Source organism: Lepidochelys kempii, chromosome 6 (assembly GCF_965140285.1).
Source record: "Lepidochelys kempii isolate rLepKem1 chromosome 6, rLepKem1.hap1, whole genome shotgun sequence".
NCBI classification, from domain to species: domain Eukaryota; kingdom Metazoa; phylum Chordata; order Testudines; family Cheloniidae; genus Lepidochelys; species Lepidochelys kempii.
This window is the reverse complement of record NC_136385.1, coordinates 4970972-5022657: the sequence shown is the minus strand read 5'-3', so window position 1 is coordinate 5022657 and position 51686 is coordinate 4970972. Positions and strand designations below refer to the sequence as shown.

The 51686-nt window shown below is 52.2% G+C and overlaps 4 protein-coding genes across 8 annotated transcripts in view; all 4 read left to right on the top strand.

Annotated features, from left to right (window-relative positions):
- Positions 1-4857, top strand: part of LOC140912351 (apoptosis-associated speck-like protein containing a CARD) — a 5501-nt gene extending 644 nt beyond the window's left edge. The window contains exons 2-3 of one of the 2 annotated variants that reach the window (XM_073346603.2): positions 1307-1363; positions 2414-4857. In XM_073346603.2, coding sequence (XP_073202704.1) covers positions 1307-1363; positions 2414-2679 — 323 coding nt within the window. In that variant the 3' untranslated portion in view covers positions 2680-4857. The remainder of the gene's footprint in view (positions 1-1306; positions 1364-2413) is intronic. The other variant, XM_073346605.2, reaches the window with a different exon arrangement.
- An 8282-nt stretch (positions 4858-13139) lies between these two features.
- LOC140912352 (apoptosis-associated speck-like protein containing a CARD) lies at positions 13140-16359 on the top strand. Its single transcript, XM_073346606.2, has 2 exons — positions 13140-13533; positions 16072-16359. Exon 1 carries the CDS (start codon positions 13267-13269, stop codon positions 13528-13530), a length of 264 nt encoding a protein of 87 aa, XP_073202707.1. The 5' UTR covers positions 13140-13266; the 3' UTR covers positions 13531-13533; positions 16072-16359.
- Positions 16360-23315: 6956 nt separating this feature from the next.
- Positions 23316-40208, top strand: LOC140912353 (uncharacterized). The gene is made up of 4 exons (XM_073346607.2): positions 23316-24088; positions 25939-26052; positions 29873-30855; positions 37354-40208. The coding sequence occupies exons 1-4, from the start codon at positions 24001-24003 to the stop codon at positions 38155-38157; spliced, it is 1989 nt and encodes a 662-aa protein (XP_073202708.2). The 5' UTR covers positions 23316-24000; the 3' UTR covers positions 38158-40208.
- A 1261-nt stretch (positions 40209-41469) lies between these two features.
- KAT8 (lysine acetyltransferase 8) lies at positions 41470-50783 on the top strand. 4 transcript variants are annotated; one of them, XR_013635891.1, is made up of 12 exons: positions 41470-41696; positions 43625-43699; positions 44144-44319; positions 44504-44557; positions 44668-44832; positions 45076-45165; positions 45561-45701; positions 46109-46202; positions 46497-46647; positions 46979-47133; positions 47817-48248; positions 49304-49390. XR_013635891.1 is itself a non-coding variant. In XM_078853105.1 (11 exons), exons 1-11 carry the CDS (start codon positions 41486-41488, stop codon positions 49566-49568), a joined length of 1614 nt encoding a protein of 537 aa, XP_078709231.1. In that variant the 5' UTR covers positions 41470-41485; the 3' UTR covers positions 49569-50783. The 4 variants fall into 4 exon arrangements, 2 of the variants coding, with proteins under 2 accessions (XP_078709231.1, XP_073202694.1); XR_013635890.1 differs by having other exon boundaries at positions 46942-47133; XM_078853105.1 differs by lacking the exon at positions 47817-48248 and having other exon boundaries at positions 46942-47133; positions 49304-50783.
- Positions 50784-51686: the final 903 nt, after the last annotated feature.

Sequence of the window (51686 nt, the reverse complement as noted above, 5' to 3'; positions counted from 1 at the left end):
GCACTTGTGCACAGAACAACACAAATACAGTCCCATCCAACCCTTTCCACAGGAGAGACAAATAGGCATGCTCACCAGAGACCAGATTTCTGTTTTGAAAGTCTGTTGTCCAACCCTAGCTGGCCATCTCCGTTCTCTCTACAACTTATCACACAGAGTTAAGGCGGGGGGGGGGGGGGGGGGCGGCATCTTCTTTGTTTTTTTTAGAAATCTTCCATTTTCTTTCTCCTTGTTTAAAATGTTTCTTCTGAGCCCTTGAAATTTGCTTTCACTTTCAAGTGTAGTCACTTCCACGTCCTTGCCTGAACTTGCTGGAAGGGTTTGCAGTTTGCTAGCTTTGCATCTGATTTCTCCTTATTGCTACACGCCCTGCGGAAGGAGGGCAAACTTCACTGGAGCGGCACCAATTTACCCCAGCGGAGAAACTGGCCCATGAGGCCTCTCGTTTCAAAATCTAGGGCCAGATTCTCAGCTGGGGTCATTCAGCATCGCTCCATGGAGCTACACCACTTTATACCGACTGAGGATCTGGCCCCGCTTTGCTTATTAATTGGTCTGTGCACAATGTTGCATGGTGGAATACAAAGGATTCAGTCCAAATGCCCCCCGACTCAGACTGAAAAAGAGAACACGCCTTTATATGACTGCCATTAAAAGCAGATGGGTAGGGGGGGAAATGGCAGGAGGCAGAGAGGAGTGCTGTGAAATATTGAAGCAACAGGAAATGAGGAATTTAAAGTTTAAATCTGATCCCAGATCCCAACGAAAGAGCTGAACGTGTGAATCTGTCTTATCCTCAGTTTCCCTGGATCCTTCTGGGGGGGCTTTTTGGGCTCTGTGTGTCTGTCGCTCACTCTCCCCTCCATATCTCGCTGGGTGTCTGTGGGAACAGCTGCACTGCAATCAGGGGAAGTGTAACTGCAGCATGTGTAGACGTCCCCGAGGTAGTTTTAATCGAGCTCGCTCAAGGAGCAATAGCAGGGAAGCCCCAGTAGCACAGACTCCAACACAGCCGTTAGACTCGAGCTCTCTCCTACTTACGAACAGGAAGCTAGCTAGAAAGAGGAGCTTCACCCGGTCTAAGCAGAAGTGTCTCCATGTCTAACTGGATCCCTCTCTGCTTCTCGGTCACTCTCATTCGGTGTGGGCCTCTGTGTGTCCGTCCTAGTCTGTGTGTCTGTCTCTTGGGGAAGGAGGGCTCAGTGGGGGGCACTCTCCCCTACCAGGCAGTGCCGACCCCAGTGAGGTGCTAGGGAACAACGTGGGTGACTCAGACACTCAATGACTATCCCTCTCAATCCTGCAGGTTTCAGTGGCGAGGGGCAGCAGCCAGTGCCATCCGTTGGGGCCACAGGAAAGGAAGGTGAGCCCGTAAACACTCACGGGCTCTTTTTCACTCCCCAGGCAGTCTGAGGGGTGTGGTCTCATTGCAGAGTGACCTGACCCTCCTGCAATCGGCCTCCCCAACCAGAGCTACCTCCCAGCTCCTGGGACAAACCTTCTACCCTGCCTGCCAACTGCCAAGCCATCCAGAGCCCAGCTCTGCCCCCGCCAGCCCCCCTAGTGTGGCACTAGGGGGTGCTCTGCTGGAGGGAGTGGGTCAGGGGGCTCAGAAGGGGATGCTCTCTCCTCTGCTAGAGCTGTGCTAGGGTGCTTTGCTACAGAGAGGCGGTGGAGGGCTCAGTACGGGGCGCTCTCCCTTCGGAGTTAATGGTGACTCCAACATCCCAGCACGGCACTAGGGGGCGCTGTGCTGCAGGGAGCAATGTGGGTGATTCAGCGGGGACAACTGTCCCCCTTGTGTCCATGCTAGGAGGCACCAAACCAAAGCTTTGCTTACCTGTGGTCTTTAACCCCACCCCGCCTCCCAGGCTCTTTCTATAAATTGGGGTGTAAATTTGGGGGTCCTGGCAAAATCCTAACCCAGGTGACGACAGTCTACTTTTCCTAAGTGCCCCCTGCCATTTAAACAGCGGATGGACCCCAGCCCAGAAGCTGCTGCAGTTCAGCACGGGGCGAGTGATTCTTGTGCATCACGACTGTGTAGCTCTCAGGCAGTCGATGTGCCTCACCCCAGATGCAGCTGCAACTGTAATCCACTTAGTGTGGTGCTCTCTTCCCCTCTAATGGTGTCTGGGCCACAGATGGAGGCTAATGAGCCTGATATAACCTTGACTAAGAGGTGGGTTTTTCAGCTCAGGTAGCCAATGCTTTAAGATCAAGAAGTCCCAGATTCAGTCCCCCTGCTACTGCCAACTCACCCAGGGGCATGGCATTACAAGAGCAGTACTGCTGTGTTGCGTAGCTGTTAATGATCTGCCACGCCGGCCCTCACCGTCTGCTGTATTTCGGTACTGGTTGGAATGATGGAACAGTATGTTTGCAAATATCTATTCATACCTTGTGTGTGTAGTCTCTCCAGAGGGGCATTTTGTCGATCGATACCGAGTGCAGCTGATTGAACGTACCGCCCATGTGGAGCCCATTCTGGACATGCTTCATGGGAATGTTCTGGACGACGAGCAGTACCAGACCATTAGAGCCGGGATCACCAGCCAGGAGAAAATGCGCAAGCTGTATCAGCTAATGCCAAGCTGGAATAAAGCGTGCAAGGACCGGTTCTATGACGCACTGAAAGCCAAGAATAGGTTCCTCATTGAAGACCTTGAGGGAAATTAAGACAACCAAGAAGTTACGTTCCTTGTAAACATGCGTCCATTCCAGGTGCACAGGACCCTAGCTCTAGATTCCACATGGCTTTCTGGGTAGGGTGGTGCTTTCACCCCTTTGCTAGCATTGTTTCAGGGTAAAAAAAACTCTTTCCAGTGCTCCCTTTGGTGGAATGGGGGAGACTGTGATGTGATGCAGCCGTGAGGTGGTCGCTAAGGACTGTCCATACTGCAACGGCTGACCCGTATCAGCTGACTCAGGCTCACGAGGCTCAGGCTAAGGAGCTGTTTAATTGCAGCGTAGATGTGCGGACTTGGGCTGGAGCCTGGGTTCTGGGACCCTCCCTCCTCCTGGGGTCCCAGAACTCAGGCTCCAACCTAAGCCCAAACATCTATAAACACAATTAAAGAGCCTGAACCTCGTGAGCCTGAGTCAGCTGACAGGGGCCAACCACAAGTTTTTAATTGCAGTGTAGACATCCGTTATTGGCTTTAGGGTAAGTACATGATGGATGGGATACCAGTAAGAGAATGGAGCAGAGCTCTAAGGTGCTTAAAGGCTGCACAGGGATTGCTTGCCAAGCTCTGAAATGGGGGTACTACTCAGCAGCTCTGCACAGGGATCACTCACCCAGTGCTGAAATGCAGCCACCTCTGGGGTGCAGCATGGCAGCGGATTAACAGATGCACGGCAATGCCGCACAGGGATCAATCATCTATACCTGAAATGCAGCTGCCTCTGGGGTGGGTTATATGTGCTGGATTTTATGAAAACTGGACACCACAGTGACACCACCGTCTTACAGCAAATGGTGTGTGGCTACATGGACAATGGGGGAGTTGTACTCTAGCACAGTGATGCACAAACTGGGGGAAATTCCCCCCTAGGGGGGCACGGAGGAACATGCAGGGAGGTGAGTGTCGACGCCAGGTGGCTCATGTCCACCCCCTGACTCATCTCAGCAGGCCGCCCAGCCTGTGGGTCAGCGTGCTGTGCCAATTTCCAGCCCCAGCAGCCTCTGCACCCAGCACTGGATCTTCCCCCAGAGCCTGTCGCAGGCACCTTCCCCAACCCTGAAATCTTGAGCGGAGAGGGGCAGGTATTGGCCCTGCCCTGGCAGTGCAGCCTGGTTGCAAGGTAGAAGCAGCCCGCGACGGAGGAAGCCTTGGCCGTGCAGTAACGGGGGTGGTGGGGGGGTGGGAGAAGAGAAGACACGATTCCATTGATGGTAAGGGGTAGGGGATGCAACCGGAAAAAACTTCGCACCCCACTGCTCTAGTATATACCACTGCTGGAACTCCAGCCAGCGTCCCATCCATCATGCACCCCCACCCGTTCCTTTAGCGCCCACCCCTGTGTCTCACCACAGACACTTCGGCTGTGGCTACACTACAGAGCTTGCAGCTGTGCCACTGTAACCCGGCTAGTGTAGATGCTGTAAGTGGACAGGAGTTAGCGGCAGTAGCTTCTCCTGCCGACATAGCCCTGTCCACACCGGCACTTAGGGCCGTGCAACTTACATCGCTCGGGGAGGTGGTTTATTCACGCCCCTGAGAGACATAACTCATACCGACGTACGCTGCGGTGTGTATAGAACATCGGTCTTTTTCCACAAGAAGATCTCATTCAAGTATCTACCGAAAGGATCGCTGTGCTGGACCAAATTCAACTTCAGAATTCCTGCCAAGGCTCTGACTTCGTCTTACCACCTTCCTCACCAGCTGCCATGAACTCAGGGGCCTGTTTTCTTGGCAAGGTGGTTTTGTTTGGGGGGACTGGAAGGGACCTCGAGAGGTCATCTACTGCACTCATGGCAGGACTAAGTATTATCTAGACCTTCCCTGGCAGCTGTTTGTCTAACCTGCTCTTAAAAGTCCATTATGGAGATTCCACAACCTCTCTAGGCAATTTATTCCAGTGCTTAACTGCCCTAATAGTTCGGTATTTTTTCCTAATGTCCAACCTAAACCTCCCTTGCTGCAATTTAAGCCCATTGCTTCTTGTCATATCCTCAAAAGGTTAAGGAGAACAATTTTTCACCCTCCTCCTTGTAACATGGTTAAAGGGGATTTTGCCCAAACTATATTTTTAAATATATATATATGTTTATATTTTGTTCTACAATGGAAAACCAGAAACTATGTCCACAAATAAAGCTAGAAGTGCCTCCCAGTCTGAGAAGGATGATGTAACTGTCTGCTCTGTTTTTCATTCAAAATGTCTGTAGGCGAGAGGATAGTGGGGATGCATGAATAGGAGCATGGATTAAAAGGATGGTGGAGGAGGACAGATGGCATGAGCGGGTGGTGGGGTTGGTGGATGGTCTGGTTGGGCGGCCTGGATGAGTGGCCTGGTTCAGAGAGTGCATGGATGAACAGCACGTGCCATGGATGAATGAGTGACATGCTGGGGGAGGGAGATCAGGGGTTAAAGCAGTGGGTAGCCTGGAGCCCCTCAGCTCCCCTTTCTCTGCACAAAGCGCAAGGAGAGCTCCCCCTTCACGCTTGAAATGAAAACTCACCAGACAGGAAAATGAAATGGGAGCAGCAGGTGGAAGTGGTTTCTGGGAGGACTTGTTTCTGTGGCTCCTAACCTCTCCCCTCTGTAGGTGGAGCAGCAAGAGCCATACCTAATAGGGGAAGATGCCCTAGCCAGGATTCCCCAACCTGTGTCCCTTTCTCAGAGGGAGAGCCCGATAATAGTGTAAAAAGAAAAGGAGAACTTGTGGCACCTTAGAGACTAACCAATTTATTTGAGCATGAGCTTTCGTGAGCTACAGCTCACTTCATCGGATGCATACCGGGGAAACTGCAGCAGACTTTATATACACACAGAGATCATGAAACAATACCTCCTCCCACCCCACTGTCCTGCTGGTAATAGCTTATCTAAAGTGATCATCAGGTTGGGCCATTTCCAGCACAAATCCAGGTTTTCTCACCCTCCACCCCCCCACACAAATTCACTCTCCTGCTGGTGATAGCCCATCCAAAGTGACAACTCTTTACACAATGTGCATGATAATCAAGTTGGGCCATTTCCTGCATAAATCCAGGTTCTCTCACCCCCCTCCCAAAAACCACACACACAAACTCACTATCCTGCTGGTAATAGCTCATCCAAAGTGACCACTCTCCCTACAATGTGCATGATAATCAAGGTGGGCCATTTCCAGCACAAATCCAGGTTTTCTCACCCTGTCCTGTAGTAGGTAACTTCTGGGAACTCTTCTGGCCAGAAGAGTTACCTACTACAGGACAGGCCTAACAAAGAAAATAACAGAACGCCACTAGCCGTCACCTTCAGCCCCCAACTAAAACCCCTCCAACGCATTATTAAGGATCTACAACCTATCCTAAAGGATGACCCAACACTCTCACAAATCTTGGGAGACAGGCCAGTCCTTGCCTACAGACAGCCCCGCAACCTGAAGCAAATACTCACCAACAACCACATACCACACAACAGAACCACTAACCCAGGAACTTATCCTTGCAACAAAGCCCGTTGCCAATTGTGCCCACATATCTATTCGGGGGACACCATCACAGGGCCTAATCACATCAGCCACACTATCAGAGGCTCGTTCACCTGCACATCCACCAATGTGATATATGCCATCATGTGCCAGCAATGCCCCTCTGCCATTTACATTGGTCAAACTGGACAGTCTCTACGTAAAAGAATAAATGGACACAAATCAGATGTCAAGAATTATAACATTCATAAACCAGTCGGAGAACACTTCAATCTCTCTGGTCACGCAATCACAGACATGAAGGTCGCTATCTTAAAACAAAAAAACTTCAAATCCAGACTCCAGTGAGAAACTGCTGAATTGGAATTCATTTGCAAATTGGATACTATTAATTTAGGCTTAAATAGAGACTGGGAGTGGCTAAGTCATTATGCAAGGTAGCCTATTTCCCCTTGTTTTTTCCTAACCCACCCCCACCCCCCCAGATGTTCTGGTTTAACTTGGATTTAAACTTGGAGAGTGGTCAGTTTGGATGAGCTATTACCAGCAGGAGAGTGAGTTTGTGTGTGTATGGGGGTGTGGGGGGGGGGGTGAGAAAACCTGGATTTGTGCAGGAAATGGCCCAACTTGATTATCATGCATATTGTGTAAAGAGTTGTCACTTTGGATGGGCTATCACCAGCAGGAGAGTGAATTTGTGTGGGGGCGTGGAGGGTGAGAAAACCTGGATTTGTGCTGGAAATGGCCCACCTGATGATCACTTTAGATAAGCTATTACCAGCAGGACAGTGGGGTGGGAGGAGGTATTGTTTCATATTCTCTGTGTATATATAAAGTCTGCTGCAGTTTCCACGGTATACATCCGATGAAGTGAGCTGTAGCTCATGAAAGCTTATGCTCAAATAAATTGGTTAGTCTCTAAGGTGCCACAAGTCCTCCTTTTCTTTTTGCGAATACAGACTAACACGGCTGCTACTCTGAAACCGATAATAGTGTGTAGTACATATGTGCTGCATAAAATCCCTCTCCTGAAATATCTTAAAATCTTTGCCAGGGCAGGAAACTGTACTGAGTGGTTATTTCCCAGGGAAGAACCCCTGAGCCCCCGAGTCTCCATCCAGGTCTGAGCCACATTGTGTCATTTATAGCAACGGGGAGGGAATGATACACAGCTTCACACACGTGGCCTTTGGCGAGGCTCACTGTGGCCCAACGGCTTGCAGATAGGATGTCTTTCAGACAGTCATTTGCCTCGGCACTCAATGGCGACGTCGACCCCCCTGAGCTAGGGGGGGTGATTCCCAGCTGGTGCACACACTCTCGCACTAGTGCTCATCCAGCGAGCGGGAGTACAAATAGTAGTGTAGCCGGGGCAGCTTAGGCATCGCTCAGCTGTTCCGAGTAAAACCCGCCTGAACCCAACGGGTACCCGGGTGCTCAGCACGGCTAAGCCCTGCCTCTGCGGCTGCTGCCGTCCATGCTGCGCTGGGATCTCTTCTCACCCTAGCTTGAAGAGAGCTAGTGAGTGTCAGTGTGAGCTGGGAATCACACCCCCCGCTTGTAGTGGAGACTCCGGCCAGGTCTACACCACACACATACTTCGGTATATCTACATCGCTGAGGGTTGAGAAAAATCCACATACCTTAGCCTCCCCTTGTAGGCAGTCGCGGAGGTGGAGTAACTCCGCCGACAGGAAAGCTCTCTCCCGTAGGCTTAGAGCATCATCTTCAAAGCACCTCAGCAGAGTTTGCAGTGTAGACCTGCCCACAGTCTTCACCAACTCAGCCAGAGGTTAGGGGTCTATTACAGGAGCGAGTGGGTGAGGTTCTGTGGCCTGGAGCAGGCAGGAGGTCAGACTAGAAAGATGATCACAATGGTCCCTTCTGACTTTAGTAAGAGTATCTGAGTAAGAATAGACATTACAATTTTAAATCTAACCAGTGTCTCTTAAGTGGCTTGCCACAAGATGTCAGAACATGTTAGTATTAGAGCTGAGTGGGTCTCGTATTTATTTAAATCTTTCTTGATATAAGAATTAAATACAGTGCTCCTGTCAGATAATACCTGAGAAATTATCTGCAAAGAAAACACACAACCCTAGAGTTTTCAGTTGCCTAAGTAGCCCCTGGAATCATAGTTAAAGTTGCCTCCCCCCCCCAAAAGAAACAACAACATCTGAAAAGGTGCCCCAGTGGGCATGCATGGAATCTGGCCCTCATGAATTGCCAGCCAGTCAACCCCCCCCCCCGCCCCCCCCCACACACACAGAGAAGTCAAACTACACCTATAGCTGCAAGCCACAGCTCCTGTCTCTGCTCAGGCAGCAAAAGCTTCCAGATAAACCAAATGATGGAATAACATAGCGCAAAGGAGTCATGGTGGGCGGGTCTGGTTCCACTGCGTATAGGCTGGCTAAAGTGGGATTGGGAGGGGAAAGAGACCAGGGCACAGAGACATAGTGAGAGAAATAGAGAAAGAACGAGAGAGAGAGAGAGAGAGAGGGGGATCAGAACAAGAGAGCACAGAGAAAAAGAGGTAGAGAAAAGAAAACAGGGAGAGAGAAATTTAGAAACTGCCCCTCTACACTTCTAACTCGAGAACAAGTTCTAACCCACTGTTCTAAATTTATAAACCATCTTTCTACTATCGGACACTGCCACTTTAATAGCGGAACTTGATGTTCTACATTTAAGAATCCACATCTTTCGATGGGTAAAAATAGCCCAGGCTGTTTCTCACATCCCAAAAAATTATCGTGACCCAGTTCTTAATGCTACCCCCTCCAGAGTCTGATCCCACTACCTCTCTGTAATCTCTCCTTGAGCCTCCCTTTGCTGTATCTATTGTCTCATAGATTCCCGTGCCAGAAGGAACCATTGTGATCGTCTAGTCTGAACTCATGTATAACACAAGCCATACAACCTCTTTAAAAATAATTCCTGTTTGACCCAGAGCAGATCTTTTAGAGAAACGTCCCATTCTGATTTTAAAATTACCAGCAATGGAGAATCCACCATGACCCTTGGCAAATTGTTTCAATGGTTAATCACCCTCACAGTTAAAAATGGAGACTTTATTTCCTGTCTGAATTTGTCTAGCTTCAATTTTCAGCCATATTTTACCTTTGTCCACCAGAGTGAAGAGCCCATTTGTCCCCCATCTAGTAACTTACAGACTGTGATCAAGTCACCCTTTAACCCCCTCTTTGTTAAGATAACTAGATGGGGCTCCGTGGCAAGGTGCTCTACTCACCACAGGAGAATGCCTCTTCCTGGTCGCTCTGGGGATTAGCTCTGCAAGGCCTACGTTCCTTCCTGCAGTTGCATGCTATTGCTCTCTCTCAGTCTGCAGCCCCTCTCTTGCTGTAGGAGCTACTGCTGCCTCTTTATGACTCTGCCCTGAGGGTGCTCAGCGTTCCCCCCTTCCAGGGTAGTGTCCTTCAAAGTTTCTTCTGTTCCAGTGGCATCCCGAAGTCCTCTCACACTGTCATTCCCACAATGGCCCAGGCAGTCTTCCAATTCACTATCCTGCTGGTGCCACGCCCCGTGGCAGGGACGGTAACCCAGGCCCATCCTCTACTCTGGGTTCCAGCCCAGGGACCCTACAACACACAGCCAAGGTTCAGTCACCAACCTTGCTGCTTTCCCCCCAAAGCTGCTTCCCACAATGTGCTCTTCTCCACCCTACTGTCTTCAGGATTCCCTTCCCGCCAGGCCCCCAGGGACCTACTCTTTCCCTGGGTTCCCTCCTTCCCTCTCTACTACCCAGAAGGCAACCACAAACTTCCTCGCAACAGCCTTTACTGTGGCCAGCTTCCGGAGTTTATTCTAGCCCTGCATATCTCTGCTCAGGTGAGCTTCCTCCTAATTAGGACTTTCCTCTCACCCTTAATTCCCTCATCTTGCTACCTAATTGGCTGATAGGGCCTGCCTGGCCCACCTCAGCCCTCTCAGAACCAGTGTGGGGGAGTGTATCCTATCACAGGCTCCTTGAGTCTTCACCATAAGGCATGTTTTCTAGGCCTGTAATCATTCTTGTGGCATAGTGGATGGGTTAGTTAGCCCTGGTCTACACTGCAGGGGGGGGGGGGATCGACCTAAGATACGCAACTTCAGCTACAAGAATAGTGTAGCTGAAGTTGACGTATCTTAGGTCGACTTACCTCGTGTCCTCACGGCACGGGGTCGACTGCCGCCGCACCCTGTCGACTCCGCTTCCACCTCGCGCCGCGGTGGAGTACAGGAGTCGACGGCAGAGCGATCAGGGATCAATTTTTATCACGTCTACACTAGATGCGATAAATCGATCCCTGATAGATTGATCACTACCCGCCGATCCGGTGGGTAGCGTAGACATACCCTTATTAGTGTGTTCCCATATATTCCTTCCCCAGGGCTTTGCTGGCAAAAGTGCTTTGGACACCGGTATCTCTATGGAAAGTTAATCACTGCCAAGGGTCCTATACTTCCTCTCTCTGAAAACCCTCAAACTCGCAGTGTCAGTAAAAAAGCTGCTAAATGATCTGGGAGATGGGAGAAGAATGTAATTGAATTATCTACTGTAGAGCAGTAGTTGGTTTAGGGCCTGATTCTGAAGGGTGTAACTGAAATCACTGACTTCAGTAGTGTCACTCCAGTTTTGCCCTGGTATAACCTAGATCAGTTGACTTAAATGGAGTCACTCCAGATTCACACCAAAGTAATGGATAGCAGTTCAGATCAATATGTTGCCGGCACCCAGTGCCGAGAGGCTGAACAACAGCTTGAGTTGGTTCGTTACCCGGTGTGCTACACCCAATAATCACAACGGGGTGGAGAAGCAGAAAAGTTTATTTGCAGCTGCAAAAAGGTACAGGGAGAATAAAATCTCAAATCCTGCACAACAGAGCAGGAAGTTACACAGGCTTTTATACATCCTTTTTCCCAGCATACTTATCCAATAGCAAGCTGCTCCAAGTATCCATATAGCCAGCCAATCCAGTTCCCAGCTAGTTCCCTGATTCTCTGTATCATTTGTTAAACTATACATAAAGCTGCTTTATTCAGCATTGTTCTTCCATATCTCCCCTGTTTGGCCTTGCTTAGTTTCAGGCAGTCTGACTCTGCAACATACTGTTGCAGATTCTCAGCATAACTGCTGTGTGTGCCTCCAGGCGGGGGGGGCCAAGGACACTTGGGCCTAGCACGCAGAGCTGCTGCGAGTGCCTCCAGGCAGGAGGGGGGGGGCAAGGACACAGGGGCCTAGTGCGAGGGGGCTTCATCGACACTTGTGGTCTTCCATCCCCTCGAGTTACCTAGTGGCCATGCCCCAGTGTTCCCAACAAATACACACAGAGAAGTTCTAGTGAGGGCTCCTCTCCGATGCTAATTATGTATATTTCCTTTCTTCTTTCTCCTAAACCTTCCTTATGCTTTTCTGCTCTGCAACGATCAAAGCCAGTGTAGTGAGCCTAGTACCTAGGGAAAATTGGGGAAGATAAGGCTGTTCTGAAGGGCTGTGGAATTTACAAGTTACGCAGAGTTGAGAGTGGCCAGTACATGAATGGGACAGCAGCAGTTTTCAGCAACAGCTGTGACAGACCACAGCTAGCACAGGTCACTGGGCCATTCCTCATTCACCTTCCCGAGCCCCAGGATCCCCAAAGAATTCTCTCTCTCTGATTCGAATACAAAACCATTAAAATTTTCAAATTGTTTCCCCTTGTTGTTCTCTTTTTCCCGCAAGTTTTACCACCAGATTGGTGGACCCTGGAAACTGAGGCTATGTCTACACAGCACTTTTGTGGGTATAACTTTTGTCGGTCGGGTGTGAAAAAAAACACACATACAACCGACAAAAGTTTCACTGACAAAGTGCTGGTGCGGACAGCACTATGTTGGCGGGAGATGCTTTCCCGTTGATGTAGCTATCGTCGCCCTGGGGGTGGTTTAATTACGCTGGCGGGAGAGCTCTCTCCTGCCGGCACAGAGCAGCTACACGGGAGACCTTGCAGCGGGACAGCTGTGCCGCAGTAAGGTCCATAGTGTGGACATAGCCTGAGGCTTGGTCTACTCAAAGATTTTGAGGGGGGCTAGCTGTTTCAGTTAGGAGGGTGATTTTTTACCAAAATAGTTATCCTGGTACAACCTCTAGAGTGAATGCAGTTATACATTCCCCTTCCCATACAGGAATAAACAATACCACTGCAATCGCCTTTACACTGATAAAACATTCCCAACACTAGTATTAAACTAGAGGTTTAAGTATACCAGTATAGTTTAAAAGGTACAGCTCTTGTGTGTGAACAAGTCCCCCAGTGTGTCCCCACTAGTGTGACCAGATGTCCTGATTTTTTAGGGACAGTCCTGATATTTGGGGCTTTTTCTTATATATGCGCCTATTATCCCCCCACTTCTGTCCCGATTTTTCACACATGCTATCTGGTCACCCAGAGTGGGTGCAGTCCTGGCAGCAGAGGGGAGGACTCCACACCCTCCCCTGCCCATGTACTTCAACCTGCTCTGGATACCTGACACTCCTGTGTATCCTGCAGAATGGGTGCATGCAGACAGACACACACACACACGCTCTCTCTCTCTCTCTCAGTGTGCCCATCAGATGGATAGTCAATCTCTGTGGCCCACTCAGCCCGGGGAAGACGTTTTACCCAGGGAGCTGCTTTTCAAACGTTCAGCTTGTGCCTGTACATTTTGCTCCCCTGGGTAAAAAACAAACAAACAAAAAATTAGCATCAAACCCTAAATTATCACATTTCCCTAGGAAATCAGTCTGGGTAGCGGATAGCTTTAAAAGAGTTCAGATAGATCACAGAGTCTGCCAAGGCTAACTAGTCAGAAAGAGAGAGGGCAAAGGAGGAAGGCAGTTTCAAACCCCACCCCACCCCAGCTCCCTAAGGGGCTGATGAGTCTCTGATAAGGCACATGGTGCAATTTCCACAGGGATTTGGAGCGCATTACAGAAAGCCAACATGCCCTGGATTCCAGGAAATCATTTGCTTTTCAGAGCATTGGTTCTCAGTGCTGCCCTGCCTTGTGGCTAGGGGAGGAGACAGGGGAGGAGACACAGGAGGAGGAAAAAGGAGAGTTTCGAAGCTGTGTTGGCTGCCACTGCAATACGAATGAGCGCACGGGACCGGCTGGAGAATGTCCTGGAGGAGCTGGAAGAGATGGACTTCAAGAAGTTCAAGGTGAAGCTGAACCAGGCCCAGCCGCCCTCGGGCTGCAGCAACATCCCACGGGGTCGGCTGGAGCGGGCAGACTATCTAGATGTATGCAGCCTGATGATCAGCTACTACCTGGAGACGGGAGCCATACAGATGGCCAAGCAGGTGCTGGAGGACATCAACCAGAGGCACTTGGCTGCCAGGCTGGAGGGGGTATAAGAGGTGAGGGGATCTGACTCCGGATTGGGCCCACAACCAGCGTAATTTCTGCCCACCTCTGTCTGGCTCATCAAAGGCTTTGTTGCTTTCACTTTCGATTTCTGGGAGGGAGGAAGAAGGCCTCAAGAGGGCGATGCTGTCAAGCTGATCCCTGCTCCAGGGAACATCTCTGCTAAAAGCAGGGTAACTGGCTGGGTTCTCAAAAAGAAAAGGAGGACTTGTGGCACCTTAGAGACTAACAAATTTATCTGAGCATGAGCTTTCGTGAGCTACAGCTCACTTCATTGGATGCATCCGATGAAGTGAGCTGTAGCTCACGAAAGCTTATGCTCAAATAAATTGGTTAGTCTCTAAGGTGCCACAAGTCCTCCTTTTCTTTTTGCGAATACAGACTAACACGGCTGCTACTCTGAAACCTGGCTGGGTTCTGAGAAACTTTTCCCTATAGAGGGTGCCGGCTCCTATCCAATCTCAGATCAGGGGTATTGGCTGGCTTAGCAGGGAATGGGATATGGGGTCTTTGCCCTTAGGGGTTGCCAGTTCCTATCTAGCCCCTGATCGGGGGACTGGCTGGTTATGGGGGTTGGGGAATGAGATACGGGGCTTTTTCCCTTTAGGGGGTGTCAATTCCAATCCTGCCCCTGGGCAGGGGGAATATGTGGCTATGGGTGTTGGGGAATAGGATACCGGGTCATTTCCCCTCAAGGTGGTACCAGTTCCAAGCTGGCCCGTTGTTAGTTCTGAAAGTTATTCGCATGTGAAGTTTTGGAAACGGTGAGAAAATACTTAGGTTGTCTTAGTTCAAGCTTCTAGTGCCAGGGTAGTCAATAGGTGGACCATGGGCCAAATCTGGACTGCCAAATGCTTTTGAATGGACCCCAAAAAAGTTTATTTACTTACCCACTCTTGAGGACCATACTCCTTTAGTGTTAAAGGCTGGTTGCTTCTGCAGGTGTTTGTGTGATGAGATTTAAAATCAAGGCTTTGATCACCCGTGCCAGACAAAAATCCTGTGACACTTTTTTGAAAGCCCAGGCTCCCAGTCACATGCCAGCTCAGGAATTTTCATTTTGACTTCTTAATCTCTTCCTGTAGTTTCCCCGAAATATAGGCTTCTCCTTCACTTCTTTCCTATAGCATGGCCATGTGGCTGTTAAACAGTTTCACTCCAGAAATGGCCGTATTTCAGCACTGCATGAGCAATCCCTGTGTAGTGTTGCTGTGTACTTGGTTTTTAGCTGCATGTCCCACCCCAGAGGTGGCTGCACTTCAGTACAGTTCCCTAATTTTTGGCTCCTAAAAAGCTCGTGCTTCAGGGTTTCAGACGGTCTCCTGCAGGAGTCATGAAGGGACATTCCCCCACACCCCATCCCAATGTATTCTGGAGTTGTTGTTTTTTTTATCTCCTTCCTCTGAAGCATCAGGGATGGCCAAAGCTGGAGATGGAAAACGGAATGGGGAGGGCCCAGGCTCTGAGGCGAAATCAAACATTCTCTCTCTCAGGTGCTTGGCTGGCTGGTTCTTGCTCACATTCTCAGAGTCTAACTGATCACCATAGAGAAAGTCAGGAAGGAATTTTCCCCCAGGACAGACTGGCAGGGACCTTGGGGGAAGTTTCACCTTCCTCTGCAGTGTGTGAGTACAAGTGACTTGCCAGGATTATCATAGAATCGTAGGACTGGAAGGGAACTCGAGACGTCATCTAGCCCAGACCCCTGCACTCAAGGCCTTGTCCTAACCTCAGAAGTTAATGAGAACAATTTTTCTCCCTCCTCCTTGTGACAACATTTTATGTACTTGAAAACAGTTATTGTGTCCCCCCCTCAGTCTTCTCTTCTCCAGACTAAACAAACCAATTTTTTCAATTTTCCCTAATAGCTCTTGTTTTAGACCTTTAATCATTTTTGTCGCTCTTCTCTAGACTTTCTCCAATTTGTCCGCATCTCTCCTGAAATGTGGCACCCAGAACTGGACACAACACTCCAGTTGAGGCCTAATCAGCACGGAGTAGAGCGGAAGAATTACTTCTCGTGTCTTGCTTACAACTCTCCTGCTAATACATCCTAGAATTATGGTTTTTATTGTTGTTTTTTCCAACAATGTTACATTGTTGACTTGTTTGCTTGTGATCCACTATGACCCCCAGGTCTCTTTCTGCAGTATTTCTTTCCAGGCAGTCATTTCCCATTTTGTATGCGTGCATCTGATTGTTCTGGATATACCTGATTATTTGGGTACATCTCACTTAAATAATTTCCCTGTCATTGCAGGGGCCTCGGGCACTGGAGCATCTCAATCCCTTCTATTCTCTGCCTCTGGCATATAATAGTCTAGTCTCCTGAGGGCTGCAATACTTTGGTCTAATGACAGTTGTTGGGTGCTGGCTGGTGTTGGTGGCCTGTGATAAGCAGGAGGTCAGACTAGATGATCCAGTGGCCCCTTCTGGCCTTAAACTCTATGACTTTATGATTCCAAAGTGCTTCGTGGTTTGCACAATGAAAAATGCTTTGCTAATCACTTCCTATCAAATTCTCCCTGCAGGGGAATCTAATGAAAAAGAAAACATCCCAGAGAACAAAATGCACTTTCCCTCTAAAGAGCTCCAAATCCTGCCACACAGAGACAGAAAGAAAACTCATGATCCTGCCACCCACCGGGGTCTCTCTGCACATGCCCATGGCCAACAATGAAGATCACAGAAGCATCGCAGACACCTTTCTCTGCCACTCCTGCCATGCTCCAATTCCTGTCTCGGCATCTTACGGCTTTTGCCTTTCCCTGCTCGGGATGACCACAGATTTCCACCATTCCTATTTTTGAACAAATAAAGAGATATTTTTACAGTTGTTACTTACCATTGTTATTTTTATGGTCCATTTAGCGCTGGGGAAAGGCAGACCCTGGAGAGTGAATCCTGTGTGTACGCCCAGAGACAGTACAGCCTGGCAGCAGCAGGGAAAATTTCTGCTCCACCACGCCTCAGGCCAGGCCTGCCCTTGAGGGACATCAATCATGGGAAAGGGGAGTTCAGCGCTCGTGGCCTGTTCAGTGCCTCAGCCTGATTGCAAGTAGGGGGGAAATAGAGATGTGGACTCCTGTTTTGCTAGGAAGTAGGCCCCCTGTACTCATTTCACAACAAATGACTTCCCAGTGGGAACAGCTTTCAGTCCCCAACTGCTGTATGGGAGATTTGAAACACTGGAATAAGGGCCCTTGTGGTAAAGGGCCCTTTATCTCATTCCCTACTCCAGCCAGCTAACCAGTCTCCCAGCTTAGAGTTACATTAGAGGCTGGTGATGTACAGGCGAATGGGTCGTATCCCATTTGCTGCTCCCTCAGCCAGCCCTTCCAACCTGTAGGTAGATTGGTACGCAGTAGGGGAAAAGCCCCATATCCCATTCCCCCTCCCCCCAAGCATACCAGTCCCCCCAACCTGGGGCTGGGTTAAAACTAGTGCCCTAGAGTTCAAGAGCCCCATCTCCCAATCCCCATATCTCCTAGATGTTGCAGGGACTGGCGGGGTCAGGCCGGCTTTCAGAGGCAGGAATGGAACCCAGAGTTTTTATATTACACTCACCTACGCAGCTGAGCTCTGAACACAATCCAAGTGTGTATATTTTTTTCCCGTGCATCTTACATATTTTACGTTTCTTCCCCTCAGATTTTGTTGTGGTGGTTCATTTGGTTGCTAAATCAAGCCACCGAGTTGCATTTTGTTTTGCATACAGTGAGGTTCATGGTCAGGGTGTGAGTGTCACAGTCATGGGATGGCTGGGGAGAAAGCTCTGTCCAACAAAGCCACAAGTCTCATCTTTGAGGCTGAGTCGTGACTCCCTCTAACCACTGGACCCCATTCCCCTGACACAGCCAGGGGTAGAACCCAGGAGTCCTGATTCCCAACTCCCTCCCTTCCCAGCCCCCTGCTGTAACTACTGCATCCTGCTCCCCTCCAGACCCTATGCTTTACACTGTTGTGTGAGTCTAGTGCTTCTTGCATACAGATATCCCCCTCAGAGACACCCCAAAATATCTCTCTCAGAAACACCCCAATATACAACCTTGGGAGACCTCATGATAGGAACCTTGAGTGGCCCCCGATATCTCCGCTCAGAGACTCCAATGCCTCCATCAAAGACCACCCCAATACCCACATGAGGGCTTCCTGAAAGCTCTCCTGAGGGACCTCCTAGCCCTACTAAGGACCCCCAACAATCCTCCATGGATCCCTAATATCTGCTTCAGAGACCCCCCCTCAAAAGCTCCCTGAGTGCCCAACCCCTCAAAGATGCCCCCAATATCCCCAGTGAGGGGCACCCAATATTCCCCCATGGACCCTAACCCCCTCAAACAACCCCCAAATCCCATCTGAAGGGGTCCCCAATGTCCTCCTGAGAGACCCTCCAATAGCCCCCCCTGGGGGGGCCACAATATTCCCTCAGGGGCCTTCCCCCCTCCCCCAAGGTCCCTCCCTTGCCAGTTAAAACCATAAAACTGCCCCTCCCCTGCCCTGTGGAACTCCTTCCTGCAGTGCAAGGCAGAGGGGGGAGGGGCAGTAATGGCCCCAACTGTCACTGGGGTCAAGAGGGGGCTGACTGGGGGGGACACATTGGGGTAGCCTCTCAGGGGTCCATGAGTGGGAATATTGGGGCTCTCAGAGGGATCTGTTTTGTGGGTTCATGAGCGGATGATATTGGGACACTAAGGGAGTTATTTAGCAGCTCTGAAGGGTCTATGTTGGGGAGTAAATGAGGAGAAGGTATTGGGGGCCCTAAGGGAGCTATTTAGGCTGTCCCTGAAGGGTTTATTTTGGGGGTGTAGGAGGAGAGACATGGGGGGGCCTATGGAGGGTATGTTTGAGGTCTCAGAGTGGTGAGTATAAGGGGATCCATGAAGGAGGATAGTGAAGGAGTCTTTGAGAAGGGAATTTTGGGGGAAGCCCTGAGTGGGATTTGTGGGGAAGAGCTTAAAGAAGTGTCTCAGAGGGGTCAGTATTGGGGGAGTCCATGCGGGGAGGTATTGGGGTATCTCTGAGAGGTTAATATGTGGGGATCTATGAGGGCAGATATTGGTGGAATCCATCCAGGGAAAATATTGGGAGTGTCTCTGGGAAGTCAATATTGGGGAATTCTTGAGAGGGATATTGGGGGGACCCTAAGAAGGGTATATTTAGGGGTGTCAGAGGGTTCAGTATCGGGAATCCATAAAGGAGGGTAATGGAGGGGCTTTCGAGGAGGAATATTGGGGGAGTCCCTGAGCAGGATATATCGGGGTGGGATAGTGGGGATGAGGAGGTTCCTGGGTGGGATGACAGATGCAAAACCGGGGGGGGGGGGGGGCAGAACAAGAGGAAAAGGAAAGAGGCCAAAACAAGAGGAGCCGAGAGGGCTCTGTCTACATTTTTAAAAAAGGAGATTGGGGGAGAGTTTGAATTCTTCCAGAAATAGAAAAGAGAGAACTCTAGAGAGAAAAACAAAATGCAGAGAAAATGAATTAGTGAGAAATGGAGACAGATGGAGGTGAAGCAGACCACACAGGGAGGGGGAAAGAAACAATATATCAGAGTGAACGGATCTAACTGATTCCTCAATTTAACTGCACGTACAATTCAAATACACATAATGAAAGCATGTATCTGTCTCCATTCCTAGACCTTAAGGCTTTGTCTACATTCAAAGGCTTTGTCTACAGGGAAAAGGTTATAACGATATAGTTACACAGTTGTAGTTATACCGGTATTACCCCCTGTGTGGACACTAAGGCTATGTCTACACTGCGCACCTTACAACAGACTCAGCTGCGCCACTGCAGCCACGCCATTGTATGGTGCACTATGTGGCCATTCTTTATCTCTCTCCTGGCTACAAAATAAAACCACCCCCAACGAGGGGCGGTGGCTTCATTGACGAGAGCGCGGCTCCTGCCGACAAAGTAGGGTCCACACCGGCTCTTTTCATCGCTAAAACGTTTGTTGTTCGGGTGGGGGGGGTGTTTTTTCACACCCCTGAGCGACAAAAGTTTTAGTGACGAAAGTGTCGGTATAGGCAAAGCCTTGGGCCTTGTCTACACGAGAAAGGGTTTGCAGAACAAGAGTTCTTTTGCTGGTACAGTTTATATACCAGTTCCCCAAAATGAAATAAAGCTATAACAGCAAAACTTTTAAGTGTACACCAAGCCCTATTCTAGGATAAGAGTGACTTTTTTGGGGGGTTCAGTTTACACTCCTTCCCAAGCAGCATAAGCTAAACTGAAAAAAGTACTCTTGTTCTGGAATAAAAGGCCTGGTCTACACTAAATAGATATGTTGGCATAGCTATATCAGCTAGGAGAGTGGAAAAATCACACTCGCAGCCAACATAATCCCCCAGCAAATCCCCCAGTGTAGACACAACTATGTTGACAGAAAGAAGTTTCTATCAGCTTAGCTAATGTTGTTCAGGGAGATAGTGGTTATGTCTACACTACAACAGCACAACCACGGCAGTATAGCTGTGCTTCTGTAGTGCCGTACTAATGTAGGCGCTTCTTACAAGACAGAAGGGGGGTTTTCACCAATGTAGTTTAATCCACTTCTCCGTGAGACATTCGCTAGGTCAATGGAAGACATAGGCAGAGCGTCCACATGGTCTGTTATACTGCTATAACCATTCTGGTTGAAATTCACACCTTAGTTTATATCAAAAGAAAGTTCCCATATAGACAAGGCCGAAGTTGCACCTGTTTAAATCAGTTGAAATTTAATTAAAATTTTAAATTTAAACCAGTTTAAAAACTGGTTTAGCATTTGTCTACACAGTTTTTATAGCACTTTAACTATATCAGTTTGAAATCAGACTAGTTAAAGTAGTACACCTTCCTAAAGTGGGTACAGTTATTCCAGAATAAATGTTTTATACCAGTATAGTTTATTCTTGTAAATTCAAGGGAATAAGATATACTGATACAAGATGCAGTTATACTTGTATAAATGTATCCACACTAGGGTTCATACTATTTCATTGAATGAAAAAATGTTACCCCTAACCAAAATAGTTAAATCAGTACAAAAACGGTGTGTAAACCAGGCCTCATACCAATGCGAAACAGTGTGGACCCTCTTAATCTGATCTAAACCTGGTGTGTATATATATATATATATATTTAGTTTAAATTAATTCCTTACTGAATTAAGATAAACTGATATGAAGCCAGGTTTAAATAGAATGAAGAGTATCCACACTGTGATTTGTATCAGTTTTACTAAATTGGTTTAAAAACAGACATAAAAACCAGCACAACTTCGAAAGCCTAGGAAGCTGCTCGCTTTCCCTCCATACATATCCCTACAGCATTTATCTATCTATCTACATTTCCACATTCTAGTGTATTTCTTTCTAATCCATCTCTCTCTGGTATTTCAGGGAGCAGTGACCGCAGCATCCAGTTGTCAACCTCTCACGGCTTTTCTACACACAAACTGGAATTGAAATTGCTTGCTTTTTGTTATTTCAGTGTAAATCTCTGTGTGTGGTCACTCTTAATTCAGATTAAGAACATCCTATTTTGATTTAACCTCCCCTCAAATGAGGGATAGAAATATAGGCCTGGTCGATGCAAGGCAGCTTACGTTGACCTGACTATGGAAGTGTCTACACTTAAATTTCGCTCCTGCCAATGTAACTGCCCCGCTACGCCAACTTAGTTCTGGTCTATGCTACAGATTTAGGTCAATGTAAGGCAGCTTATGTTGACCTAAGTCTGGAAGCATCTACACTAAAATGTAGGTCCCACCTATGTAACTCGCCCACTACACCAATTTAATAACTCCACCTCCACGAGTGGCATAGCACTTACGTCCATGTAGTTAGGTCGACGAAGTGTCACTGTAGACGCAGCATTGCTTACATCAGCTGTTGCTGCCTCTCAGAAACTGCCCAAAATGCACCACACTGACAATATAATAGAGACAAGTGCTCCTGGTGAGGGCGCGCACCACTGACACACGGAGCATAGTGTGGCCACGCAAAAGTGATTTAATTACTGCAGTGGCTGTATGTTGACGTAACTTAGGTCAACATAATTTTGTGCTGTAGACACACCCTTAATAACTCCACCTCCATGAGAGACATAGAGTCAATGTCAATGTAATTAGGTTGACACGGTGTCAGTGTAGACACTGCATTGCTTACACCAACTGTTGCTGCCTTTCAGAAGCCATCCCACAATGCCCCACGCTGACAGTATATTCAATACAAAAGCTCCTAGTGAGGACGTGTACTGCCAACACAAGAAGCAAAAAGTAAATACACACAAATGATGTAATTACTGCGGAATGTTAGGCAGAGATTCAAAAAAGACCTAGATAGATTCATGGAGGATAGGTCCATCAATGGCTATTAGCCAGCATGGGCAAGAATGGTGTCCCTAGCCTCTGTTTGCCAGAAGCTGGGAATGAGCGACAGGAGATGGATCACTTGATGATTCTCTGTTCTGTTTATTCCCTCTGGGGCACCTGGCCCTGGCCACTGTCGGAAGACAGGATACTGGCTAGATGGACTTTTGGTCTGACCCCGTAGGGCCGTTCTTATGTTCTTATCATAGAATCATAGAAGATTAGGGTTGGAAGAGACCTCAGGAGGTCATCTAGTCCAACCCCCTGCTCAAAGCAGGACCAACACCCACTAAATCATCCCAGCCAAGGCTTTGTCAAGCCCGGCCTTAAAAACCTCTAAGGATGGAGATTCTACCACCTCCCTAGGTAACCCATTCCAGTGCTTCCCCACCCTCACAGTGAATATTCTCCTGTTCATGTCTACACTACCACCTGTTAGCAAAACGTACGTCACTCAGGAGTGTGAAAAAACCCACACCCCCCGAGCGACACACATTTCGCCGGCATAAGAGGTAGTGAGCACAATGCAATACCGATGGGAGAGCTTCTCCCGCAGACATAGCTAATGCGGATCGTAGGGGTGGTTTAATTATGTGGCTAAGAGCACTCTCTCCCGCCGGCTACAGGGCAGATCTTACAGCAGTGTCGACGCAGCCTTAAATTAAGCTGACTTAATTTTATAGTATAGGTAGGGTGACCAGACAGCAAAGTTGAAAAATCGGGACAGGGCTTGGGGGGGGGGTAATAGCCACCTAGATAAGACAAAAAGAACGAGGAGTACTTGTGGCACCTCAGAGACTAACAAATTTATTTGGGCATAAGCTTTCGTGGGCTAAACCCACTTCATTAGATGTACGCAGTGGAAGATACAGTAGGAAGATTGTGTGTGTGTATATATATATATATATACACAGAGAGAGAGAGAGAGAGAGAGAACATGAAAAGATGGGGGTTGACATACTAATTTTAAGAGACTAAATCAATTAAGGTGGGCTATTATCAGCAGGAGGAAAAAAAAAACTTTTGTAGTCATAATCAGGATGGCCCATTTCAAACAGCTGACAAGAAGGTGTGAGTAACAGTAGGGGACAAGTTTCAGAGTAACAGCCCTGTTAGTCTGTAGTCGCAAAAAGAAAAGGAGGACTTGTGGCACCTTAGAGACTAACCAATTTATTAGAGCATGAGCTTTCGTGAGCTACAGCTCACTTCCTCAGATGCATATCGTGGAAACTGCAGCAGGCTTTATATATACACAGAGATCATGAAACAATACCTCCTCCCACCCCACTGTCCTGCTGGTAATAGCTTATCTAAAGTGATTTCCAGCACAAATCCAGGTTTTCTCACCCTCCACCCCCCACACAAATTCACTCTCCTGCTGGTGATAGCCCATCCAAAGTGACAACTCTTTACACAATGTGCATGACAATCAAGTAGGGGACAACTCAGCATGGGGAAATAGCTTTCACTTTGGGTAATGACCCAGCCACTCCCAGTCTTTATTCAAGCCGCATTTAATGGTGTCCAGTCTTGCCCATTAATTCCAGTTCTGCCGCTTCCCCCTGGAGTCTGGCTTTGAAGGTTTCCTTGTTGAAGAGTTGCCTGGTGTCGGTCTCTTTCCGAGCCACCAGCGAGGTCGACGTGTCCTCCCCCCGGTTTCTGCTTCCCGATGTCAGATCGGTGTCCGCCGCTGCCTTGGCGCGGAGACTGTCCGCTTCGGCCAAGGTAGGCGGCAGAGGGGCCTTGCTGGCCCAGCTCCGGGCGGCGGATGGGCAGGCGAAGGAGCCCCCCGGCCCGGGCGGCTGGGTCCCCGGGCGGCGCCCCTTGACGAGATCAGCGGGCAGAGCGGGGCCCCGCCGCAAGGCTCGGCTCCCGGGGTCGCGACGAAGCCGCACACGTCGGGGCGGCCGCGCTGCAAGCGGGGCGAGGCCCGGGGCCGCCCGGGCAGGGCCCGCCCCGTCTGGCCCGCGGGGAGGCCGCCCCTGGGCCCGCGGGGCGAGGCCTGGGTCGGGCCGGGGCCGCCGGCCGCTCCCGCCCCGCCAGAGCCCAGAGCGCCGCGCCGGCCGCCGGGCCTGCCCGGCCGGGAACCATCGGGCCGGGGAATGTTGCCGGGGAGGCCCCTTCCTGGGGCACCGGCGGAGCCGATTCCTGTCCCCGGGGCGGGGCCGAGCGGCGGCTGCGGGCGCCCGGGTGAGAGACGCCTGGGCCCCGGGGGGGGGGCGGGGAAGGGCTCGGCGCGCGCGCGTCTCCCCAGCCGCCCCCCCCAGCCCGCCCCGCGCCCCTCAGAGCGGCGGGTGAAGGGGCAGCGGCGGCGCGAGGCTTTTCACTCGCCCGGGGGGGGGGCTGTGCGGGAAGGGGGCTCCCCGGGGGGGGGGGGGCTGTGCGGGAAGGGGGCTCCCCGGGGGGGGGGGGGCTGTGCGGGAAGGGGGCTCCCCGGGGGGGGGGGGCTGTGCGGGAAGGGGGCTCCCCGGGGGGGGGGGCTGTGCGGGAAGGGGGCTGTGCGGGAAGGGGGCTCCCCGGGGGGGGGGGGGCTGTGCGGGAAGGGGGCTCCCCGGGGGGGGGGGCTGTGCGGGAAGGGGGCTCCCCGGGGGGGGGCTGTGCGGGAAGGGGGCAGGGTAGGTTGCTGCTGGGGTGCGTGGGGCAGAGTTTATGCCGGGCTGTCTGTGATGGGGGAGACTTCTCCGTGCCTGCCCGTCCGCCCATCCCTCCCTCTGTCCCTAGGTCCCAGTGCTTCTGTCTCGCACCGCACCCCCCCCCCGCATTCCTCCATCCCCCTACACACCCCGCAGACCCCGTCTCTCTCTCGCCCACCCCATACGCCCCCCTCTCTCGCGCCATACAGCCCCCCATCTTCATACACCCCCCTCTCTCTGTGTGTGTATATATATATAGCTCTGTACAGCTCACGCTCTGCCCCCCACAAACCCCTTCTCCCACACACCCCTCTCTCTCTATATATATGGCTCTGTACAGCTCACGCTCTGCCCCCACAAACCCCTTCTCCCACACACCCCCCTCTCTCTATATATATATAGCTCCGTACAGCTCACGCTCTGCCCCCCACAAACCCCTTCTCCCACCCCCCCCTCTCTCTATATATATATGGCTCTGTACATCTCACACTTTGCTCCCCACAAACCCCTTCTCCCACACACCCCTCTCTCTCTCTCTCTCTCTCTATATATATATATATAGCTCTGTACATATATATAGAAGTACATCTAAGGCTCTGCCCCCCACTAACCCCTTCTCCCATACATCCCGCCCTCTATATAGCTCCATACATCTCATGCTTTCCCCCCCATAAACCCCTTCTCCCATACACCCCCCCATATATATATATAGCTCCATACATCTTACTCTCTGCCCCCCACAAACCCCTTCTCCAATACACATCTCTCTCTTTCTACCTCTCTCCATATCTCCATCCCCAGATCTTATTATGCTGGGCTATCTCTATATCCTATCCCAACGCCAGAGTCTAGCTCCTGTGACTTGAAAAACGCGGTCCATTTGACCCAGAATCAGTAAGTACATGAAATTGAAATGAATTTGGCAATTCCTGTGGTGGCGAACAGGAAAATTGGTTGGATATTTAAGGGCTAGTCACAATGAAAAACAAAGAGTGGGCAATCATTTTTTTCCACTAATTGATGGGGGATAAATTAGCCAGCTAGTTTTTTTTAGTGAATATTATCCAGTCGGCTCTAATTATTATTATTATCATCACTATTATTTGCATTACAGTAACACCTAGAAGCCTCAACTGAGAACGTGGCACCATGGTACAGGACACTGTACATGCATATAGTAAAAGAACTTGCTGTCTAAAGCCTAGCCTACATACAGATTTTGTACTGATGTAACTATTGTGGTTTGTAGTGTGATTTTTTTTTTCACTGAAATAATTATATCCGTATACCCTCTAGGATAAATGAAGTTATACCAGTATTAAAGTCCTTATTCTGGTGGAGCTTGTTTCCTTTCTTGTACAGCTTTCGATGGATGTTGATTTCACCTATTTTCTTCCCCACAAGCAGGATTTCCAATCCTCGAACATCCTGTGATCTCCTGGATGGAGCAAGAGGAAGAGCCGTGCATCCTGGATCTCCAGGGCTCCGAAGAAAGGGAGACCCAGAGAGAGACACACACAGGTGAGGAATGAGTAACATTGGCTCAGAGACTGTCCGGGAGTGAAGAGGAAAGCTGGGATCCCTGCAAAGCCACTGGGTGCCTCCCTGGTTCTGTTTTTTTCTCATCTCATCTCACTAAGTATCACCCAAGCAGGTGTCCTAGCCTCCTGGCACTCACAGCATAGGCCCCTTTATATTACTTTGCCATGGCGTCCATGCATTGACACAAAATCATGCTTCAGGTTCCAATTTTTTTTTGTCACTCGTACAATTGCAAAGAAATTCTTAAAAACAAACCCCGTTGTACTGGTGCGGTGATGTCTACCTGACCCTGTCGACAATGTGAAACAACTGTGTGTTTGTGAATTGCCCCATTCATTACAAAGGGGCATTGACTCTGAAACCTAACAATGGCAATTTAACTATTCAGACTGTTCACCATTTCACTGCTGATCATTTTAACAGAAACATCCAGCTAGTGTTCTTATTCCACTGACTCTCCAAAAGCTGCAGCTGCCTTTACCCATCTACCGTAGCCTGCAATCTTACTTCCCACACTGAAAAAAGTGGAATTAAACAAACAACTCAGGGGGATTAGATTATTTCTTTTCATAGCTAATACATTTTTTTTAAAGTCCTTTTACAATTAATTAAATTAAGAAAATAAATAATGAATTTTGCATGCACTGGACCGCATGGAGAAGCCTGAGCAGGGCTGAGCTGAGTGGTCCCTGGGATTGGTGGTAAACGCAGTGGCCAGGGGTTTGTTTGGCTAGCTCTGTGAGAGAGAGGTGGAAAGCCAGCTGACAGGGAGAGTAGAAGTTATATGCATGACACTGAACGGACTAGAGGAGCAGACTTGGAAGTAGTGAGCAAGGAAAGTGCCTACTGTTGTTTGTTTTCAGGGAAACAAGACTTCATGTGTATTCTTTGTAAACAAAGTGGATTAAACTAAAGAATATACCTGACTCATATGATCAATTTCTTCTCCTAATGGAAACAACTTGGCAAAACTTTGAATATTGTCTATCTGGTCAGGCCAAAGGGGCCACACAGGTGTGAATGGATGAATTTTCCAGGAGAGAAATTGTGAGTTGTATTCCTGTTAAAACAAGATGGAACAGATAATGGAGGTGCTTGCAGAAATCAAAAATGTCTAGAAGGAATTAAAACAAGACCTAAAACAGGAGCTGGAGACTTCTCAGAAGAAATTGAAGCAATATCTAGAGGTTTCCCAGAAAGGACTGAGAAATGACCTGCATTCGAAGATAGTATCTTTGTTGGTACAGCAGTTACAACACGTTTGTGCAGATTTCAAAGCCCAGCAACCAAACATCCACTCCGGACTGGCAAGACAGATCAGTGAGGTGATCAGCAAACTGACTATCATAAACCAAAAGGTTTTTCAGGAAATAGAGGAGACCAAGGAAGTTACGGCCAGCTTGGAACATGCTAACAGAGATGAACTACAGCAAGGACTTGAGTGGTCCAGCTCTGATGGTGCGGCAGAACTTACCCCAGAGAAGAGCCTGAGTTATCCAGATTTGGTACAAGCCCTTGGTATGCGGTTTGGGGCTAGCCATCAATCTGAGCCGGCCAGGGCATAGCTAAGGGCTAGAAGAAGAGGGAAAGAAGAAACTCCACCTGAACTGACAGAGGACTTGCAGAGATTTGTGTTCCTGGCTTACCCAGATACCAGTGAGGCCTTTCAGGATACATTAGCGATGGACTTGGACTTGCAGATCACGATCAGCAAAAGCAGGCCAAGGATGCTCAGAGAGGCTGTGGAATTTGCCACAGAACTTGAATCTTTCCTTGCAGCAGACCAGGAAGCAGCCACTAGAGCGGAAGATGGAAGATGCTTCCATGAGCTTTGTAAGTACAGCTCTGTGTCTAATGAGCCTGCTGGAACAGAGGATTCTAATCTGGTTCATGACATTTTTGAGTGATTGGAAAAGTTGTTCAATCCAGTTTGTACACCAATGGAAATTGGTAATACTGCAAAAATGAAGGGTAGCAGTTCATTTAAATGCTTGAACTTGTGGAAAAAAATTACCCACAAAAAGAAGTGTTATAAATTTAAGGCAAGACGGAACTGAGCGTCCCAAGCACTTAGTGAAAGTCCATCATCCAAATTGGGAAACTGGAAGCACCAAGATGAAGGGGCAATGCTTGGAACTACAAGGATCAGCTCCAGAGTGTGTGCTAAGATTTGGGCAGTTAAACAACAATAATGGGAGTATGAACGTGTGATATAATCCTATTACATATTCGTATGAATATGTAATAAGACCTGTGAAATGCATAAGAATAATGGATATTGGCTCAAAGATAACAGTTGTTAGACCAGACGTGTTAACCATGTTACGGAATATAGGATCCAAAACTGAACCAGCTACGTGGTCCAAAATGGAGACAGAGACTGGGGAACATGCACCAGTCCAAAAGTAGGGAAAACTGGGTTTGAAAACTGGACCTTGGGAATTTGAGCAAGAAGTGAATAGCCAATAGAGTGGATAATCTGACAGTTGGTTTGGATTTCATTCTGGCTAATTACTATAATAAATACCAGGAAAGCTGTCTTACAAATTCATTCTGTAGAAATTCCCTTGAAAGATGTGGCCCAGGTGAAACAAATTGTTTGTAAGCAACTGGTTTGCTGTGAGCAAATTGTCTTACCTTGAGGGGCTAAAAATCATAATAAGAGCTACATGTGGTGGTTGCTTTCCAGCAAGGGGAAGATGGGGAGTAGTGAGACCTGCTTTGAGACCCAAGGGGAATTCTAGCTGCTATAGTTCTTGTGGAACTGAAGCAGGAATGGATCTCTGTTCATTTGCTGAATGAATGTTTCAGACAAACAGCAAATAGTACAAAAAGGGACCCATGGTGGCAAAATGAGAACATGTAGATCGAGTAAATGCTGGTATAGGAAGAAAGGGGTGAAGGTGAGCTCCCAGAGGCTATGTCTACACTACCGTGGTAAGTCTACCTACACTACGCAACTCCAGCTACGTCCCTTAGGTCAAGTTACCACAGGGTCTACACTGCGGGGGGTCGACAGGAGAAAATCTCCCATCAGATGTTGCCAGGGTAGAGTACAGGAATCGACTGGAGAGCGATCTGTAATTGATTTGGTGGGTCTTTACTAGACCTGCTAAATCGACAGCCGGTGGATCGATCTCGTTGATCCTGGCTCAAGTGTAGACCTTCCCAGAGTTTCTGTTGACCTTGTTCCAATGCAGTGCTGTACATTTTAATGACTAGCAGCAGAATGGTCTAAGAGACTTTCTGGTTAGGAATCAAATTGTTCTGATTCTACAAAGATATAGATTGTACTGCCTTGGTCCACCACAAGATTGACATTTAACAGCTACCTAACCACTTACCAGAAACAAAAAGGGAAGAGGTTTTAAAAGCCACTGAAGAAATGTATCAGGAAGACATAACTGAGCCTTCAACCAGTTCTTGGGCCTCACCCATAATGCTGGTTAAGAAATAAACATGGCAGCATCAGATTCTGTGTGAACTATAGAAAACCACTTCAAAGGATTCATTAAATAGATGATACCTTGGATGCTGTAGCAGGTTCACTCTGGTTTTCCACAATGATTCTTAAAAGTGGCTGTTGGCAAGTGGAAGTAGGAATGGAATTCACAGCAGGCCAAGGCCTAGGGCAATTTAAAGTGACAGCTTTCAGTGCCCATCTAGATTGATCCCAGGTAGGAGCCTGTCCCATCCTTTCCTTGAGTGACATTGGAGCAGAATCCACAGTCTGCAGGGATGGATTTGAGTCCTGGTTTCCACGCTTACCTACTGTGGTTTAATTCTCTTCTTCTCTCAGCAGGTGACAGGGTGGCAAGTGAGGATGAGGAGACTCCTCAGCAGGAAGTGGAGCCATGTGGGACAGTCCCGGGGCTTGTTCCAGCCTGCCAGAGCCAGGGTGGACCAGGGAGGCTGCGTGTGAACCCTCCGAAGATGAGGCGTCGCCGGTCTGCGCACCGTGAGAGGGGCTTCATCAACCTGCTGGGCATTCTGGAGCCCCGGCGCCCAGCAGACAAGCCCTACCGGTGCACGGAGTGCGAGAAGAGCTTCAGCCAGAGCTCGAATCTCATCGAGCACCAGCGGATCCACACGGGCGAGCGCCCCTTCACCTGCAGCGAGTGCGAGAAGAGCTTCAGCCGCAGCTCCACCCTCATTGAGCACCAGCGCACCCACACGGGCGAGAAGCCCTACACCTGCCCGGAGTGTCAGCGGAGCTTCAGCCGCAGCTCCACCCTGACCGAGCACCAGCGCACCCACACCGGGGAGACCCCTTTCCACTGCCCCGAGTGCGGCAAGCGCTTCAGCCGCACCTCCAACCTGGTGAAGCACCTGCGCACCCACACGGGCGAGAAACCCTACGGCTGCCGGGAGTGCGGCAAGCGCTTCAGCCTCAGCTCCAACCTCATCAAGCACGAGCGCACCCACACCGGGGAGAAGCCCTTCGCTTGCGGGGAGTGCGGCAAGCGCTTCAAGAAGAAGACCCACCTGGTGTCCCACCACCGCACCCACACGGGGGAGCGGCCCTACGAGTGCACAGAGTGCGGCAAGCGCTTCAGCCAGAGCTCCACCCTCATCGAGCACCAGCGGATCCACACCGGCGAGAAGCCTTTCCGCTGCCCCGACTGCGGGAAGTGCTTCTGCGTCAGCTCCAACCTCATCAAGCATCAGCGCATCCACACTGGGGAGAAGCCCTATGGCTGCAGCGCCTGTGGGAAGAGCTTCCGCTACAAGCCCCAGTTCACCCGCCACCAGAAGCTGCACCAGGGGGAGGGAGAGGAGCCAGTGGCTGTCCTGACCCTGGGGCCGTGGGCTGCGGCAGCCCCACTCATACAGATCACGGAGACTGTTTAAAGCAGGCAAGCGCCCACCCCAGGGATGAGGGAGATCAGGGACTAGAGCCAGCGTGTGGTTGAGCTCTGTTGGGTTGAGCGCTGAGCTGAATTGACGTGTGTTTCTCTAAGCTGTTCAGCCCAGCTCTGATTCACTTGCAGCTGGAGTTTCTCTGATTCCTGTTTTAAGAATATGGGAATTCCTGATGGGCGCGTCTAGCTCAGCATTCTACCCCCAACACTCCCTGCCACTCCAGTGCAGACCAATGTGGTATTCTTCCTCCTGCTTTCCTACATCTAATCCTGTATCCCCACTCCTTGCTATTCCACATCAGACTAATGGGCCCATCTAACCTGATATGCCCCCTTCCCTGCTTCTGCAGATCAGATCAATAGGTCTGTCTAGCCCAGTATCCTCCCCCTTTCCTGGTGGATCAAAATAACTGAAAGTTTCCCATTCAGCTCCCTGCTCCCCCAGGTCAGCCCAATGGGACTGTCTAGCCCAATATCCCCCCTACTCCCTGCCGTGTTGGGTCAGACTAACGAACGCATCTAGCCCAATATTTCCCATACCCATCACTGTGGCACCAGTTCAGACTAATGGTCCATCTGGTCCAGTATCCTACCTCCAAGAGTGGCCAATGCTAGATGCTGCAAAGGAAATGTTGAACGCACTTCACTGTGCTGTGTACCACTGAGGGAGAAAGCAGTTCCTTCCGGACTGCAACTGGCTCTCGGTTTCCATGGTGGATCATGAGGGTAAAATGTCCTTGACATTTCAGTGTTTATCCTGTCCAGTGTCACTGCAGGTGCTATTCTTATTCCTACAAACATTAAATCCTTTTTTTTTTTTTTTTTTTTTTATGATTTAGTGAGATACTTTCCTCCATAATATCCTGCTGCAGGGAATTCCACAGGTTAACAATGTCACTTTCTATTGCCATTCCCTGGCAATACAGTGGAGGAAATCCCACAAAGCAGGCTAAGACCATTGGAAGGCTGTTGTTCCTTAGGTCTTGACTACAATTAGCTTGCGGCAAGCGGGGTGTCAGTCTACTCTGTGCTAGCCAGCCACAGACTAGCTGTCCCTGTGGACCCTACTGACACATATTAACAGTTCATTAATGCACTTTGATCTAGTCCAATTTCAAAGAAGACTTTCTGCCAACATTTAGTCTGCAGCAGGCTAGTGTGGAGTCGATTCACAACTCAGCTTGCCACAAACTAAATGTTCGTGTAGACAAACCCTAAACCCTTAGACTGTGAACAGCAAGTCCTAAAGCTGGCAGCCCCAGCTCTTGCAGGATCTGGACTGGCATTTGAGGCCTCATGCCACTGCAAAAGGAGCAAATGTCTGGAAGATCAGAGATTGGGTGGGGAAAAAATCCTGTGAAATGGACATTCTAGTTATTGCAAGAGGTGGGGACCTTGCGTAGGTAGCGTGGCCTGAAGCCATCACCATTTGATGGTGTCAGAGTCCCTTACATGGAACCAGTCGATTGGGTCTCAGTCTTGTTCTTAGCAGGGTGGGTGTGTGTGCCACAAAATCACCATTACATTGGCACTTAACAGCTCCCTTGTTGGCAGTAAGGTTAAAGACTGAAAAGGGGCCGAACTCACCTTTGCCCCTTACAGAGGCGGTATCGCAATATGAGGCGCAAGGGAATTGTGTGTTCCTGTGCTACCCATTCGGGGGGATATGCCAAGAGCTTCGGTCCGGTGCCCTCCATTTCGTCTTGTTTCATCCAAACATGGGGCTGGAGCAGGATGTGGCCAAGGCTCACAAAGCTGCGGGGAGCGAGGCAGAGGGCAGAAGGAGCATTTCAGATTCCAGCTTGGACTGGGATCCCCAGGAGCTCAGGAGAGGCCAGGAGACTCACTGCTTCTCCTGGGAAATTAGATGGAGTGATATGTTAAGACAAGTGTCCTCTTGTCTTCTAGACATCGGCCACTGGGGGAAATAAACCATCTTCCTGTCTCAGATGGTTAGACTAGATGACCCTTGTGGTCTTTTCCAACCCTGTGGTTCTATGATTTTATTTTATTTTATTTTATTTTGGACAAACCCACAGGCACCTGCCAAGATGGAGCAAGTATAAAGGTTTTTGCCTGTACACTGCACTAGTTCTGTGTCCCACCAGGCTAAGAACGTGGTGCATGACTAGGCAGAGGATGCTGATGCCGTGTGAGAGCCAAGGGAGCCTGTGAATTACGGGGAGATGGATTTGATCTGGACAGATGTCTCTCTATTTTCCTTTTTTTTTTTTTTCCCCCCTGTAAAGCTTGGAAATTAATCTCTATTTGAATGGGGGGAAGGGTTGTAGTGGGGAGTGCCTGAATGTTGAGGTCATCTATTGGCTCTCTTAGCTGCCTTCCTAAACCTTCAGCCTGTAGGTCACTAATGCAAATCAGCCTAGGACAGTTGCAGTTAGCATGCCAGTGACCCCTGTATGAAACAAGTTTGTTGAGCCTCAGTCTGCTTCCCAGCGGGCGAGCATCCACATCCCTTAATCATCAGCACTAATCCTTAGCCCCAGCAGAAAGGCTGAGGACTGAATGGACCACGGGGACTAAGCTCCTTTCTCTTTCTCCCCTCTTCCCCCCTCAAGACATCCCTTCAGGCAGGGTTGAACCCGTTCTGGGAGTACACAGAGGATCCAGTCTCCAGGGCAGGGTGAGGCACAGCGGGAGGGGCACAGGGTGTGTGTGTTGGGCAAGCTCCATCTCCCACTTCCCAGGCTCCTATGAACATGCCTAGAGAATCCAGTCTCCCAGGGCACCTTTACCTGGGATTAAATTCACACCCAAATATAAACTCAATATTATTTTTAATAAAGCAAAATGTAAACTAGGGATAATTCAAAGAGGTTGCTTCCGACAAGAGTTAGCCCTGTGATTCTGGAGTGATGATCACAGAGGTAGGTAGGTAGATAGACAGGAGGTGACTCTTAGTGTAGGCTTTACTGTATATGGTTTCAAACCCCTGTATTAAGAGGGATTACTATATTAGACTCTTCATGGTTATAAAGACAACGTTCTTAGGCGCTTGATTGTGGTGTTACATTGCCATATAGACTAGTTCTCATGTGTTTTAACAGCCCTACTTTGAGATAATGTTAGAGCTGAGATTTTAATTCTCGCACAGAAGCCAGGTTGACATTCAAAAGCAAAGCTTTTGATCCTGAATATTAACTCTACTCATTATGAATAGACACTTAAATAGGGTCCTTCCGTTAACATGTTGAAAAGAGAGGTGGTCTGAGCAGAGGACTGGATATCATGATTCCTGGGTTCTGATCGCAGCTCGATGAGAGGTGTGGGATCTAGTGGTTACAGTGGTGGGAGGAGGGAGAATTGGAAATCAGGATCCCTGGATTCAATTCCCGGCTTTCGGAGGGGAGTGGTGACTAGAATTGGAAGGGTGAGGGGAAGATGGGAATTCAGGCCCCGCAGATTCTATTTCCAGCTCTGGGAAGGGAATAGAGTCTGGTGGTTAGAGCTAGGCGGTAGCAGGATAAAGATTCCTATGTTGTATTTCCAGTTTTGTTATTTACCTGCAGTGTGACTTCAGAGGACTTATCTCAACTAAGTTATTCCTGATTTACACTCGTGTAAGTGAGAGCAGAATCAGACGCGGAGACCTTGAGATTTGATCCATGCAATGCACAGTTCTTTATATTTCATTCTCAAATCACAGGAACATCCAGTTCCTCACTAAATATTCTGGGTAGTACAGTCCAACACGCATTTCCTAAACTAAAGAGTACTGTAAATAGACCTACGATTAGAGGACATTCCAAACACTACATGGACAAATTACTACATTACTTAGGGTCTATAGGCAGTGACGCAAACGGCAACCTGATATTAAATGGCATCGCATATCCATTGTGGTAGTGATTTAGCACATAGTATCATTTAGCAGAATGCCATGGGAAATGACCCAGTGTTGAATGATTATGTAATAAAGGATCACATTGTTTAATTTGATAATAGGGAGCTCTTACCTGACCACATAAATCTGGGTCATTCTGTCCAATTCTGTTTTGTAAATTTAAATGTAACAGATTTTCTTTTTGTGAATTTTAATGTAAACTATGCTGACTTCTTGTTGGCTAGCCAGATTGCACATGCAGTACTGCCAACCCTATGTGTTCAAAGTCCATGAATCAGTGTCCTCCCTCCCCCCATCCCCCAAAAGATGGGCTTTAAAAATCATGACTTTTTTAAAACATGAAAAAATTGTGGTTCATTTTCTTTGCTTTCTTTGAGCCTTTAGAGGCCGCCTTTTCACACTTTTCTCTGTAACCACAAGGGCTAGAAACTTATTTTTTGGAATGAAACCTGAGATTTTTCACATAGTCAGATGGGTTCAGGAGTTGAGATGCTAAGGAAAAACAACAAGTATTGTGAGACTTGCAATAAAATCACAAGAGATGACAACACTACATACATGAAACATCCACTATATGAATCTAAAACCAATCTAACTCCAGAACCACTTCAGATGCTTATGATAACAACGCAGGAGATTTAGCTTTAACTGTCAATACTACTAGGGCTAATCTCTCTGTGCCTTGGCCACTGTAGGACTTCTGTGTCAGAGATGCTCTTGATTCATTAAATCAAATGTTACTGTGTCGTTTTGTTTTGGCAGACATAACTCAGGTTCTCTGCTCTTGTGTCTGGTTGTTTTGTACTGACTGTATTCCTGCTTAACTCCTACTGTTTTCTTTCTTTGTTGTAAAACATCAGTAGACTGTCACCGAAAATAAATGTGAAAGTCCCTGAAATGTCAGCTTTGTCTTGCAGCGTGTTGTGAAAGTGGCGCACTCTGGGAGGGGAGTGGTTCCTAGTGATTAGAGCTGGGGTGGGCCTGGGAGTCTGGAGTCCTGGGTTCTGTTCTCAGCTCTGGGAGGGGAGCGGGCTCTCTTGGGTTAGAGCAGGGGGGCGGGCTGGGAGCCAGGACTCTTGGGTTCTATTCCAGCTCTGGGAGGGGAGTGAGGTCTGGGGGGTTAAAGCAGTGGGGGCTGGGAGCCAGGACTCCTGGGTTCTCTCCCAGCTCTGGGAGGGGAGCGGGCTCTGGTGGGTTACAGCAGGGCGGGGCTGGGAGCCAGGAGTCCTGCCTAGGTTCTTGTCCCAGCTCTGGGAGGGGAGTGGGAACTCACAACTAAAGAAAAGGGGGGGCTTGGATACATGACTTCCCCTGCCAGCTTTGGGAGGTGGTGATAAGGGGCAAATCATGCTGCCAAGGGTAACAGGGAGGAGGGGACCCTGGGGGGGGGGGGGGGAGAATGGTGCATGCTGGGATACCAGCTGACAATGGGGCAACAGCTCATCTTTATTAAGAACAGTGTATCCTGCAGGAACCAAAACACAGGGGCCCTCCAGGCCTGTCTCCTAGCAACAGCTGCTCTCCCCCCCCCCCGCCCGGTTTCCGCTTCGTCACGTGACCCCGGGGCTGTGACATCATCAGTGGGCTCCCCCTGGAACGCTGGGCTGAGCCGATGGACGGGTCGCTGCGGGGAGCCCCGGCTGCAGCCTTGGCTCGCCCGCTGAGCGGGATTCCCGGAGCCTGCCCCGGTCGCCCCCATGGAGCGCGGGGCTGAGCCGCGCGGCCCGGCTCTGCGGGGCTCTGCGGGAAGGGAGAGCCCAGGTGATGCATCAGAGACACCGGCTCACGGGGTCCGGGGGAGAAGGGAAAAGCTGCGGCCCCCCGCAAGGCTGGCCCCCCGCAAGGCTTCCCCCACCCCCTTTTTGTCTGGCTCAGGACCTTAGGGTAGGCTCCTGCCTGTCCTGAGGACCCCCGCCGCCCCCCCAAACTCAGAGGGGATATTGGGGCAGAACCAGACTCTCCTCTGGGGAAAGGTCTATCAAGGATTTGGTCCCTGTTGATCAGGGTCTTATACCCCTTTGCCATCCCCTTTCTTCCCGGTGCAGGGTAGGAATGCCTTTCCCCAGCTGTTGAGCAGGTTGTGTAGATCATCCTTGAATCAAGGGATCACCGATGATGGTGATGATTTATTAGGTGTATTACGATAGCCCCTATGAGCCCAGTCGTGGATCAGGGTCCCCCCCCCGGGGCTAGGTGCAGTACATTGTGTATTACAGTGGTGCTTAGGAACCATTGTGCTGGATGCTGTAAAGACACAGAGCAGAGTACCTGCCCCAAAGAGCTGACAATCCAAGCGCTTTGCTGGCTGTCGGAAGACATAATCACAGTGATCCCTTCTATCCTGATAATCTGTTAATCCTTCTTCTGGCAGGTGTTGGGACAGCAAGTTCAGCAGAGCCACGTGGGACGTCCCCCAAGGTCTGTGTCCCGGGGCACCAGCCGAGAGACCCTCCCAGGAGGAGACGGATTAAACACGCTTGCGCCGAGCCGGGCTTCATCAACCTTTTGGGCATCCTGGAACCTCCCCACTCTGCCGCCCGGCGGCCAGCAGACAAGCCCTACCGGTGCACGGAGTGCGAGAAGAGCTTCGGCCAGAGCTCGGTGCTGATCGAGCACATGCGGATCCACACGGGCGAGCGCCCCTTCGTCTGCGGCCAGTGTGGCAAGCGCTTCAGCCAGAGCTCCACGCTGCTGGGCCACCAGCGCACCCACACGGGCGAGAAGCCCTTCACCTGCCCGGAGTGTCAGCGGAGCTTCAGCCGCAGCTCCGCCCTGACCGAGCACCAGCGCACCCACACCGGGGAGACCCCTTTCCACTGCCCCGAGTGCGGCAAGCGCTTCAGCCGCACCTCCAACCTGGTGAAGCACCTGCGCACCCACACGGGCGAGAAACCCTACGGCTGCCGGGAGTGCGGCAAGCGCTTCAGCCTCAGCTCCAACCTCATCAAGCACGAGCGCACCCACACCGGGGAGAAGCCCTTCGCCTGCGGGGAGTGCGGCAAGCACTTCAAGAAGAAGACCCACCTGGTGTCCCACCACCGCACCCACACCGGGGAGCGGCCCTACGAGTGCACGGAGTGCGGCAAGCGCTTCAGCCAGAGCTCCACCCTCATCGAGCACCAGCGGATCCACACCGGCGAGAAGCCTTTCCGCTGCCCCGACTGCGGGCGCGGCTTCTACGTCAACTCCAAGCTGGTCAAACACCGGCGCATCCACACTGGGGAGAAGCCCTATGGCTGCAGCGCCTGTGGGAAGAGCTTCCGCTACAAGCAGCAGTTCACCCGCCACCAGCAGCTGCACCAGGGGGAGGAGCCTGTGGCTGTCCTGACCCTGGGTGGGGTCAACGTCCTCCTGACTTAGAGTACGGGAATTCCTCGGGCCTCGTGTCTTGGAGCACGGGAATTCCTCCTCTTGATTTCCTGCAGCTCCGGGAGTGGGATCTGGGGCAGGGAGGCTGAGAGTCAGGACTGCCGGGTTCAATCCATGGCTCTGGAAGGGGAGTGGAATTTAGTGGTTAGAGCAGGTGGGGGCAGGACTCCTGGGTTCTCTTCCTGGATCTGGGAGGGGATTTAGTTTTGGGGGTAGGGCAGGTGGGCTGGTATTCAGGACTCGGATTCTACCCAGAGCTCTTGGGGGGGGTCTGGTGGGTTAGCACGGGGGGCCAAGAGTCAGCACTAATGAGTTCCGTTCCCAGCTGTGGTTGTGTATTTGGGAATTTGTTGGGAAGGAGGGTGCGAGTAGCTAAAAACTGATGTTATGGTGAGCCTTGGTTTAAGCTACCAGGACATCACCAGAGCTAACCTCCAGGTTAGTGGTTCCAATCTAGCTGAGGCAAGGTGCTCCCAGCCTAAGAGATACTAATTCAGTGTGTTGGAATCTTTCCCACAGCAAGACTGCCCTGGGATTCCCCTCCCATCTAGGGCATGGTGGTCACACACCTGTTCATGACTCCCCTGGTTGGGTCAGAGCTCCCAGGCTGGGAGTCTACACACTAGTTAATGTCACACTAGATGAAAGATCTTTAGAGTAGGCTTCACTTTATACAATTGAGAACCCTTCCATTATAGCGACTAACAGACTGTAGACTCTAAACAGTTCCAAAGGCAGTGTTCTCGGTCTCTTGGCTGTGTTATATTGGTTTGTATGCACTAGTTGTGTGTTTGTGTGTATTGGTAAAATACCAACCCTGCACTGATAGGGTGCTAAGGTTGAGACGTATAAATAGTTGCAGGGGGGAGGGGGGGGATTATAGTCTAAACTTCCCTCCTCAGTATTAACCTCATTGCACCAAGTCATTGTAACAGGGTCCATCCATTGCAGCAGACGAGAGGAGGAGCGTATCTCCATTGGCAAATTGACCGCAGTAGCTCCCTGTGTGGGTTCTCTGTTCTGAGAGAAGAGGGATTTGATTCTAGAGAAAGTGGTCCACTTCAGAAGCTCACTAATTATTCCAGAATAGAGTGGCCATGTGGGGATCTTATTCCACATAGATTCTGGTCAGTTTCCCCATATAGACAAGCCTTAAAAGGAGGATTGGGAGCCAGTATTCCTGGTGTCTCTTCTCCTCTAAGGGTGGAGTGTGTGGTCTAGTTAGAGCAGAGAGGACTGGGAGTCAGGACACCTGGGTTCTATTGCTATCTCTCCTGCTGACCATTAGGGGACAAGTAATTTCCTCGCTCTCAGTTTCCCCACTCTTAAATAGGGTGATAACACTACTGACCTGAGTTTTTATTAGTTAATATTTATAAGCACGATAGAAGTATTAGTACTGTAAATAGACCTACCACTAGAGGGCATTCAGTACACTATATGGATGAATTATGATGTTATTTAGGGTCAATAGACAGTGACTCAAATTACTACCTCCTTGCATCTGAGGCTATGATGGAAAAAAGATGCACATCGCTAGTGTTACGTACAGTCCGGTGTTGTCTGGCCGAGTGCTATGCTCAAGTGGGCCATTGTCGAGTGGTCACATAGTAAAGGATCATATTGTTTATTCTAGGAATACTGGGCTATAGCCTTGGATCATCCTAATTCTGTTTTGTGAATTTCAGCCTTGTGGGTTTTAGTTTTGTGAATTTAAATGTAATCCAAACAGATGTTCTCGTCATTGGCCAAACTATACCCATAGCTGTTGGCAACACAAATCAAAGGCCTAAAGACTATGCTTACGGTAATATAAAAGATTCACTGTAGCTAGTTCTGATATACTGTTTGCTGGTCCATGGATAGAAGCCAACAATTTTATACACGTACTTGAGTCATTATGTTGGAATAAAGTTTTATTGTGTCCTGTCCTAGATTCTCTCCTCCCTATCTGTGATTGTCTTGTGTTGACTGTACTCCTGATTAACTGATAACGTTTTCATTGACGTAAAACCTCAATAAATCATATATATTTCAAAATCCTTATCGGATTGGGAGTGTGTTTTATAGGCACTTTGGAACGGGAAGAGGGTTGCAGCACAGGAGGCTGGGAATCAGGACTTCTCGGTTCTCTATCCCAGCTCTGGGAGAGGAGTGGGGTCGAGTGGGTTAGAGCAGGGTGGGAGGAGAGCTAGGACTCCTGGGTTCTATGCAGGGGGATGGGGTGACAGGGAGGGGCACAGGCTGGGCATGCTGGGACACGGAGGGGCACTGGGACAAGGAGCAATTCATGCTGAGATACTAGGGTGATCAGGTGTCCAGTTTTCGACTGGGACACCCAGTCGAAAAGGGACCCTGGTGGCTCTGGTCAGCACGGAGGTGCTCTGGAGCTAAGGCAGGCGAGTCCCTACCTGTCCGAGCAGCGTGCTGCACCCAGGAAGCAGCCCTGGCGCCTAGGCTGGGGGAGGCGGCTGCGGGGCTCTGCGCGCTGCCCCCGCCCCGAGCACCGGCTCCACGCTCCTGTTGGCCGGAACCACGGCCAGTGGGATCTGGGGGGTGCCTGCGGGCGAGAGCTGCGTGGCACAAAGCCGCCTGCCGCGCCTCCCCCTAAGAGCCGAACCTGCTGGCTGCTTCCGGGGCGCAGCCCGGTCCGCAGGGCCCGGACACGCGGGAAGCCTGCCTTAGCCCCCTCCTTGCACTGCTGACAGGAGTGGCCGCAGGTAGGCCTGTGCCCCCACCCTGTGCCCCCTCAGCCCCCCACTTCCGGCCCCACCCCGGAGCCCGCCCCCCCGCCCCCCCCCCAACCCCCTGCCCCAGCCCCAGCCCCGGGAAGGGGAGGGAGAGCGAGCCACCGGGGGGGGGGGGGGGGATGCAGTGAGTGGGGGCGGGGCCGCGGGGGTTCAATGTTGTGGGATTAGAAAGTTGGCAACCCCTGGGGGATGCGGGGGGCGGGGGGGCGGTGAACACTGGGAAACTGGGGCGCACGGAGATGGGGCGAGGAGGAACGGTGCATGCTGGGATACTGGGGGACGTAGGGATATTGGGGGGGTGGGGCGCGGTGCACGCAGGGACACGGGGGTGAGGGATGGGGCGCGGTGCATGCTGGGAAACGGGGGGCCGCAGGGATACGGCGGCGGGGACGCGGGGCATGATGGGATACTAGGGCGCCTCCCAGGCCCTTCGCTCTCCCCTCGGCGGCCGCGGTCACGTGATGCGGGCGAAACGTCACCTCCGGGGGCCCGCCACGCGCAGGCTGCGGGGGGGGAGGGGGGCGGTTTGTTGTCCCAAGTCACTTCCGGTGACGCAGTTCCGGCCTGTCATGGCGGCGGAGCAGGGCGGGGCAGGTGGCGGGAGCCCCCCCGGGCTGGACCCGCTGCGCGGGGCGGGCGGCGAGGAGGAGCGGGAGGCCGACGGGCGCGGAGCGGCCCGGCCCCGGCCCCGGCCCCCGAGCCCGGGGCCGCTCCGCGAGGCCGAGGTCACCGTGGAGATCGGGGAGACCTACCTGTGCCGGCGGGCGGACGGGACCTGGCGTGAGAGACCCGCCCCGCGGCCCCCCCCGACCCCCCGCTCGCGATTCCCCCCCCGCGCGGCGCGACCCCCCCGACCCCGCCCCTCGCAGTCCCCCCCCCCCGCGGCGCGACCCCCCCGACCCCGCCCCTCGCAGTCCCCCCCCCCCAAACCCTGCCCCTCGCAATCCCCCCCGACCCCGCCCCTCGCGATTCCCCCCCCCGCGGCGCGACCCCCCCCCCGACCCCGCCCCTCGCAGTCCCCCCCCCCCGCGGCGCGACCCCCCCGACCCCGCCCCTCGCAGTCCCCCCCCCAAACCCTGCCCCTCGCAGTCCCCCCCGACCCCGCCCCTCGCGATTCCCCCCCCCCGCGGCGCGACCCCCCCGACCCCGCCCCTCGCAGTCCCCCCCCCCAAACCCTGCCCCTCGCAATCCCCCCCGACCCCGCCCCTCGCGATTCCCCCCCCCCGCGGCGCGACCCCCCCGACCCCGCCCCTCGCAGTCCCCCCCCCCAAACCCTGCCCCTCGCAATCCCCCCCGACCCCGCCCCTCGCGATTCCCCCCCCCGCGGCGCGACCCCCCCCCGACCCCGCCCCTCGCAGTCCCCCCCCCCCCGCGGCGCGACCCCCCCGACCCCGCCCCTCGCAGTCCCCCCCCCAAACCCTGCCCCTCGCAGTCCCCCCCGACCCCGCCCCTCGCGATTCCCCCCCCCCCGCGGCGCGACCCCCCCGACCCCGCCCCTCGCAGTCCCCCCCCCCAAACCCTGCCCCTCGCAATCCCCCCCGACCCCGCCCCTCGCGATTCCCCCCCCCGCGGCGCGACCCCCCCCGACCCCGCCCCTCGCAGTCCCCCCCCCCGCGGCGCGACCCCCCCGACCCCGCCCCTCGCAGTCCCCCCCCCAAACCCTGCCCCTCGCAATCCCCCCCGACCCCGCCCCTCGCGATTCCCCCCCCCGCGGCGCGACCCCCCCCCGACCCCGCCCCTCGCAGTCCCCCCCCCCCGCGGCGCGACCCCCCCGACCCCGCCCCTCGCAGTCCCCCCCCCAAACCCTGCCCCTCGCAATCCCCCCCCGACCCCGCCCCTCGCAGTCGTCCCCCCCCAAACCCTGCCCCTCGCAATCCCCCCCGACCCCGACCCCCGCGGCCCCCCGACCCCCCGCTCGCGATTCTCCCCCCCCCCCCCCGCGGCGCGACCCCCCCAGACCCCGTCCCTCCAGACCCCCCCCAGACCCCGTCCCTCGCAGTCCCCCTTCCCAAACCCTGCCCCTCACAGTCCCCCCTGACCCCCCGCTCGCGATTCCCCACCGCGATTCCCCCCCTGGCCCCCCCCGACCCCGCCCCTCGCAGTCCCGTCCCCCCCCAAACCCTGCCCCTCACAGTCCCCCCCGACCCCCGCTCGCGATTCCCCACCGCGATTCCCCCCCTCGCCCCCCCCGACCCCGCCCCTCGCGATTCCCCCCCCCAAACCCTGCCCCTCACAGTCCCCCCCGCCCCTCGCGATTCCCCACCGCGATTCCCCCCCCCAAACCCTGCCCCTGTACCCAGCCATGTGCCCACAGGACCTGGCATAAGGCCTTCCCCTCGCAATATGTCCCAGGCCCACCCCTGTTTCACTACACCAGTATAGACGGATATTAAGCGTCCCCTGTTTCAAGGAGTCGTGAGATTTAGGACATGCCTGCACAGAGATTTCATGGGGAAGCTATTGCAAAATAAGCCAGAGTGTAAATTTAAAGCGCAGCAATTATTCCCTACTAGCTCCATGGGTGGACGCTCTTGTTCCGCACTAAGAATGCTCTTCCCCCCGCCAGGGGGGCATGCCCTGAGTAGAGTGCTTGGTTACCCTTCAGCGGAACGGGGTTATCATTTTCAAGGACATACATCATTGCGCCTAACCGGTTCCTGCTCTCCACAAGCACCTAGGCTGGCGCTAACCTGGTGATTGCCTTGCAGACTCAGCCGAGGTCATCCAGTCACGACTCAACGAGCAGGAGGCTCGGGAGGAATACTACGTGCACTATGTCGGATGTGAGTGCAGCCCTGAGTTTTCTGTTCCTGGGGGGAGGGCTTAATGTAGGTGGCTATTTATTAGGCGCACTATGGTAGTGCCTAGGATTGTGGCGGTGTTAATTCCTTTCCCACCGTAGTTTATGTTCAGTAACTGCCTCATTTTCACCTTTAAAATGAGTCTCTCACCCATACCCCCCAAATTGATGGAGAATTAGCCTGCAGAACTCCCCGTTGCAGGATTTTCTTCTGTAGCATCTGAGATCTAAGGGTATGTCTACGCTGCTTGGCTTTGGGAGGGGTGTGGTTTCCAGAAGGCTAAAACACCTGGGGGTCAGGACTGCTTGGTTCCAGTGACCAGCTGTTGAGTGTTTGGGGACGTGGTGAAAAAGTCACTCTGCACCGTGAGGCTGGATAGACTTGTTCAAGGTTCCATCCTGTCCCCTTGCCCAACCCTAACCACAGTCAACCGGCGTCTGGATGAGTGGGTAGATAAGAACCGGCTGGCCCTCACCAAGACAGTCAAAGATGCGGTGCAGAAAAACACAGACCAGTACATGAACGAGCTGTCAGAGCAACCCGAGCGTAAGATCACCCGCAACCAGAAGCGCAAACATGACGAGATCAACCATGTTCAGAAGGTAAGTACATCAGGGGGTGCTGTGTGGCAGGGATTGGGGTTGTGGGGGCTCAGTAAGGGGTGCTCTCCTCTTGCAGTCAGTCCTGGACCCTGTGCAGTGCTAGGGGTGGAAGATTCAGTGAGGATTCAACTAAAGTCTGTGCTACAGCATAGAAGTTACCTGATATTCTGCTGTTTTCCCACAGACGTATGCAGAGATGGATCCTACCACAGCTGCCCTGGAGAAGGAGCATGAGGCGGTGAGTGCCCCTGGGGCAATGGCATGGCCTGGCATCTAAATGGACAGGACCCTGGCTCCTTGCTCTGATCACTAACCTGGAGTGTCCTCCCTCCCTCTCCCCAATCCCAGATCACCAAGGTGAAATACGTAGATAAGATCCACATCGGCCACTATGAGATCGACGCCTGGTATTTCTCACCCTTCCCGGAGGATTATGGGAAGCAGCCCAAACTGTGGATCTGCGAGTACTGCCTGAAATACATGAAGTTCGAGAAGAGCTACAGGTACCACCTAGTAAGTAAGGACCAAGTCGCAGTATTGTCGGAGGGGGGGAGCCCAGGGCTGTGGGCTGGAGTTGAGGGGCAATGGTGTATCTGTTCGGGGAGAGGGGCAGCCGAGGGCTGGGGAGAGTGGGGGCAGGGTTTGGGTGGGGGAACTAACCCAGGGCTGGCATAGCAGGGGGCTGTGTGTGGGGATTGAGGGGCACCGGCAGCACTGTGTTGGCTTGGCCAGCGTCTGAGAGTTTCTCCGTCTCAGGGCCAGTGCCAGTGGAGGCAGCCCCCGGGGAAGGAGATCTACAGGAAGAACAACATCTCTGTCTATGAAGTGGATGGCAAAGATCACAAGGTGAGGCAGTGCTGCTGGCCATCCCATGTGTGGCCACTGGGGAATTCCCTGCCGCCACGGGACCTTTGTCCTTCTCCGAGGAGCCCAGTACGTCTCTGTCCAAACAAAGGCTGCAGGGCTATAGATCAGAACTCCCCATCTGGGCCTGTCTAGCCTGTCCCCACCCGGGGCAGGAGCACCCCTGACATTCGGTTCCCCAGCAGAGATGCAGTCTCTCCGGCAGGGCCCACCTGAACCCATCCCACCCAGGACAGGATCATCCCCAGCGGTCTGCTCCCCAGGGCTCCCCCGTTCTGGGCTCCCACTCCTTCCCTGTGGCTCACTGTTTGTCCTTGGTGCCCCAAGCTGGGCAAGTCCTGTGCTGTCTGATGATTGCTTTTCTCGTCCGTGCTCAGATTTACTGCCAGAACCTGTGTCTCCTGGCCAAGCTCTTCCTAGACCACAAGACCCTCTACTTTGATGTTGAGCCCTTTGTCTTCTACATCCTCACCGAGGTCGACAGGCAGGGCGCCCACATCGTCGGCTATTTCTCCAAGGTAACAGCCTGGAGCCCATGCTGAGAGGCCAGCATAGAGCATGGGAGCTGGGTTCTTCCTGTTTTCTTTCCCCAGCTCTGGGAGGGAAGTGGGGTCTAGTGGGTTAGAGCAGGGGGGCTGGGAGCCAGGACTCCTGGGTTCTATCCCCAGTCCTGGGATGGGAGTCAAGCGGATTGGGAATCGGAACAACCTTTTGTCAGTTTGCACCAATCCTCCCCCATTCTGCAGCAATTTTGGACAGATCTGAGTCATCTCTGAGCCCAGATGTGGAAAACTGTTTTCCCCCTCCTGTGCCAGTCTGTGCCCAGCCCCTCTCCACCTCGGTACGCTGCCCTGTCCTCCCCCACTCCTAGGAGCTCCGTTGTGGCTCTGCGGTAACCCTGTGTCTGTGCATTCTTTGTGCTCAGGAGAAGGAGTCTCCAGACGGGAACAACGTGGCCTGTATCCTCACCTTGCCCCCCTACCAAAGACGGGGCTATGGCAAGTTTCTCATCGCTTTCAGTGAGTAGCCCTGGTGTCTGCCTTTGTTGTGCTGTCGGCCATGTGTGCAATGAGTTGGTACGTTCTCGAATGGGAGTAACTGGCTTCCCTCTTGGGCAGCCAGGAAGTGAACTCCCTGCTGCCCCCTATAGGAGATCCCAGCAGCACAGGGTGAGGATGATTTCTGTCCTGAGACGCCCCTCTCCCCCCAACCTCATTGCACTCACACAGTTCCTGGAGGGGAATGGGGTAGGGTCCCTGCATGCCAAGGCTGGGGGCTCTGATCTCTCCCCACCCCCTTCTCCATGCCCATAGGCTACGAGCTGTCTAAGCTGGAAAGCACGGTGGGCTCCCCAGAGAAGCCCCTCTCGGACCTGGGCAAGCTGAGCTACCGGAGCTACTGGTCCTGGGTGCTGCTGGAGATCCTGAGGGACTTCCGAGGGACCCTGTCCATCAAAGACCTCAGGTGAGCGAGGGAGCGGGGCAGACCGCACCAGGGACTCGGATTGGAGAGCACGCCCCGTGGAGCCCTTTAGTGCTGCATTGGGGCCAGCCCTGACTGAGCGGGGAGAGCGCCCCCTGCTGAACCCCGCCCCACTCTCTGCAGCGCAGTACAGCGCCCCCTAGCGCTGCACTGGGGCCCGCTCTGCCTGCAAGGGGCTCGTACCCCTGACTGAGCCCCACACCCGCAGTTGTGTTCTCCCATCCAAGCCTTGAACCAGCCCTCCCTGTTAGCACTCAGCCCCCCCCGGTACCACAGCTGCTGCCGACGCCTCTGCCCCCCCTTTCTTGTGCAGCCAGATGACCAGCATCACTCAGAACGACATCATCAGCACGCTGCAGTCCCTCAACATGGTGAAGTATTGGAAGGGGCAACACGTCATCTGCGTCACGCCCAGGCTGGTGGAGGAGCATCTGAAGAGCGCCCAGTACAAGAAGCCCCCCATCACAGGTACTGGGTGGGGGGTGGGACATGGGGCCTCTCCCCTCTGGGGGGCGCTGGCTCTGATCCCACCCGAGGGTGGGCGACTGGCTGGGGAGTGGGACAAGGAGCTTTCCCCCAGGAGGGGGCACCAGCTCTGATGCGGCCCTAAGCTTGGCGGGGGGACTGGCTGGCTCTTGGGGGTGGGGAATGGGACATAGGACTTTTTCCCCTGGAGGGAACATGGCCCCCTTTGGAAAGGCTGTTGAGGTCCCTGGCATGTTTCTACTCTGCGTGCGGTGGCCCAGAGAGCAGCAAAGCAGCATTAAACCCAGGGTTGTGAGTTCAATCCTTGAGGGGGCAACTTAGGGATCTGGGGCAAAAATTGGGGATTGGTCCTGCTTTGAGCAGGGGGTTGGATGACCTCCTAAGGTTCCTTCCAACACTGAGATTCTATGATTCTAAAGAATCTCATAAGTTCATACTCATCTCCACACAAACCAGTCCTTAAGCCCAAACACAATGCAGCCCTGTTAGAGGCCAGGGTATACACACCCCACTGAACATTCCTTGGCTGCGTTCAGGTTTCGGGCTTCTCTTGAAGCAGGACGTTGTTTTCCCAAGGGCAGGTGACAGGCACATCGGGTTATGTAACCAGAGGCTGGGAAAACTGCACTCTCAGCAAGCCAGCTCTCCACTTCCCTCTCTCCCAGGGAAAGCTCCAAGCTCTTCGCCGGCTGCAAATGCAGGGATCGCACACCCTTCACTGAAGTGCAACCACTCTGGGGTGGGACTTGCTGGCTAACAGCAACGCTGCACAGCTCACCCAGCTACCTCTGGGCTTGAAATGACAAAGTGGGATTGAAGGAGGAAGAAGAGGATGAATTTTGCTTGGAAACTGGACAAGAGACACTGATTATCCTGGAATCCCCTAATGCCATTGAAGAGTTGTGGAGCGACTGTTAAACAGCTGCCACACCAGAGATGGCTGCATTTCAGTGCCGGGTGAACCATGCCCCTGCAGTGTTGCTGTTACCCAGCTGCCTCACCCCAGAGCTCAGATCTGGGTGCGTGCTTCCACTGTGTTCCAACACCGACTGCTTTCCCACGGGTGCAGTTTGCTTCCCTGTGGTAACTGGCTGAGGGTTTGTATAGAGAGTATTTTTTGGGGTTCTTTATAAAATCACTGGAATAAACCTCTACTTGAAGTGCATTTATACAGCAGCCTTAATGAGAGTCCACCACTTCCCTGTAGCAGCCTTTAAAGAGCCAAAAAAGAATGGAGGGCTGGAGAAAGTGAGAGGCGTAAGGAGCGTGATCTCTTTAGCTTATCGAAAGAAGACCGAGTGGTGATTTGATCCTGGTGTAAAAGTACCTCCCTGGGGAGAAAATGCCGGGTGCTTACAGGCTCGTTAATCTAGTGGAGAAAGGCAGAACAAGAACCAAGGGCTGCAAGTTAAAACCAGACACATTCCAATTTGAAATAAGGAACCAGTTTTTAACAGTGCAGATATGAACTTTTGGAACCAACTTACACTGAGAATGGACCATCCTGATCTAGTCCGACCTGCAAATCGCAGACCACAGGACCTCGCCCAATAGCTCCCTAACCTCTGGTTGAGTTACGGAAGTCTTCAAATCGGGATTTAAAGATTTCAAGTGACAGAGAATCCACCATTGACACTAGTTTAAACCAGCAAGTGACCTGTGCCCCAAGCTGCAGAGGAAGGTGAAAAACCCCAGGTCTCTGCCAATCTGACCTGGGGGGAAATTCCTTCCCGACCCCAAATATGATGATCCCTTAGATCCTGAGCATGTGAGTGAGACCCACCAGGCAGAAAGAATTATCTGTAGTAACTCAGAGACCTCCCCATGTAGTGTCCTGTCACTGGCCATTGGGGATATTTGCTGGTAGCAGTTGCGGATCGGCTACATGCAGGCAGTGTCATGCCATCCCCTCCATAAACTCCCCAGGGCAATGGTGAAATGTCTGTTCCTTAATGGCTTCCAGTCCACACTAGGGGCTTTTCTTGAGGGTGCTTTAGTTGCTGGGTTTGACACAGGAGTGTGTAACAGGCTGAGAGTTGCTGGCTGGTGCTTGAGTGGAGATCGGACGGGCCCTTCTGGCCTGAAAGCAATGGAGGGTGGGGATGTTCATAGATTCTGGCAAACTCACCCCCTCCCCTTTTTCCCTCCTCAGTGGATTCCATCTGTCTCAAGTGGGCACCCCCCAAACACAAGCAGGCCAAGATCTCCAAGAAGTGAAGGAACGGTGGGACACAGGAGTCCAAATGACCCCTCAGTCACATGAGGATCTGGTCTGCACCCCGCCTGACCACAGAGCACCGGAGCAAACAACCAGCTGGAAGGGCTGGACGTTGTTCATTAGGCCAGCGGCGATTGAGCAGGGCTGGTGTCCTGTCCTGTCGCATCTCATTTCCCTTGAGCGTTGCATGGCAGAATAGGCCCACGGCTGAGCTTTGCCCTCCCGAACAGCACTAGTAAAGGGGGTTCCTCGCACCACTGCCAGTGTCTGCTGCCCCGCTAGTCAGTTGCGTGCTGCACTCTGGTCAATATCCCCTTGGTGGACTGGCTAATTTGTCCCTGGTGCCGGCTGCTGGGCAGCCAGCAGTTGAGTCTGGGGCAGGAGGAGGTACTCAGCTGGCAGGGGAGGGGGAAGAGATGCCCAGGGTTGCTAATGGCAGGATGGCACTGCGTGTTCTCTGCTGGGCAAACATTCCCTGTCCAGTTGATCCCCTGGGCTTGCAAGATAGGGAAGCGGCACTGGGGGAAGGTACTGGGACAGCTGCACCAGGAGGCTGGAACAGGGCAGGGGCACTGTGAAAGTCCCTTCTAACGTACATTTAGCTCTGCCACCGTGCCCCTCCTGCCCTGAGCCGGGGTCTCGGGGAGGGGGGGAGCAGAATGCCATAGCCCTGACTTACCAGCCCACACACATATGCCACCGATGTGCCCCAGCTGCTGCAGGCAAAGCCCACTCTGGCCATGATGATGCCCCTTCTGCTAGGCCTCCTTGATGTGGGCATCTCCCCACTAGGATCTCAGCTGGGTCCCTTCCGGAACCTTTCACGCCCCAGCTGCCACCCTGCTGCTGGGGTTCTTCCCCCCGACCTGCCCCTTTGGCCTGCACTCCTTAGGCCAGGATTCCCTTCACCATCCAGTGCACCTCCTGCTACTGGCATCTCTGTCCCAGTTCTCTTGTCCCCCCTCCTCCACTGCTGGGATCCCTCCCTGATCTCCCATTCCAGAGATCCTGGGATCCCCACAAGGGACTGGAGGAATGTCTGCTGAGTTTGGCTGGTCTCAAGTCAGTTCTTGAACCCCCACCCCCACAAAGCCAAGCTCTGCATGGGGCAGATGTGTATGGGATTCTCCTAGGGCCGGGACACCCCAGTCTAAGGATACACAGAGGATACTGTCTCGGGCCTCTTCCCTCAGCACCAATCTCGCACTCCTCCAATTCCGAGGCTGGCGCCACCAGCTGGAGGTGCAAGTAAGCGTTGCTGCCGGGGGGCTGGAGCGTGGGGGAACGGTTGGCGCCGACAGCCCCCAAGCCAGTCCCCACAGCTTCCCTGCCCTCTTACTCGCTGCCTACAGGTGTATTTTTTTCTGTTTTAAGAAGTGTATTTTTCATAAATAAAAAGGAAAAGTGTGAACAACCCATGTCTGTCAGGAAGTCTGCCTGGGAATGGTCACACACAGGGTATGGTGCACAGTTTAGCAGGATTGCCCCGGGGTGGGGAATCCTGGCAGGTGCACAGTGTGGGGAGAACAAGCTTTGAGGGGGATCAGGGAGGGATCCTAGCACTGGGGCACACAGGCTGGGCTAGGGATCCAGGCAGGTGGGAAGCACAGGCTTGGAGGGATCCTGGCAGTGAGGGAGGCCAAACAGAAATTCATTCCGGGCTGTATTCAGCCTCCCCATCTCTGTCCCAGCCACTCCCCTAAGAGTTAAAACCTCCCCACACCCAGCCTGCTCAGCGCAGGTGCCTCCCCACTGAGGCGCCTCTCCCTGACCCTGCCAGCAGGTTCCTTGGAGCGCGTCCAACCCGGATTCACCGAGTGTATTAGCACTGCCCAGCCCTGGATTAACTGTTCCCAACACCCAACCTCTTGGCCAGCAAACAAGCTTTAGCCAGATTTGGCCCATCCTTTGCTTTGTGGGGCAGGGCTCCTATAACTGAGTTCTGGGTGTCTGGACACCTGGGTTCCAGCCCCAGCTCTGGGTGGGAAGCGGGGCTGGGAGCTTGGATTCATGGGTTCTAGGCCCAGCTCTGGGAGAACATAAGAGCAGCCAGACTGGGTCAGACCAAAGGTCCATCTAGCCCAGTGTCCTGTCTTCTGAGAGTGGCCAGTGCCAGGTGCCCCGGGGGAATGAACAGAACAGGGAATCATCAAGTGATCCATCCCCTGTCACCCATTCCCAGCTTCTGGCAAACAGAGGCTAGAGACTCCATCCTGGCTAATAGCCATTGATGGACCTATCCTCCATGAATTTATCTCATTCTTTTTGGAACCCTGTTATGGTCTTGGCCTTCACAACATCCTCTGGCAAGGAGTTC

Bases quoted from the DNA above. Each gene is read 5' to 3' on its own strand.
- LOC140912352 (XM_073346606.2), top strand. From the start codon at position 13,267: ATGAGCGCACGGGACCGGCTGGAGAATGTCCTGGAGGAGCTGGAAGAG.
- LOC140912353 (XM_073346607.2), top strand. From the start codon at position 24,001: ATGTTGCCGGGGAGGCCCCTTCCTGGGGCACCGGCGGAGCCGATTCCT. The intron at 24,089-25,938 runs GTGAGAGACGCC...CCCCACAAGCAG, and splicing joins CGGCGGCTGCGGGCGCCCGG to GATTTCCAATCCTCGAACAT. The intron at 30,856-37,353 runs GTGGCTGTCCTG...CCAGCAGACAAG, and splicing joins AGGGGGAGGGAGAGGAGCCA to CCCTACCGGTGCACGGAGTG.
- KAT8 (XM_078853105.1), top strand. From the start codon at position 41,486: ATGGCGGCGGAGCAGGGCGGGGCAGGTGGCGGGAGCCCCCCCGGGCTG. The intron at 45,166-45,560 runs GTGAGGCAGTGC...GTCCGTGCTCAG, and splicing joins TGGATGGCAAAGATCACAAG to ATTTACTGCCAGAACCTGTG. The intron at 46,203-46,496 runs GTGAGTAGCCCT...CCATGCCCATAG, and splicing joins CAAGTTTCTCATCGCTTTCA to GCTACGAGCTGTCTAAGCTG.